This window comes from Solanum pennellii, chromosome 4 (genome assembly GCF_001406875.1).
Source record: "Solanum pennellii chromosome 4, SPENNV200".
Classification (NCBI taxonomy): Eukaryota; Viridiplantae; Streptophyta; class Magnoliopsida; order Solanales; family Solanaceae; genus Solanum; species Solanum pennellii.
Window position 1 is genome coordinate 196,097 of NC_028640.1, and position 69,459 is coordinate 265,555.

General features: G+C 31.1%; 10 protein-coding genes and 1 non-coding gene across 22 annotated transcripts in view; 4 read left to right on the forward strand and 7 right to left on the reverse strand.

Moving 5' to 3' along the window:
- Window positions 1–909, reverse strand: part of LOC107018301 (2-hydroxyisoflavanone dehydratase-like) — a 2,082-nt gene extending 1,173 nt beyond the window's left edge. The window contains exon 1 of the mRNA XM_015218757.2: window positions 443–909. Within this exon, the coding sequence (XP_015074243.1) occupies window positions 443–795 (353 nt within the window). The 5' untranslated portion in view covers window positions 796–909. The remainder of the gene's footprint in view (window positions 1–442) is intronic.
- A 4,427-nt stretch (window positions 910–5,336) lies between these two features.
- Window positions 5,337–9,780, reverse strand: LOC107016107 (DNA (cytosine-5)-methyltransferase DRM2-like). 3 transcript variants are annotated; one of them, XM_015216591.2, is made up of 10 exons: window positions 9,652–9,780; window positions 8,727–8,791; window positions 8,409–8,555; window positions 8,209–8,308; window positions 8,082–8,125; window positions 7,561–7,713; window positions 7,189–7,315; window positions 6,969–7,060; window positions 6,116–6,835; window positions 5,337–6,032 (listed from the first exon to the last, which is right to left on the reverse strand). In XM_015216591.2, the coding sequence occupies exons 2-10, from the start codon at window positions 8,727–8,729 to the stop codon at window positions 5,595–5,597; spliced, it is 1,824 nt and encodes a 607-aa protein (XP_015072077.1). In that variant the 5' UTR covers window positions 8,730–8,791; window positions 9,652–9,780; the 3' UTR covers window positions 5,337–5,594. The 3 variants fall into 3 exon arrangements, with proteins under 3 accessions (XP_015072077.1, XP_015072079.1, XP_015072078.1); XM_015216593.2 differs by having other exon boundaries at window positions 8,727–8,764; window positions 9,652–9,764; XM_015216592.2 differs by lacking the exon at window positions 9,652–9,780 and adding an exon at window positions 9,092–9,205.
- A 2,266-nt stretch (window positions 9,781–12,046) lies between these two features.
- On the forward strand, window positions 12,047–14,812 carry LOC107017304 (DNA-3-methyladenine glycosylase). The gene is made up of 5 exons (XM_015217566.2): window positions 12,047–12,436; window positions 13,382–13,439; window positions 13,546–13,629; window positions 14,213–14,354; window positions 14,461–14,812. The coding sequence occupies exons 1-5, from the start codon at window positions 12,160–12,162 to the stop codon at window positions 14,737–14,739; spliced, it is 840 nt and encodes a 279-aa protein (XP_015073052.1). The 5' UTR covers window positions 12,047–12,159; the 3' UTR covers window positions 14,740–14,812.
- A 1,152-nt stretch (window positions 14,813–15,964) lies between these two features.
- Window positions 15,965–19,855, reverse strand: LOC107017800 (phosphatidylinositol 4-kinase gamma 5). Its single transcript, XM_015218069.2, has 2 exons — window positions 19,690–19,855; window positions 15,965–18,459 (listed from the first exon to the last, which is right to left on the reverse strand). The coding sequence occupies exon 2, from the start codon at window positions 18,157–18,159 to the stop codon at window positions 16,237–16,239; it is 1,923 nt and encodes a 640-aa protein (XP_015073555.1). The 5' UTR covers window positions 18,160–18,459; window positions 19,690–19,855; the 3' UTR covers window positions 15,965–16,236.
- Window positions 19,856–25,561: 5,706 nt separating this feature from the next.
- On the forward strand, window positions 25,562–32,075 carry LOC107015699 (transcription factor BIM2-like). 2 transcript variants are annotated; one of them, XM_027916751.1, is made up of 8 exons: window positions 25,562–25,702; window positions 25,935–26,042; window positions 26,192–26,282; window positions 28,339–28,408; window positions 28,508–28,603; window positions 30,567–30,970; window positions 31,301–31,430; window positions 31,603–32,075. In XM_027916751.1, the coding sequence occupies exons 2-8, from the start codon at window positions 25,943–25,945 to the stop codon at window positions 31,705–31,707; spliced, it is 996 nt and encodes a 331-aa protein (XP_027772552.1). In that variant the 5' UTR covers window positions 25,562–25,702; window positions 25,935–25,942; the 3' UTR covers window positions 31,708–32,075. The 2 variants fall into 2 exon arrangements, with proteins under 2 accessions (XP_027772552.1, XP_015071536.1); XM_015216050.2 differs by having other exon boundaries at window positions 26,198–26,282.
- Window positions 32,076–32,727: 652 nt separating this feature from the next.
- On the reverse strand, window positions 32,728–37,598 carry LOC107015905. Of its 5 annotated transcripts, none has more exons than XM_027916801.1 (6): window positions 37,400–37,597; window positions 35,975–36,029; window positions 35,157–35,233; window positions 33,840–34,887; window positions 33,196–33,713; window positions 32,728–33,092 (listed from the first exon to the last, which is right to left on the reverse strand). In XM_027916801.1, exons 4-6 carry the CDS (start codon window positions 34,818–34,820, stop codon window positions 32,993–32,995), a joined length of 1,599 nt encoding a protein of 532 aa, XP_027772602.1. In that variant the 5' UTR covers window positions 34,821–34,887; window positions 35,157–35,233; window positions 35,975–36,029; window positions 37,400–37,597; the 3' UTR covers window positions 32,728–32,992. The 5 variants fall into 5 exon arrangements, with proteins under 5 accessions (XP_027772602.1, XP_015071820.1, XP_015071823.1 ...); XM_015216334.2 differs by having other exon boundaries at window positions 33,840–34,849; window positions 37,400–37,596; XM_015216337.2 differs by lacking the exon at window positions 35,975–36,029 and having other exon boundaries at window positions 33,190–33,713; window positions 33,840–34,849; window positions 37,400–37,598.
- Window positions 37,599–38,978: 1,380 nt separating this feature from the next.
- On the reverse strand, window positions 38,979–44,916 carry LOC107015967 (D-aminoacyl-tRNA deacylase-like). Of its 3 annotated transcripts, XM_015216425.2 has the most exons (8): window positions 44,534–44,911; window positions 43,794–43,936; window positions 43,546–43,609; window positions 42,481–42,533; window positions 42,230–42,285; window positions 40,952–41,026; window positions 40,476–40,664; window positions 38,979–39,257 (listed from the first exon to the last, which is right to left on the reverse strand). In XM_015216425.2, the coding sequence occupies exons 1-8, from the start codon at window positions 44,871–44,873 to the stop codon at window positions 39,164–39,166; spliced, it is 1,014 nt and encodes a 337-aa protein (XP_015071911.1). In that variant the 5' UTR covers window positions 44,874–44,911; the 3' UTR covers window positions 38,979–39,163. The 3 variants fall into 3 exon arrangements, with proteins under 3 accessions (XP_015071911.1, XP_027771854.1, XP_027771855.1); XM_027916053.1 differs by lacking the exon at window positions 40,952–41,026 and having other exon boundaries at window positions 44,534–44,912; XM_027916054.1 differs by lacking the exons at window positions 38,979–39,257; window positions 40,476–40,664; window positions 40,952–41,026 and adding an exon at window positions 41,491–41,857 and having other exon boundaries at window positions 44,534–44,916.
- A 653-nt stretch (window positions 44,917–45,569) lies between these two features.
- Window positions 45,570–50,104, forward strand: LOC107015726 (translin-associated protein X). 3 transcript variants are annotated; one of them, XM_015216102.2, is made up of 8 exons: window positions 45,570–45,682; window positions 45,773–45,891; window positions 47,724–47,803; window positions 48,242–48,383; window positions 48,467–48,616; window positions 48,697–48,898; window positions 49,521–49,622; window positions 49,701–50,104. In XM_015216102.2, exons 1-7 carry the CDS (start codon window positions 45,616–45,618, stop codon window positions 49,616–49,618), a joined length of 858 nt encoding a protein of 285 aa, XP_015071588.1. In that variant the 5' UTR covers window positions 45,570–45,615; the 3' UTR covers window positions 49,619–49,622; window positions 49,701–50,104. The 3 variants fall into 3 exon arrangements, with proteins under 3 accessions (XP_015071588.1, XP_027772586.1, XP_015071589.1); XM_027916785.1 differs by having other exon boundaries at window positions 49,733–50,104; XM_015216103.2 differs by lacking the exon at window positions 49,701–50,104 and having other exon boundaries at window positions 49,413–49,550.
- Window positions 50,105–53,539: 3,435 nt separating this feature from the next.
- Window positions 53,540–58,568, reverse strand: LOC107017231 (MADS-box protein 04g005320). Its single transcript, XM_015217500.2, has 8 exons — window positions 58,324–58,568; window positions 56,436–56,514; window positions 56,163–56,224; window positions 55,791–55,890; window positions 55,047–55,088; window positions 54,907–54,948; window positions 54,277–54,404; window positions 53,540–53,822 (listed from the first exon to the last, which is right to left on the reverse strand). The coding sequence occupies exons 1-8, from the start codon at window positions 58,506–58,508 to the stop codon at window positions 53,744–53,746; spliced, it is 717 nt and encodes a 238-aa protein (XP_015072986.1). The 5' UTR covers window positions 58,509–58,568; the 3' UTR covers window positions 53,540–53,743.
- An 8,549-nt stretch (window positions 58,569–67,117) lies between these two features.
- On the forward strand, window positions 67,118–67,191 carry TRNAI-AAU. The gene has a single exon. It is a non-coding gene; the product is annotated as a tRNA-Ile (tRNA).
- Window positions 67,192–68,333: 1,142 nt separating this feature from the next.
- LOC107018001 (uncharacterized WD repeat-containing protein C17D11.16-like) overlaps window positions 68,334–69,459 on the reverse strand; it is a 7,060-nt gene continuing 5,934 nt past the window's right edge. The window contains exons 15-18 of the mRNA XM_015218329.2: window positions 69,448–69,459; window positions 69,290–69,352; window positions 69,086–69,163; window positions 68,334–68,894 (exon numbers count right to left, since the gene is read on the reverse strand). The exon at window positions 69,448–69,459 is cut by the window's right edge and continues 18 nt beyond it. Coding sequence (XP_015073815.1) covers window positions 68,811–68,894; window positions 69,086–69,163; window positions 69,290–69,352; window positions 69,448–69,459 — 237 coding nt within the window. The 3' untranslated portion in view covers window positions 68,334–68,810. The remainder of the gene's footprint in view (window positions 68,895–69,085; window positions 69,164–69,289; window positions 69,353–69,447) is intronic.

Here is a 69,459-nt window from a genome sequence, read left to right on the forward strand (position 1 = left end):
CAAATCAGAAGAATAGCACGAATTATGGAAACTGTAGTCGTGAATTATAATTTTCTTAATTGCAACTATATTACCTAATACAGGCTAAATGTTTGTTATTCTGCATAATTTTCCAATGAAAAAATTAGCTCATAAAAACTTAACCAATCTAATCAATTTTAATTTAGATGGATTAAAAATCTATTTATTTATTAGCTCAATCTATTTTTAAATGCTCAATTCAGTCCATCTTTGGGGATGGTACGTAGCCAATTATAATTTTTTGTTAGAATGTTTTTAAAGACTTCCCTTTTTTTTTTTGGTTATATGGTCATGATAATAAAGAATAAAAAGTTCTACTAGATACTTAAACAAATTATAATAAAAGAAATAAAATAAGTACATATTTTGCGAAATGACTTAATAACTTTTGAACAGATCATTTAATAACACGTGTATCTACCTGTAATCAACAGCTACAGCAATTGAGTTTGATTCAGACACAAGAAGATTAAGGAAACGATAAACCTTGTTGAAGAATGCTGATCCCAAGACTAGGGCTCCACCATGGTAAAATACAATAATTGGGAGTTTCTTATTTGTGTTAATTGTAATATTTGGTAAAAAGAGCCTAGCAGAAACATGAGAGTTGATTGCAACATCTTTAGAGGAGACACCCGTGTCAGAATCTGGTTCATGTGTTGGTGGAACGTAGAAACAATTTTGTAAATGATAAAAACGTTCAACGCGTCCATTTTTATAGATTCGAAAATGGGGATAGAAATCAGTAACAACTTCATTGTCTTCACTAGCCATCGAAGTAAATTAAAATGATACTAATAAGACATATCACTAAAAAAACAAATCCTTGAAACCCTAGCTCACAATGATATTACTCAGCTTGGACTTGCAATTTAAAAAAAATGGACAAATTATCTCTATTTATAAGGGCGACTTTTCAATATGTGTAGGATTTGTCTGTTAATATTACATAATTTTTGTCACTTTTATAAATTTAATTTATCAAACTGGTATTGCACAACATTTAGCTCTAGAGTTGGGCTAGTCACTAGCTAGAGGGTGCCCAACATATCAATTTGGATGCAACTGAAAAAATTAGGTAAGAAAATTAAAATCAAAGGGAACCTTATTTTAAAGGAGAAGGAGAATTAATGATTATTAATTAGGAGCTAAAGCAAGTTTATTGTTTGTTATTGATTCAACATACTTTAACGTAAATTTATTAAGGGGTATACAAATAAGGAGTCCGGAGCCTAAAGGGTATAAAATATTAACAAAAATTTCAAAACGGTATATAAAATTTTATATTAACCAAAACGGCAAATCGCTGGAACAACAGCGATTTTCTCCACCGAAAAAAGCAAAATCGCTGCTACTGCAGCGATTTTGCAAAATGTGATTTTTTTTTAAAAAAAACATTAAAATCGCTACCTAGGCAGTGATTTTCAATTTTTTAAAAAGAAAAATTAGAAAATCACTGCCTAGGTAGCGATTCGAATTTTTTTAAAAAAAAATCACATTTTCTGCAGCGATTTTGCTTTTTCCGATGAAGAAAATCGATGTTGTTCCAGCGATTTTGTCGTTTTAGCTAATATAAAATTTTATATATCGTTTTAAAATTTTTATTAATATTTTATACCCTTTAGGCTTCGGACTCCTTATCTGTATACCCTTTAATAAAGGCATATTAAAATGCCTTAAATAAGGTGGTTATTATGGAAATTAAAGGACAAGTTGTGTTAATTGCTATGACTTATGAGACCTACCTTACTTATCTCTTCCTTATTTTTTATTCCAATTTGAGTTACTAATATAATCGTCACACATGGTTAAAAGTCAAAAAAAAAAAATTAATGAGAAAATAGAATCATGAGTCGCAAACAATGATTTGATTGACGATGAAGAAAGAGCATTCTTAGTTTCATTCTTCACCTTAACAATAGAAAATGAGATTGATTAAATTTTATTGAGTCCGACTCAAAGTAATTACTTATCAAAAAATGATATTGATTGTCAATGATTAAATAATCGAGAAAAATTTACTTACGATACTTAGTTGACATTCATAAAAAATTACATTACTTACGATACTAAATTGACATTCATAAAAAGTTACTGACAATATATATATATATATAGTAAAGATTACACTAAGACAAATGCATTGCAAAAGTAGTTAAACTATAGATCTTTAATTGGTACTTCTCATCGCACTAAAAATCACTAATTTCCAATGAAATTTTGTCAAAATTTGATAAGTCGATAATATAACCCTTATCGACAAATCAAATTTTAACAAAATATATATCGAAAATTTGAGATTTTTTTAGTAAAGTTGTCTAGTTGTGCCTTGGTGGGTGATGCCTAGGTGATTTATAATCTGCTGTAAATGCAACATATTCAGCATTAATATCTTTGCCTCCAGACTGTGAGAGTGGACGTCTGCTCAAAATTTGTTCTCCACCAGTACTTGGCTATGAAAATTCCATAAAAATAAAAGAAATTAAGTTCTACGCGTTGATGTAAGAAAATATTTACACGATCAAATCATTTATCACATGCATACAAGTAAATTTCATGATAAGCATCATTTTAAAATGTAACTAATTTGCAACACATGTTAAAATTCATTAATAGTGTAAAATAAATTTTATACTGGCACCGTATATAACATAATTTGAATTTATAATCATAATGTTACTAGTGTATTATAGCATACTTAATTAAGTGTGTAATTCTAAAATAAGTAGATAATTGCATGCAGAGAGTAACACATTATTCTCTCGTAACGATACATTATTACATTCATTCGAACAAAAAGAATTTCTATTTTATTTGCTTCTATTTTTTCGGAAACAAACAATGATGAAACTAACACCTCCTATTATATATTATATAAAAAGGAAACCATTCAAATGAATGTTTAATAACAAACGTACCAAGGCCTCTCTCTTTGATACTGAATTACATCTTTTGGTTGCAATTTTGCCACCTACAAATTAAATAAAATTTCAAATAAAAATATAGGATATTAACACCACAAAAGAATCACTATTTCCCTACTAAATTTCTCATCGAAAAAAAGTCTTGTCCCCCCTATATTTAGATTGAATCAGTGAGAAAAAAAATAGTAATATTTTCATATGAAAAAATTAGAGAGTTTATCTCACTATTTCAATGAAAATTTGTTCTTCACCATGAACTTTTCTACCGAATTAATTCGATGAAAAATAAGTGGAAAAAAACCATATATATGTTATCGCACGTATATATTCCCACTGATTTGCGATTTTTTTAAAAAAAAAAAACTTTATAATTTCTAGTAGTATAAGTCATCGAAGCATAGAGTATTAGTTAATTAATATGATACATTACATACCTTGGTAATTAGAAGTTGTGTTTGGCAGAATTTGAGCAATTAGGATTAGGATTAGTAGTAAGCTCAAAATCCTTCTAGGTACCAACATATTGTTGTTAACTAACTTGATATTTTGGAAGGGGTATGTTTGTTTTTTGAAGCATTTAAAGACAAGAGAATGAATGAATATAAAGTGAACTTTATAATATGAAGTCAAAAACATATGTTACAAATACCAATAACTTTCCACGTTTGAACAAATCCCAAGTCAAAGCACAAGACTAGTAGTCCAATTTTTTACCTTCAAATTTACGTTAACAAATGAAATGTGTACACTTACAAAAGGGGACCAAGTTTACTTGCATGAATTCCAATGATAAAAGTTTCTTCTTTTTTTTTTTGTGAAAAGTTGTGATGATGCATGTGTCAGTGCAAGTTATGAGTACTAGGATATCGAAATTATTAAAAAATATTTTGAAAAATTCTCTTAAAATTCATCAAACAATATTCTAATATTGAAAATATCATAAATTTCGTTTAAAATATTTAAGATTTATTATATTTATTTAAAAAATAATTATTTGACTTATATATTTTATTATAAATTTGTATACAATATAATTTTTCAGCGAAGTATCTATATGATTACGTATTAGCACCGACTATACATGCATGGTCATCCATTTTCTTTTTCATTTAGAGTGTGTTCGGTAAGAATTTAGGAAAATATTTTTCATGATAAAAAAAATATTTTTCTATGAAGTATATATATAGTGATTCTTTTATATAAATATATTATACACAGGTACAAAATATTATTTTATAAATATTCGTATGTAGTCTACATAAATATTATGAAAGTCGAGTAGGGTTAAAAATATATCTACCAACCACATCCTTAAGCATATGATATTATATTCCCACTAAATTCAATTAATCCACATTCATATTTAAAAAATCTCACTATACATGTGAATTATTTTCCTAAAATAGTGAGAATAGAGTATTCACATGTGAAAATTTAAATTTACGATAATGACTATTTCTTAAAGACAGAACTAAACGAGAACCGTTATAAGTGGGGAATTGAAAGGTATTGGGGAATGAGAAATGTGTACTATGTACGTGAAAAGAAAGTTACAAGTGTTTCGTGCTTGTCTACCGCCATGCACTCAACGAGAACAACTTTTCTCTTTGCCAATGTCTTGATTGTATCTACTATCACTTTTTATCCTATTCTTAAAAAGGAATTTTGTTTCTCATTCTAATTACAAAATTACAAGAGCAAGAGACAAAAATATACCTATATAATTCACCATTAACGTTCAAAGGTATTTAAGGATCGAAAGGTGGAAAGAAGAAATTTTGTATCAGTTCAAATAATTATAAAAAGTATTTTAGATCTTTATCATATCTTTTATTCATAGGTTAAAGTTGAAACGTTGATCGAAAATTAAGTTTATTGGGGTTTCGAGTATACCCTTCCTCTACTTTTGAATCTAAAAATATCCTTTTAACATTTGTTTTTGGCGGGCCCACGTGATTTGGTGGGGATGCACGTACACCCATTGACTTCGAAAAAAATTGTGTACACGTCTTGAGAAACTGATAAAAAATATTATATGATTAACTGTGCACCCATGAAAAACATGAGGTTCCTAGAGGAACCATCCGCTAGACCAGGGTTTGAATTCAACTACAGCTCAAAATGTTTTCTCATTACATTTATTTATAAGTTTCTAACAAACCAAAATATTGCAAGAAGTATTTGCATATGCAAATTTGGGCTATATTTCAAGCCCACATCTTAGATGGCTAGCCCAAACTTAAATGGATTGGACGGAATTATAACAAATTTCATCACCTCTAATTCGAGTGATTTAGAAGAGAGACATTCAAAATAGTAAATGGTTTTGAACCTTTCACCCCATGAACAAAACATCACAGATTTTAATGAGTTTTCGCTCCATCGACAACATTTTAGGGGTTTGCTCATGAGCTAAGCGAAAATCACAAGTTCAAGACAACCCATTTTCAACGTCATTTAATGTCGTTTACAATGAGAAGTTCAACAGTTCATTCTTCCACGAACGTTCAACAGTTATATTAGGACGGCACTAAGAGAGTTACTTTGTGCACCCTTTTACTGTTACCACGAACAATATGTACAAACCAAAATCAAAGACAACTTTTTACTTGTTGCCTTCCAAGTTCAGAATCTCAAAACATATTTTCGTCACACTCTACGATTAGACATAATGGATTTGACCAAGTCCACTATCCGAACATAGTCATAAAATAGAGAAGAATCTTTACCTTCGAGTCCGTCTCTAGTCACCCTGTTACTTCCAGTGAGGTTGTTGCAGGGGCTTCCGCCAATTACTAAATCAAATCCTCCAATTGAATCGATCATTTGCTCCAAGACGTCTCCGTTCAGCTGCTGTATATCATGGAAATCTATAAGATTCCCCTTTTGATTTGTTTGCTCCCACCAGCTTCTCAGAATATTCCTGTTAACTTCAGATATCTCTACGGCAACCACATTGTTCAATGGAATACCGAGACGATACAGAGCAACTTCAGCACCGCCAATTCCAGAAAATAGTGATAAAACATTTATACCATTTGGATACAAGTCTTTCAACACCGATAAATGGTATGCCACTGTGTCGACCTAATGAAAATATTTCGATCATGTTAAGACTCATTCTAACAAAGTAAATAAACTTTAAGAAGGTTAAGGCTTATGTGGCTAACCTGGAACGAGTTACCAAGCGACTTGTATCTATCGGTCCTACTTATACCTCCTCCACGGGTATGATTCCGTGGAAATCCCATTAGCATTTCAAATTCATCAGTCTCCAAAGGAGAGACTTTGTTTCTACCAACCCACAGCAAATTCCATTTCCGGCATTCGTCTAGAACATACTTTTGCACCATCAACGGTGGCTCACTATCGAAGTTCTCCATCGCTTTCATAGCTTTCCTAATTCTATCAGCTAACCTTGCACTCCCAATAGATGTTTGTAAACAATTTAACTTTGTTCGGGTATCCCACGATGGCCACCATTTCTTCGTTAGAGGAAACGCCTCGTGAATGGTACGTGGAGGAAGTGGAAGTAAAGGAAATCTATCTTCAATTGGTAGATTATGAATATATCCCCTTTTCCTTGCGGTAGCGCAAAAATATTTCGAGTCAACAAACTCGGGCTCAATATCGTAAAGGAATCTTGTCATGGTGTCCCACACACCCTTCGGAGCAAGAGCAACATTTTCATAATAGAAAAAAGGGGGGCCAATAGCTTGCTCTGGCAGAGTTCTTTTCACAACAGCTGGTAAGGATTCCGTAGGAACCCCGAATCCAATCATAGGTCTGGGCAAATGAATTGGCTCTTCATCAGTTATCGCCCTTTGCTTTTTCTTTACGCGAAGTTCATTATACATCTTCCTTTTGTATCCACCACTATTTAGTTTTGGCTGCCCCAGTGGAAGGATGCATCAATTCAACGAAAAATGATATTGCAAATATGTAGTTACAAATGCGAACAAAATAAAACAGATTGTTACATCACAGGAGTCCATTTCAAAATACTGCAAGAGGAACACAGACCTTTTCATCTTCGGGCAGATAGACGTCTTCTTCTCTTGCCATTTGAGCAGCACACATGAAATCTATCAACTCCGGAAACGGTGCTTCTGGACCTAGAAAGTTGTGAAGAAGACATTTTATAATCTGGAAATGAAATAAAAAAAAAAGGTATCGCGATTCCAAAAAGATATTTAGGTATATTGCAGAGGAGAAAAACATATATAAAAAAAATTATACACACCACATCTCTCCATTGCGATGGAAGCCTCCTCCGCGGGATATCCCATATTTGCTAGGAATAATAATGTCTTCTCGTTTTCAGACAAAGAACAGTTGTCGTCATTCAAGTAGCTCTGTTTAGCAGAATTCTATCACACATAGAACACGGAAAATGTCAGTAAAGCTTTACATAATTGTGCCTATAAAACCATAACCGGATTCAGGACCAGCAAAACATCCTTGATGGTAAAAGAAGTATTAGTCGATGAACAGATAGGCGGAATAAAATGACTAGATGTATATTGTTGAAAAAAAGACAAACAGATCGACTATTTTTACGCCACAACTAGACAGTGCAAAGCACAATGGAGAGTAATGATTGAGGATAACATACTACACAATTGTCCGAGTCCGAGGACCAGCTATCATCTTCAGAAACATCATCCAAAAAGTTTTCATTGTACTGGGAAGAGCTATCATCAGAAGTAATGCAGGGTTCCATCTGAGTGCTCGTACTCGGCTGTTCTTCAGGAGAATCTTCAAGTGCCTGCTACATCCAAAGACAAACAAAAAGTACGATCTGTGGTACTAAAGTTTATGCAAATTACAAAGATCATAATTTTTCTGTTTTTGCTTCCTCTTCTATTCTGGTGAAAAATGGAACGACAGAAGAAAGTCGTCATTACAATGAAGACAGATAAGAATCCAGCATATTCGTAACACAATTGGCATCATACATTTGCAGAGTCATCGCCTACGGAAACGTTCAAATGAGAGAATCTCGTCATCGGTTCTAATAGTCGTCCATTTAAACCGCTGACTGATCTAAAACAACCTTATGCAAGTGGCGGAACGTATAGGCAGCTAAGAAGAGAAAAAAGTGGTAGGCAATATAATTATGCAGATATTACACACCTTGAATGTCAAAAGAGCATCTAGCACCAAACCTTCATTTTCTCCTGTGTCACAAGTCGAACAACATCAATACGACAATTGAAAAATCAAATTTTTAGTTGTATAAAGACTCGGACAATTGAAATACCATTTTGCTCTATCGCTTTTGCAATAGACTCTTCAGGAAATCCCATCACGATAAATTGTTGAATGAACTTAGATTGACATGGTTCTGATGATGATCTTGCCTTCACGTACGAGAAGACCAAAAGAGGCCATAAATTTAGATGCAATGTTCATCGACAAGAAATATCACTAGGTATCGAATATAAGGATTAAAGCATATACCTCCCTATGACCACTAACGGTATGATATCCAACACTTCTTAAATTGGTGCACGAGGAAAATGTTGCGTCCGGCATTTCTTGTATTTCTAATTCATCTTCAGTATCCCAGTCAATGCTGTCATTGTCTTCTCCAGAAAAGTTATTATCCTGAACGCGATTGAAAAAACAAAAGAAATTCAAACAAAGAACAAATATCGTTCTGTCATTTACCAAAATATGAATAAACAAGGACCATAGACCTTCCATTTCTGATCTATGACCAGTATGAAATTAAAAAAACTGCAGTCTTAAAGACTCGAGAAACGAGATAAAACTTACCATTTTTAAAGGTAATTCCTTAAAAAGAACTCCGAACTCTGCAGCAACAAAAATAAATCATCACCCTACATAACACCAGAAGTTACGTAAACGTGAGATACTGACATTACAGCTCCACAGAGCAACAAAATCAAATCTCACACAAAAAACTCGAAATCAAATTTTTCTTCATGAGCAGGATTTAGGAAGACATAACACTTATACACTACATCAAAAATGATCTCTAGTAGCAATTAATTAACGACATTGAATCTAATGGTAATTAACTAATAAATGCAGGTAAAAACTTTACCAGCACATTGTAGTAATACTGGATACATTTTCTAATAAATTTAACATGACCGCAAAATCAATTATTAGCTCACCACGAATTCGCTTCCACAGACATTTGAAGCCCGAATCATAAGCACCCCTCACTCCTAACCTTAAGGTTCCGACTCCAAAGGAACAAGGAGTTAAAAATCGAACATTTAAAACAATCTTACTAGCTAAATACTGACAAATTTTATAGCTAAACAACAACATCCGTCACTAATCCTACTTAGTGACGAATTAGCCACAAATTTTCATTATCTATCAACAAAATATTGATATGGCTAGTGTGGATGTGGGATTCATACAGGATCCAGGGCAAAGCTACAATAAACTAAACTCTCAAAACCCGTAGGACTACATTATACATGTTCTCAAAACTCATAGGACTATACATTATATTATACATGTTACTAAGTTATAAACCTCTATTTACAGAGTCATAAACCTGTTGACAGTAAAAAATAACTAACCAAATATTGAAAAATTATCACAAAATTTTCCATTGCAAACAAATCGATCAAACTAATTAATCAACACAAACTATATAATTAACAAAACAGATGCATGCAATTATTAACAAAAAAAATTAATAAAATCAACCAATACTTACCAAAATTTAGTTATCGGAGATATACTTAGCTACCTAAATAGATGAATTATATTGTTATTACATGCATTTTTTTCAGAGTAAAAGTGTAGAAAATGATGAAAAAATAGTTTTTTTTTTTCACAAAGCAAAAGAAAAAGAGAGGATAACCAAACATGTAAGGACAGAGTAGTCATTTGAAAGCACCACCTGTTTTAATGCAGGTACACGTGTCTCCATATTAGCAAATTAACTTTCTTTATTCAATGACACATGGCTCGATTTGGTTCGATTTTTTAATTAATACATATAATAATATGCTTTTTCTGTGTATATAGATTTTATTTCTATCTTAAATAAATAAAAATAAAAATATATTTTTAATAGATTTTTTATTTAGGTTATTTAAGAAAAAAATAGAATTTATACTTTTAATTAATTTTAACCGTATTAATTGTGTATCCCTTATAAGATTGAATACATATTAAAATTACAATTTGTAATTTTATGTGAAAATGTAGATGGTTTATTTAATTTTACTATTGTTAATCGTTTTTTTAATTTTAAAAGTTGATAGTTTATCTTTTTTTTAAATTGAAAATTGACATTTGTAAGGACTCAATTTACTAAGATGACAATTATTTATCCTCAAATAATTTAAGTAAAAAAAAAAAGGCAAATATGACAGTAAAAATGTTCTTTTCATAGCTAATTAAAAGGTCATAAAAAAAAATATTGTCCGACAATTATTTACCTTAAACCAATTGCGTAATAATTCAAGGGTACAATTGGAAAGAAGTTCTTTTATAAAGTTTAATCCAAACACAACATGAGGTGGAAAACACTGAACCAAACACTTGGTAAAAATAATTTCTGCATTACTAATCCCTGCAATATTAATCTCTGCATTACTAATCCCTGCATTATTAATCTTCGTACAAAATGACCCCTTAGACCATAAGTATACAAAAAAAATGTAGCACAAAATATATCAATGAAATAGAGGATATTTAATAAATCACCATTAGTGCAGCCAAAATAGTTTTTTTTTCCTTAGTACTTGTGGTCAAATTAAATAATGGTATTAGGTCTAAAACCCCATTTGCACTGAGGTGAACACTTGAACTAATGTTTTATTGGTTTACATTTTCTTGAAAGTATTTGTTGTGATTGAATGATACATTACTACTATTTTATAGTATTTTTTTTATATATATACAGAAAAACATTATTCATTGTCATAATTTGTAGTGTGGGAAATTAAGAAAAGCATATAGGTTGTTGGGACTTAATTTTTGATGAAATAAGTAACATGCATGAAGCAAACATGGATTTATTATTAGTAAAAGAACACAAATTTATTAGTAGTATAAGTTCTTGATTTGACAGGACACTGTACAAACATTTTAATTAGCACTAAACACACACAAACAAAAAAAACCTATAGGTTTATATTGACATTTTCTGAACAGTGACTACTAAACTATAAACAATTAAAAATGACTAATCCTTTTTCTAATTAAATTGCCTTCTCACTTATTTTTAGTGGTAACAAAAATAAATATTAATAAAAAGTACTAAAACTTTTACCGATATTAGGTAATTGTTATTGAATTCAAAGACATTTATAAAATGTATTAATTGTCACTAAAAATACATATAACGACGATTTAGCTATTATTATCAATTAATTGCCGCTAAAAACGTTATATTTGATGTAATGTATCTCTGATAATTCAACTAAATTTTGTATTATGTTAAATGATTTCTATTGTTTATTACTTTAATTTTGTTAAAACATTTTTTAATTCAGAATACTTGTAAGATTAAAATAATTGAGTTTATGGTAGAATAAATTCAAAGGACTAGGAATCTTTATTTCTGAAAAGACTAATTCCTACACTTGGAATTTAAAACTCAGTCAAGTTTTCAATAATTTTTAAAGATCCAACCAACCACTTCTTCAATTTATTTTCTTAATTTCTTTAAACAGAGAATTTGTATTTTAGACCCCCAAACATTGATAAATTCATGTTTTTATCCTTATAATTATCTGATTAAACACATTTAACCTTCAATTGATTCAAATATGAGGATAATATAATTCTAAAAACGTTATATCCCTCATGTAAATTGACCAAAAATATTTATTCCTTACGTCTCAGAATACTTATCATTAGTCGATTTCACTAAAATTTGGAATTAAATTGAAATAAATTATTTTACTATTTTAAAATTAAAATCTTAAAAATTGCATGAAAAATAATAAAATCAGTAGAACCAAAAATAAGAATTCATCAATAATTGAGGATCGAAATTGCAATTTTCCTTTCTTAAAACATTTTCTCAAAAAGAGTAGCTTGAATAGAAGTATATAAGAAGGTACTCCATAATGAAATTCACATAGAATTAACCAACTTTTCCCATCACATAAAAGTCAAAAATACATTATAGTATACATCAACCACTTTACATGTACAAAATTTAATTGAAATTTGAAAGGCTAGCTTATTGTTTTTTTCATCTTGAAAGATGTCTAAGCCAAATGCAAGAAGATATGCAATAGAGAAACACAATAAAGAGGAGTCTATAATTAGCAATAATTATGGGAATAACTTGTTTTATTTATCCAAACATTTGAAAAAAGTTTACCCAATAGAGCTTCACAAAACTTTTATAAATGATTTTTCTTCTCCATTGGATCATAAAAAAAGAGAAATTCTAGACAACAATATTGTTGTTCCACAAGTTATTCCATGTCCTAATGAGAAAGAGCTTATGAGGTGTAGCTGGATAACTAATACCACAGGTAAGTTTCATCTAGCATTACTCTTTTTATCATTTCACTACAAAGAAAATATGGAATTTATCAAAATTTCATAGCTAATCTATCACTAAAAGGCTTCTAGCTAATTGAATTTTCTTATAATCTTGTCGTTAAATCGTAGCTAAAGGAAATTATTAGCATTAGATTTTTGTTGTTTCGCTAAGAAATTTTATCGGTCAATTTTTTATTTTCTGATAGTGTTTTTTTTGTTGATATGAAACAATATATATATATATATATTCTTTCTTTGAATCAACTTGTTTGGGATTGAATCATATTATTCTTTTCACATAATTTAATTTATGATACGTGTTTTGCAATACGACTAATTCAGATTTGTATACGAAAATCTATCATTAAAGTCAAAGAACATTTATCACTAGTACACAAAATTCTTGACGAATTGAATTTAAATATGCCTCTGATCTTGCAACATGAGTGAAATACGCCCTTAAATTCTCGTCAAGTTTAGGGATGTTTTCAATTACACTTCTCTAGGTTTTTCATTAAATAAGAGTTTCATGCTCTAATAAGAGTTTGAAATCACTTGTTATGTCATGTGGCAGATCAGGTTGTATCTAAGTTTTATTAGCCAAGTAAAAGAGAGTTTTTAGGCTATCAATAATTCGGAAACAAAACTAGTAATTTGAGCCAACTTCTAGAATATTTTCAATACATCTCGATTTGATCAATTATAACTATTTTACATTAAAAGAAAATGTTAGTATACATAATATTACATATATTCTTTTTTCATAACTAATTAGTAGTGTTTTATATGCCTTGATAGTACATTATATTCTTCAGTGACAAAACACAATTGGACATGAAAGTACAACTTAATTGGATTATTGATCCTCTTAAGTACCAAAGTAAATTTTGGAGATTAAAAGACTCATTGAGTTTGCTATGTATATATATATACAGATAAGGTTTATGTGCAATTCCATGATGAATGCTGGGGTGTTCCAGTTTATGATGACCAGTAAGTAATCTAATGTATAATTCACCAAAAAATTTTAAATATTATTTTTCACTTAAAAAAAACAATTTTCATGATCAAACGAGACCTAAGTGTGCACACACTGCAGTCAATTGTTTGAGTTACTTTCTTTGGCTGGCTTGTTGATGGATTTCAACTGGACTGAAATTTTAAAGATAAGGGAACAAATAAGGTACATACTTCTAGTTTGTTAGTAGCTTTTAAATTTATTTAGTATTTATTAATATTATTACTATATATACAATGAACAAAGCACCAATTATCTAGTGGTAGAAATATATCTTTGTCACATTAAAGATGGGAGGAGTTCAAATTCTAGATAGTGCATTTTAGAGAAAGAAAACAATTTCTCTCACGTGATCAGGAGGTAACAAGATCAAATCGTGAAAATAACCTTTTATAGAAATGCAGGATAAAGTTATGAACAATACACCAATAATCTAGTGGCCATAGAAATGTATCCTATCAAATTAAAGTCGGGATTCCAATTTTCAATGGTGCATTTCAGAGCGTAACTGGTACAGTTACTTCCTTGTGATCAAGAGGTCACAAGTCCAACTTGTGAAAACAACCTCTTGCAGAAATATAAAACAAGACTGTGTACAATAAATCCTTATACAATTCAGAGTTTCTCCAAACTCCACGTATAGTAAAAATTATAATGCACCGAACTGTCCTATATACATATATACATAATATAATAAAATATTGTTCGTTATTCCTTATGATGATTATATAATATTATAATTATGCAGAGAAGCCTTTGTTGGATTCAATGCAAAGCAAGTGGCTGAAATGGGAGAGAAAGATATTAATGAATTGGTGTCCAATGTGTCCCTCATGTTGGCTGAAAATAGAGTTAGATCAATAGTTAACAACGCCAAATGCATAGTCAAGGCAAGTCTTTATTATGCATTCATAAATTTTATCTACTCTGCCTCCATCACAATAAATTCATGGATTAGTAATTTTTAAAAGTGAAATTGATTTGTTTATTATGCAGATTGGGGAGGAATTTGGATCTTTGAGTTGCTACATGTGGAACCATATGAATTATAAAGCAATAATTAACAGATTTAAAAATGCAAGAAATGTACCATTAAGAAGTCCAAAAGCAGAAGCAATTAGCAAAGATTTAGTGAAGAGGGGATTAAGACATGTTGGTCCAGTTGTTATTAATTCATTCATGCAAGCTGCTGGAATGACTAATGATCATTTGATTTATTGTTTTAGACATAAACAATGTGTTAATCTTGCTGAAAGACCTTGGAGGCATGTTTAAATTGTAATAATTCCCACAAATAAAAAATCTTCTTTTTGTAAGTGAATTTTTAATATATCAACCTTTTTTAAGACAAATTTATGTGGTGTAATATAGCAAAAATTACTATTCGTAGCTACAATTTAAAATAAATCCCTTTACCTACAAAGATAGGGGCATTGAGCCTCCTATGCTACAACTCAACCCAAGGTATTCATTTATCTCCTGTTCAAAGTCGAGGCGTATCCATCTTTTCATTAAAAAAAATACTTAAATATAGATGCATGAAGTGGTTTTCTGGTGATGGTACAAGCATATGTCATAAAATATAATTATGTTATTAAATTGAAATACTCTAATCATTGACTTGAGCATCTACTTTTATCACTCCCTCTAGCTCAAGTTGCAAGGGATAATTAAATAAAAACAAATGCTCACCCCCACATAGTCTATATATGTAGAAAGGTTGTGTTTATGAAAAATTATCCAGTTTGATGCAGACTTGCACCAAATCTTATCTTATCTGCTTTATCTCTTTTTATCTTTTTAACATCAAAATCTGTCTTTTCAGCTTAGATTAGCTGTACCCAACAAATCGACAACACTTAACAAACTATACTTTACTGTCCTACTTATCATGAGTTAGACGGATTTGTTGGTATCTTTTACCATATTATCATCTTTATAGGGTTTGATGATGATTGATAAGCAATCAAACGAACAATAATAATGATATACTCAATGAAGTTACATAAGTGAAATTTATGGAGCTACGATAGTGTGTACACAATGGCCAAAGTAAAGGTAGAGAGAATTTTCAAATGCAATATTGAAAATAATAGAGAAGAAAAACAGTAACAAGTACATGATAACCTAAAGTAAAAGGTAATATCGACTACAATAATATTTCACTAAAACAATCAAGTTTGTTTTTGAAACCGACTTTCCTATAATATCAATAAAAGAAGGGCATATTTCACCTTTGTTGATTTGAGTTACATCTCAATATCAAATTAATTAGTAAGTACTACCTTCTTATGTGGATTCCACTTGATTTTTCTTCAATGATGTTTAGTTTTGAACTTTATCAATCATTAAAGTGGCAACAGGTTTTCTTATAGGGACCCAACCTGCACTTTTTTGTTGCCTTAAGAATAATGGTGTTGCTATTACTTTTTCCACCTGAAAGAGAATACAAATATACAACCTGGACTAACATGACAAATATGCCAAAAGACACAACACAAACAAACCACTAAACAGGTAATCAAAATGTATCATAAGAATATGTACACAACTTTTCGTTTCTCAAATTACATTCTACAAATTATTTATCTAACAAAGAGTCAACAAGAAAACAGAAAATCTACAACCAATTCTACTCAGCCCTTCAACTCGGCTGTCTCCAAAAATATTTACAGCATATTCTAACGTTGTTCCTAATCCCGCATTCTATCACAACTTCATTCAGTCTTATTTAGTTTACGCATAAACTTAATATAGTAATACCTCGGTTTTTCAAAACTGGCAAGAAGTTCCAAGCCTTTGCATCTGCCTCTGACCAAGGGTGATAGACTTGCGTTTTGCGAAAGCTGGGTAAAGAAGCTCTTCAAACTTGTCTAGAAACAAACCCCACTCGACGTCATTCATATCTGATAGCTTCACAAAGGTGACACCTGCAGGAAGCTGCTCATTTGCGCTACGATGTCCAGAGGAGGAACTAGCCAGATAGCCGTTTTCTGGTTTTGTTCCTGAGATATTAGGATATTTCAGTTTCTTCTCACCTAAGCTGGTGTTCTTGAGAGACATTGAAAGTTTTGACACAGCAATGTTCTTTGCTGGGGCAGGAACATAATTAAAGCTCTTCTCATCTTCTCCGTCACTTTCCACTTCCTCAATACTTTCATCTAGTTTAGAGAGTGGGAAGCAGCCATTTCCTCCAATTGGAAGATGAAATGGGTTTCTATTCATGAAATCCTGAGGGATTGATTTGGGACTAGACTCATATCCGGAATCTTCACAATCTATGTCAAACTGAAACTCGTTATCCACTTCAGTCTTGGGAGAAAGAATCTCCCTCTCAGCAATCAGGCTTCTTGCCTCTAAACAAACAACTTCAAGCTCACTTGGTTTCTCCTCCCCACTACGGAATTCCCTGGTCATCATCTCACCAATTTCCGCAAGACAGAGACCATAAGCGGCAGCTTCCTTGAGAAAAATGGTGGAAAGGACCAAGACACGAAGGCAAGCTTCACGAATCATAGGGAGTTCACTTCGTAGCATATCAGAGTCTCGGATAGGATCAAGTTTCATTATGTACTCAAGTTCATCATCTGTGAACGGAATGGATGCCTGGGGCCAATGGATCCATTCAAAATACGGATCTTCCAAGCTCTCTGGAAGACAGAGCCCGTGATCAATGGGGATGAGCTCTACTTGACCAAACTGTCCAATACCGTCAAGCTTCCTAACTAAAAGATTCCCTGCATGTCTATCTGTGTTAAAAATCCTAATGTCTAATATTCCAATGCGATGCACTGCAGCAACAGCGAAATTTGAGGTTCCATGGTCACTAGCATCAAAATCATGGGGAACAAACTGTTGAAAAGATGCAATCTTGCTCACAGGTTGCTTCTTGCTGTGAGGCTTGTCTCCATTTACACCATCATTGACATTAAAGACCGAGTGAGTGATTTTCACCAATGTAGTAGCTGGCACATTGGCAAAATGATCAGTGTCAAGAAGATACGCAGCAACCTCCCTATACCCTGTTTCCCCAACTCTGACTGATCGTTTTAAGCCTGGCTGCCCAAGAGCTTTGCCCACAAATCCTTTAGGATTGTTTGGCGCAAATGGTTCTTCATCTGTGGGCTTAACAATAGCAACACTCTCGCCTCTGCTATTTCTGAAAAAATACCCCCCTCCGAGTCCACCATGAACAGGAATTGGATCTACTCCAGTCTTTATTGCCTTCACGATTTCCTGGATAAGTTGCTTTGTCTCAGCAAAGCGACCTACATTTCCCAGTATTTCAATGGGACCACTTTGATCTCTTGGTTGGATATGATCCTTCCCTGTGGGTAAAAGGCATGGAGTTGATGAACTTCGATGCATAAAGTTCCTTGTCAGCAGTAGAGGGGAATCGTTCCGAACAGCACTTAGGTCATTATTCAACACCCTATCACCAAATGTCAAAGAACTTTCCTCAACTGGAAAGTTAAGTGCAAGCTGCAGCCTTCTTTTAACAGTATGTGCATTGTCGCTGCGTTCTAACTCCATCCCCAGTACACAACCAGTCTCAGTTTGAACAAAGACACGTCTCCTCCCAGTCGATTTCCCTTCCATCCTAGCTTTCCCATGGTACTCCCCGCCGAGTGGGCTCTTAAAGATTGCCACAGCCATCTGGGTCTGAACAGGACAATTATCCAGGTTACGAGACATAAAAGATAGAGAAACACAGTTGGGTGTCACAATCAACAAAAGAGATGGCGGCAGAAGAGAGCTTTCCACACACTCTCGGTTGAGCACCAAACTCAGAGGCGGATTGTGAGCACGTCAGGAAATGATTCAATCTGGACACAATCATCAATGTGCAAACAGGAACCAAAACCAACCCAGATGATGCCACAGGCAACAGCAAAGATCACTATCACGTCAAATATGGTACAGCAAGAGATCAAGAATCTCAAGTGTTACATTAGAAGAGCCATCTTATGATGTGGATAAGACAGTGCACAAGATCTGTAAAGAGATATAAAACAAAATAAGGATACAACATGGAATAATTCATGCCATTAGTCAAGAAATGTTATTAGAGCATTACAAGGTTATTCATGTCATGGATGACCAAAACAACCAAATAGAAAATATAAAAAAGATGCAAGTGACATTCACTGAAACAGCAAGGAATTTTTTTACATCAGCTCCCCGACATGTTTGAGATTAAAACACAGTTATGGTGGTGTATTTGACCAGTTGTACTAGGCTGGTTATCCATATTTTTCTAACCTAACAAAACTCAAGCTTACTACAGCTCTACCCAGTTGGACCAGTATGAAAATTAAACCCAATACAAACAGATCCACTGATTTGCAGATGACACCAGTATGGTAAGCACTAGGCTCCTGACCCTGTCACTAATTTTCTAGTTCCTCAGCACTTAGGAAATAAGAAAAAAAAAACATAACTAACATAAAGCTTTCAAATCTTGAAAAGCATCTATTCTGTGCTCACAATCAATGCTAAGCTGTAAACCACATGAAACTGAAACTCGCAAGATGACACTATCTCCTATCAAAACACACTGCTTTCCGCTAAAACAACGTGATTTTTGAGTAATTATAAACACTCTTCCTATTACTAGTACTCAATCTCTCATTTCTAAAGATTTACAAAAACATAGATTTTTTATACAAAGACCCAATCTTTTCTTCCTTTTAAAGATGATTATGGGGTTCAAACCAGCTTGCATAAACCTAAATCTTTTCCACCGGCTACCTGCTAACCCCCACCATCACAGCTACAAACACTTAAAACTAGGCCTCATTTCAAACACATTAAATACACAAAATTCATCGAATCTAATTAATTTACTCAAATCACACTCCTTAACACTCTGCTATTGCTTAAATAAAGTGATATTCAAACAATTAAGAAACATAACTTAGCATTCAACTGTAGCACTCTCACATTCATTCAATAACACAAAAACAAAAATCACAAATCTTGAACACGTAAACTCAAATCATGTAACAAAACCTTCAAATACAACCAATCTAAATTAATTTCTCAAAAACATAATCATTTATTACACTCTTCTGTACGATTGACTCTCATTTTCATTCAATAACTGAAAAAAAAAATCAGATAAAATGCGAATAAAACTCAGATGAACCAGAACGAACATGGAAGGACCATTAAATCAGGAATAAAATCATCATAATGAAATGAAGCAACAAAACAAAACCTTACCGGAAAAACAGATCTGAGGATAATGCCTTTATTGTAGCTCGCCGGCGATGGAAGATTCAGATAACTTTTCAACCGTATGATTCAGATACAAAGAAGATTCAACGGCTATGATTCACTCCAAAAACCCCTTTCTCTTCCTTTTTTGCTGTTTGTAGCTTTCAGCTTCTTCTTTATGGCTTCCTTAATATATATGCATGTGTATCTATATATTCAATTCCATTTTTACCCTTTACTTAACTATGGTTTATTCTCCACCAGTGGAGTCACGTTTTGCGGGAATCATGGTTTGGTTAGTTAACTAACTATGGTTTAAAAATTTGGAAGCATCTGGAATAATGGATTTACAGCCGTTAGATTATAAATCAACGGCTAAGATGAATGAGAGATGGTGACATGGAGGTATGTGATTAGAAAATGACGTGGCATGGTCAGAGGGAATATGTGAATTTCCGCAAATGTCCCTACTGGGGACCACAGAGATATTTTTACATTTTACTTGGAGTAAAAAATTTAATTAAAATTGAGTTGATATTATTATTTTTTTCTTATAAAAATAATCTGATGCTATTATTATCTAAATAATGTTAGAAAAAAAAATTATTTCTGTGTTCTTGATTTCTTGTGTGAAGATTAACTAAGATATAGTCCAGATTCTTTTATTGAATAATAACGTGAAAAGAATATGTCTAAATTCTTTTTCTAGAGTGTTAATGTGTGTTTAAAATAATTTATATTTTTAGATAATTTTATCTGGATAGTATGATGAGACTCTATTGTCAAACTAATTAACTAAATTTAATTTTGAATATTAGTATGAAATAAATGTCTTCATTGACTAAGAGATATTCTTTTATCAAAATGTAAACAAAACCAGTCTAAATTATTATTCTAGAAAGTTAATATTGTCTAATATCACGAACAAGTATTTATTTACGACTTATTATTAATAATTTGATATTATCTTAATTATTTTAAAAGAAAACACGATTAACAAATCATCGAAAAGTTTATTATAATAAAAATATCTTTTTTTTTTAAAAAATAATGTTATATTACACGTCTCAATTAAACGATGGCAAAATGAGCATCAAGTTGGCACTTAGCAATAAAAATAAAGTATTACAATTAATTCTGAAAATCTTATCTATCTGTCTAATTTAAAGAATCTCAAACTATTTACAGAAACAGAATATGGGGATATTATAAGATTGTGTTAGTGTTATTATTATTGTTAATTATTATAAAAAAAAAAAAGTGCAACATTTTTAAATAATAAGATACTGGCTATCTTTTTTTTCACAGGTGGGTTAGTACATTAAAATTAAACTGCAAGAAGTATATATTAAACTCGATTCATTGGATTTAGTCAAATTAACAATAAAGGTTATTAATTTCCTTTTCGTCAGACCTATTAATAAACAGGTATTAGTAAGTCGATTTAAAAACTTCGATATCTTATTTTATTTGTCTCAAATTATTTATCATATTTTTATTTTATATATTTTTTTAAAGATATATTAATTAGGAGCACTTATTTATTATTTTATCCTCATTTAAATCTCAAAATGTCCTTTTTTCATTAACTTTATTAAAATATGAATTACGATAGATAATTTAAGATGAACGTTATATTTAAAACTTTTCTTTTACATTTTTTATATTTTTTTTGGCGAAATAAATGTCACAACTACTGAAAATTAATTAAAATACCTAACATTGTTGAGAAAAATTTACTGCTAATCTTCATGTATTTTTAAAATTCTCTCTCTCAAACTTCTTGTGATTTTTTCTCGTTTTTTACTTATTCCTTTTCCACTGTCATTGCCATATAAACAGTACAAAGTTATGTAGAATTTTATACTTTTTTCGTCCATTTTTATTTTTAATTTTTTTTAAAGTTAATTTGATCAATTTTTAACGTTAAATTAGATTGCATTAATTTGATATTTTAAATAGAAAATTTAGATATTCAAAAATAATATGAAAAGTACTACTATAAAATTACAATTTTTTCCATGTCGATACTATGAAAAATACATTATAATATGTTAGTCAAAATTTTTATAATTTAACTCTAAAAAATAAATTATGACAATTAAAAATATTATTTAAAATTTACGTATTATTAATTTATTATATGGTCAGATACAGTATTATCGTAATTCGTAGCTTCACAATTTGTGTAGGGCCATCTCTTTTTAGTGTATTTTTTATTTTTGTACCCCACATTTGCCCCTAGTTTTGAGGAATAGTGGATACCTTTTTTTAGGAAAATTAAAAAAGAAATATTTGAAATTGCATTATTCCAAACGTCATTTTTTTTTCTTTTTGCTATATAGATATAAGAATGTTTTAAGTATAATTTTTTCCTCTCTCGTTCGATATCTCGTATTTTTTGATAGAAATTTTATTGATTTTAGCTTATGTTATGTAAAGTTTATTCAAGAAAAAAAATGCATTCTAACATAACTTTTTTCATATATAATTACGACTCAAACTAATATGCTTTAATTAAACTTATTTTAAGAAAGATTCATCCTATCACGAATAAAACAATTCTAGTGAGTTAATATATTTAATTTACCAATGTCATCAGTCATTTATTTTTTCTCTTATTATCATTCTATACAAAAATTTTAATCATATTCAAAACTTCTTAATAAATAACTTTATTCATCGTATCACATTATTTTCTTTTAGCGATAATAGTAAGTATTATTTTCATTTCAATGTGCATGCACAAAAATTTAAAAATAAAAAATAAAAAAAGGTGAGTGAAGAGAAGATAATTTGATAAAGACAAGTTGTATGCATATATAGAGGCTAAATCAGCAAATAGGAAAGTAGCTGATTTTGAGGAACAATATAATGAGGATATCATAATTAAAATACATCAATAATTGATTCTCCCTCAAATTTTATTTTATTTATACTATATAATATATTGATTGAATAGTATACTTTATTTTTTTACTTTATCTCCTTTAAAATATAATAGTCTAATAATAGTAAAACTCAAACAATTCCAAATATACATACAGACAAATATAATACTTCTCATCCATTTCATATAATATTCCAACATAAAGAGATTAAAACACTTTTTATATGTGTAAGATTTTTTTCCACAAGCTAATTTTATTTGATGTATTATAAGATAATTAGTAGAATATAATATGAATAAGAGAATACATCATAGTAGTTATATAGATTATAAAGATTAATAATAACATCACTTTCTTTGATAAATCTGATGAAATTAAATAATTTTAATTATATATCATAAGTCAATAAATATCTAAATTCATAAAATAAAAATCCTGACTCCGTTCATCTAGAGAATTAAGGTAAGTATTCCAGTGGGCGATTCTTCCTGCTTTGTGCTTTTGGGCCCTTTTAAGTTATTCTGTCTTATATGTACTACGTACGATAGTGATTGGATTTTTATCTATTTATACGTATTTTATATATATATATATATATATATATATATATATAATACAAGTTATATCTGTGTGCCTGTCTGCCATTCATCAATTTTATCTTCTTCAAATCAGACCCATGTATCTAGACACTGTATTTGAAACTATGTATGACTCGTATAGTATAATATATAATTGTGTTATTTAATTTATTTTCATGTAATATTTATATTTAATTATTTTAAATATGCATAAAGAGGTTATAAATTTGTATAATATTGAATAAATAGATAAATATATGTTACGTGATAATTTATAAATAGGCAGTAAGCAGTAGGCAGTAGGCAGTAGTTTGTATATATATGTATAATATTTTATACGTTGATGGTGTGTGTAAAAAACAAAACAAAGAACGTAAAATACGAGATAAATATGTGTGCATTGTGTTCATTTCAAAAAAGTTAGAAGTAATATATATATATATATATATATATATATATATATATCTTTAATGATAGATCCAGAATTTCAATTAAGGAGGTTTGAATTTTGAGAAAAAAGATTGTCTAAGGTTTGATTTTGGAGTTTCGTCGCGAGTTTTGAACTCCTCAATCACTAAATCAATCCAAAGGCGGACCCACATAGAGTTTGTCGAGCACCTATTAACTTGTATTGGACTATATATATATGTAGAAATTAAGAAACATTGATATAAAATTAACATAGAGCACCCAATAAACAAGTGGATTAATTGGTTCAGTGATTTATGGTGGGTGCTTAAAGGTTGTTTTAGTGCTGCTAAAGTCTAAGTTTGAATCCCACTCTCAATACATTTTTTTTAAATATATTTTTTGAACTCTTTTAGTGAAAATTTTCTCTAATCTCAGGTCCTTTACTGAGTCAACCTCTAATATTGTATTTAGGAGATACAAAAATCAATATATATACATAAAATTTCTTTAAAATGTCTTATATACATAACGTAATTTTTTATCAAGAAAAAATACTTCAACTACGTAATGTTCTCTCTATATATAGAGAGAGACATTGTATCTATAATGCATCAATAATGTATACACTTTATATATAGTTATATATAAATACATCAAATGACTAGAAACTGTAGCTGAACATTAATAGCTACATGTCCATTGTTAATATTAACTATAAAACAAAATAATAGTTTCAAACAATCAAAAAACGAAGAAAATGTAAAATGAACAATAAAGTGAATAAAAATGACGTCCTCAATCACCCGTTTAACTATTTAAATACATTTTAAAAATGGTCAAAAATGACATTCTCAGACCTCAACTAATAGCCACCTCAAACTAAATATTTTATTGCTTCCTTTCAAATAGATTTCGATAGAAGTTTTTAAAATTTGCTCATGTTACAATTCTTTCTCGAAAAGAGCTATGAAAGTTTCTATCATTTTGAGCTTTATAAAAGGAGGCTAGATCAAGATAGGAAAAAGAAGTTAGGATTCAACTGATATTTTATCTAGCGATATCTTTAATAGATGATTCGGGAACATATCATCTAGCTAATCTAGAGAAGGTAGGAAAAAAAGTTTTAGCTCTAATAAACTGATTCATGCTCTTGATAGACTTATTGACTCCATTATTACTCACCCCCAAAGTACTGTCTTGTGGAAAGTAACAATATTTGACCCTCTATCTTCTCTAATATGATAAACTTTGTAAAAAGATTTCAACTTATTTTATAATTTAATCGCAATGTATTAAGATAAACATAATTCACTAAGACTTCTATCAATTATCGATTACATAGTGATCCAAAGTAAAAAAATTAAAGAAACAAGCCACATGATTACTATCTTTTGGCTATAACATGTTGCACATTAAAAAAGAAGGTGGTGAAATCGTTCTCTATGCCACCAGACTTTTCAAATGATTTTAAATGCACAAATTATAATTGAAGAATTTGTGAATAATTAATGTTGCTTCTAATATATTTTTTCTTTTGGAATTGTTATCACTATTTTATTAATTAGTAGAAATGATAAATTAGCCCAAAAAGAAAAGCAAAAAAGAACAAAAAGTGCCTCTTCACACTTAATTGCCTATCCTTTTTTGGTTGAGAATCATCAAATGCATATGAATTACTCCATGTTCCTAGTAACTTTTTTTAAGCTGTCAACATTATACTTTTTTTTTAGCATCAATTTAATTATTTTTAAAGCAAAATTTTATAACATTAAATTAATGAAATTTTTGATATTTAAAACAATTAAAAAATGTCATAAAATATAATTTTTATATCAATATAATAAAAAATACATCTTAAAACGATCATATATGTTCATACGATATTATACAAAAAATAAAATTGAGAGAGTAATTAATATATATATAAATTAAAAATAAATCACATGAGTCATGAAAACAATTTAATAAATCCAAATCACAACAATTAAATAAATTTATTTATATTTTCTCTTTAAAAGAAAAAAAAACACTCAAATTCCCAAAAAGCCAATTTTCGACTTTCACCACCACATTCAAGAACTCGCAGCAGTAATCCAAATCCCAATTTCTCCAAAGAACTCAAATTCCCAGAAAAAAGATGTAATCTTTCTTCTCTTCTTCATATGGGGTTTTAATATTTTTTGTTTAGATCTCTGTAATGATATGAAATTGGTTTATTTTGAGTCTAATGGATGCAAAAATAAATCATGTAGTTGATTTTAACTAGTTTAGGATTAAGGGGTGATTTTTTTTACTGTAATAAATCTATGTTTCTTGTTATAGCTGTGTTGTATTTGCAAAGATTTCTGAGTTTCATTATTTTTTTTTGCAGAAAACACAATGAAAGCTGTGAAGGGTCATCAAGAAGAGGAAGAAGAGGAGGAAGATGAGACTGGTATTATTAAGAAGGATGCCACACCTTCTAGCAGTAATACCAAAGGTCTGTTAAGTTCTACTCCTGTTTTTTTTTTCCTGATTTTTGTAGTTGAAAGATTGGATTTTTATTGTTGAGGATATAAGTTGAGCTGGATTTTGAGGTGTAAACTGAAAAATACTGAATTTTGTTTTGTGGATGTATTATTGTGGAAGAAACAGATGGGAAGAGTAATGAGAAGGCTAGTGCACTAAGGTCTAAACATTCAGTGACTGAGCAGCGTCGAAGGAGCAAGATCAATGAGAGGTTGGTTAATCCGTAAATTCTGTTTGAACTTATCGGTTAATTGAAGTTTTAGCTTTTCCTATGAGTTTGTGAGGACTTCAGGTCTTCATTTAGACGTTGATTGAGTGGTGTAATACATGGACAAAGACTGTAAATGTGGAGTGATTATTTAACAGAACTTGCAACTAGCTTGACATTGACTGTCTAAAGAGATAAGCAGAAACCGATTTCAGCTTTGAGTGTAAATAATTTGCAAGTATCTTACTTATGAGTGTGCTTGGTATGACTGAAGTCAGTTTTGCAGAAAAAAGTTTTCCATTAGGAAGTCATTTTGTGGTGTTTGGTTACCAGAAAATATTTTCCATTTACTATAGGAAGGGGAAAATGTTTCTTCAACTTCATGTTACTTGCTTCAACTAACACTATAACATTATTCGTGATCTTTTCTGTTAAAAAATTTCATAAGAACAATCACTAATTTGCTAAAGTTATTATTGGTGTTTAGTATATACTTTTCAGAGAATATTTTTCACTCACCGACCACACAACCACACAACAGAAAACATAATATTTTCTATAAGAATATTTTTCCATGAGAATGACTTCCATCATACCAAGTACATTTGTAGTCTTTTGTAATTATCGACTTCTTATTGGTTTACTTGTATTTTTAATTCCTTGAAGGATAAACATGTTGAGATCTTAAGAGTGTCAAATAATCTATTGAACTAGAGTCGTTTAGAACAAAAGTCATGACATATAATCTGTGTTGTTCGAACTCTTCAAAAATGCCGTTGTGTGCATGTTGGATCCTCCAAAAGTAGTACAGACATGGGTGAGACATCATTTTCGGAGAGTCTGAGCAACTTAGCATATAAAAGTAGGTTATAACAATACATTTTATGTTTAGTCGAAATGTTAACCTAAGTATAGTGGAACTGGGAATTGGGGAAGCATCTGGATGGAATTTTGACGAGATCTTTGAGTTTTTGGGTGTGACTGCAAATTGTATAGGGTGCATCAGGTAAGATGTTAAAGTCCATCTACAGAAATGACATGAACTCTGAGTGAAGCTTCTAGCTAATGCGTGATTTTAGTGTGTGTGAAAGAGAGAGAGAGAAGATCAGTCATATTTTCCTCAGGTCAATAAATGGAGCTGAAGTTGTTATCAAAACCGCTAGTAGAGAACTGAGATAACTAGTTATAACATGAAAAGACTAATTTAAGAGAAATTTATTTTTTGAAACAAGTGTGTAGAAAGAACTTACCTAGGTTCGATTTTTGCAAAGTAGGAGGATACAAAAAAATCTCTTAGTCACCTCATCACCCTGTCCTACAAGTTTCCAGCTGAAATAGTATATTGGGTCTTAAATAAGTTGTGTACAAGGGCTGAATGGAGCTGAGAAAAGCTTTAGGATTCTGAGCACAGATCAAACTATCAAAGAAGAATATAGAAATAAATAAAATAAAGAAAGAGATCAAAGAAGAGAATTGGTTCTTTAGAGTCCAGTCATATTTATGGTATTTGTGGGAAGGTTCTAAGGTTTAAGCAATGAAATGAGATGGTTTTCAAGCCTCATAGTGATACTCATATTTGCAGAGGAGGAAACCTAGGAAGTCCTCTTAGAACTTAAAATACTGTAAAAATCAAAACTAATATCTACAAAAAGCATCTAAAGAAGTTACAGAAAATTCTAATTCAAAAATTCAAAAAAAGAAGTCACAGAAAATTCTGATAACTGATGAGCTCCATTATTACATAGAAAATACTTACAGGATACTAATTTTCCTATTCCTCCAGGAATCGCTAAACAGTGCCACTAAGTTAGTTGTTGATGTCAAGTTACTAACTCTATTCCTGGAGAAGTAAATCTCTTAAATAACCGGTCAAGCTACTCATGAAAATGGACTAGTTTCCGTAGAAGTCTTGAACACTTTTTTCCTACTTTTTCTTCGCGGGGGGTTTGAGGGGGGGGGGGGGACTTGGAATATGGGGTATTTGAAGATTATTTGCTCAAATCTATCTAAAATGCTGGAGAAATTCAATGTTGTTCTAAAGCTTATTTGGGTAATCTAGATTTCAGATATTGAGAGATCTGATACCCCATACTGATCAAAAGCGAGACACTGCGTCATTCTTGTTGGAGGTACATTCTATTAGTTGAAAACCAGTTTACCTTTTGCTTTATTTGTTCATTTTTCTTGTAAGTTTTGATCTCTTGGTGATAGTTGATATTTGTATGCAGGTAATTCAGTACGTACAGTATTTACAGGAGAAGGTACAGAAGTATGAAGGACCATATCAGCCTTGGAGCTCAGAGCCTACAAAGCTTATGCCATGGGTAAATTCCTGTAGCTAGTTTCGTGACGTATTAATTTTGGTTGTGAACTTTGGGTTGCGTTTTCTAGCTCTCAGCTGTAAGAAAAACTTATTCTTCTTACATAGAACACTCGTGCTTCAGGTTATTATATGATAATCAACTTACAAAGTGGAGATTACTGTGGAAAGTCTTGCTTATATTGCTAGCTAATCCAATATACTGAACATCATAAACTTACTGAATAATGCATAAGCTACTGATATTGCTGCACAAATAAAAGATGCATCTTACCTTACTCTTTTTCATTGGAGTGCTGCATTTTTTGCACCGACACTGCAAATCATTCTTGAGTGTGGCCAGAATGGGGAGAGAAAAGCAGATGGGAAGAAACACAGAGAGCTGTGACCTCTTGTCTCCAGTGTCCATATCGATTAACATTTCTTCCTAATATTCTCTGTCCATCTCTCTCTCTTACAACACACACACTCATGCGTGATGAACAAAAACAAAAACACCACCCTCAGATGAACATTGATGTGGACGTATTTCACATTATACTTGTATACAGATAGATCCATGATTAGGCTATGTCTGTGCTTTCATTTTGTGACCCATTCGTTTTATTGTGTATCTGTACACTGCTACTTTGAATGTATGCATGGCTGTACTTGCTCCTGATTTTCTGGATTTACACCCAAGTAAGATCAATTTTGACTTTGTTGTTCATATGAACTTGATTATTGTTTTTTTCTTTCTAATAAGCTCCAAGTGGATACTTAAAAGCTATACCAACGCTTTGGTGCTGCAGTTACATGTGTATTAAGTCTAGCATTTCCAATGCAATCAAAATCATATATACCATTCATTCTACAATAAAAATATACCTATATTTCAAAAAACAATTCTGCAGGTTTCTTTCCTTCAAAGCACCTGTAGTTCCTTTTAACTATAATGTCCATAATATGCATACCGGGACTCTCTTTCATAGTGTCTTCTCTGTTTCTCCGTAATCTGTCCTCCCCAAAATTGTGTGGTTTCCTTCATGTTTCTTGGCACAACAATGTAGCATCTGTTGCACAAGTGGAAGCCCCTCTGCTTATCATCTAGAGTCCAAAAGGCTTCTTTTGTAGCAATCAATCTGAAACATGCAACTTTTAGTGGTTCAGACAACTTTTGTAGTACTTCATCTTCCATGGCCACCTGTCGTCGTCAGTAAATTTATAACAACATCTCACTGTGAACCTGCCATCTTCCTTGCTTTCCACCATAGTTCGTCTGGTTTTTGGGTTAACTCCTGATGCTTTTTGTGTCTCCAAAAATTTGGGCGACCATTTGTTTTTTAGTCTTGAGTATATCTTCTAAACCATATATTCCATCTGCCAGTCCTGCTTCTGGCAGCTGTACTTCAGCATTACAGCAATGCAATACAAATCAAGGGATTTAACTCCATGAATTGTGTTCCTTCCCAGCATCTTTTAGTCCTGAGAATATCTTCTAAACCGTATATTCCATCTATTGCCAGTCCTGCTTCTGGCAGCTGTTCTTCAGTATTTACAGCAATGCAGTACAAATCAAGGGATTTAACTCCGTGAATTGTGTTCCTTCCCAGCCATATCTCTTTCCATAGTTTAGTTTCTGTCACTTCTCATTCTTATTGCTTACTGCGCCTTCAATAAGATTAGTTTTAGCTTCATTATTTATTGGTATTGTGTCTTTACTCCTGTAAGATTATAATAGGTCCCCTCTGGTTCCATTTTCTTCCCTTCTCTGAAGAGTTCAAGTCCACAGGTACATTTTGGCAATGATTTTTCTGATAAATGTGATTTGGGCAATGAAAAGTCCATAGGTGCAACTTAGGCTATGGTATTAACTCCTAACTTGTGTCTCATGTTGTTCCAACAAGTAACAGTTCTATGACTGAATATATGTCCATGAGGAAGCTGTTTTTGTTTGTAAGTTAAAAGTTAATTTTTATATGGTCCAGAGAAACAGTCATTGGCGCATGCAAAGTTTACCTGCACAGCCACATGCCTTGAAGAATGGTAGTGGCCCAGAATCAACATACCTGGGAAGGTTTGATGAAAATCTCGCTACTGTTACTTCTACGATGCAACCAAATCAGCAGAATCCAATTGAATCTCATACTAGCAGGGATGTATCATTTAAAGCACTTGATCAACAAAATGAACTAGCTAACAAGTCAATCACAACACCCATTCCTCTTCAGGCTAGTATGACGATGCCAGTGCCAAACAATAGTGCTTTCTCAGAGCCTCAACCCAGACCAGTGTCTGATCAATGTCCTAACACAATTGATGCTCTGAATCATGACGAGGATGACGTTATAGATGGAGGCAGAATCAGCCTTTCAAATTCATACTCGCAGGGGTGAGTAATTATCTAACTTTTACTGTTGGGAATGTATAAAGCTGTAGTGGAGAATCTTAAGTACCAAGTGTGTTTGAATTTTTGTATACATATCTATTTTATATAAAGGTGGCTTTCGGGCTAGCTTGTGCGCATCTCGAGTAGAATACCGGCTACCTCCCACCCTTCCTTCTTTTTGCATTTCTACCTTCATATGCATGTAGAACAGATGTAGTCAGTTATCTATTATCAATGTTTCATCCAGGGTTTACAGGACTTGTGATATCTCTGGATTGGCTTGCCTTGATGTCAACATTATATTTCTACTGATCATTGATTTGGTCTAATCAGGTTTCTAACTTCGTTGTCGCAAGCGCTGCAGAGTACTGGTCTAGATCTTTCAAAGGCTACTATCTCAGTGCAGATTGATTTTGGGAAGCGCGCAAACCAAGCAATGACCTCAGGGCCATCTATTGCGAAGGTATGAATCTTTTCCAACTTGTTTCAAACGAGAAGCAAATATATTCGAGACAGTGCACTGCATCCACTCACCTACCGTCTTCCTTGTGGCACATGAGCATCCTAGATTAATTCTTTAGCGCTTCACCTACTCTCCACTTTACACTTACCTGTTCATTTGCATTCAACTCTAGGATGACGAGAATCCTACTCTCTCTGGTCATCAACATACGGATCATTTCAGAGAGGCAAGCAATGACGAAGATATGAACCAAGCTCAAAAGAGGCTGAAGATATAGATATTACAGTAGCATGGTCATTCCCAGCTAAATCAACTGAGTTTTGTGTTTACCATATGCTTCAATAGAAGTTAATATGTATATCCCATTTGTTTTTTCGTCCCCAAATCATGTCCATAGAAATACATCCTTTTTACTTCTCTTCCCTTTTCATTTTGATGTTTTTTTTTCTTCTCAGGGGTGATTTCATCTTCCTTGTGTTTGGTTTAATCTCGCGATATTCAGATTTATCAGGAGGTTTGTAATTGATATCTAGTACAGTATGCTGTTAATCTCCCTTTTTCGACTTCACCATTATTTTATAGGGTAAAAGCTATATGCAAATTAGACACAATGTCCTTCATAAGGGACAATGTTGTATTAGAGAACTTGCAGGAAGAGTCATTTGGCACATTATCTGTTAATTTGCAGGAAATTACGCCTAGATTTTGATCCTACACGCGTCTCATGAGCTAATTTTCAAGGTCAAAAGTCAAAACTCGTATTTCCTGTAGTGTTGCCTATGTGGCAAGCAGGCTACTCACCTCAATCATCTGTTAAATTGCAAGTAATAAAGTTCATATGAAATATTATGATGATGATGGAGAAAAAAGTCAAAAAGGGAAAAATACACATTAAGAGAGAAAATGATGAATTACCTAAGAATGATGAAAGTGACATTTTGTAGGAGACCTCAGAATTTATTACATTTAAAGAAACATAAAGAGGGAGAAATAGACTAGAGACACAGCATATAACTGTTTTAAGAAAAAAATCTCATTCTATTTTGTCAAAAGATTTCACATGATATGTTTGAAATCGAACATTTTGACACATTTTACGTACCTTGAATTTAAAGCCATGAGATTCAGAAGTTTTCTTTATTCTTTCAAACTTCATATTAAATCAAAATTATTGAAAAATCGATATACTTAAGAGATGTATTAGGTGAAAGTCTTACGGTTCCTCCATACAAATTTGTATGATATTACTCGGATGTCTCAAGAAAATTCATATTATTTCATTAGTACAAAAGGAGAGTCTCGAAACAATGATAAAAGGCAGTTTTATTGATAGAATGATTATATTGAAGGATAACACACAATATAAGGAAAACAAAGGGTTAATTGAGTCTACATTTCAGTGCCTTCACTTTTTAAGATAATAACAAACTCAAAGAGCCCTTTAAACCTATTACCAATGACATGTGATTCATTCCTAAGAATATCAACTTGTAACTAACAAAGGATGATGAAATGATGTATATTTTTGAACTGAAAACTCTACAAAAAGAAACAAAAAGGACTTAGAATTTACAACAGAGAAGGCTTTGCCTCCAACCCTTATGATGTCTCCGTTCTGCCTTCGCCATTCTTACTGGACTACTGTTCCATTCAGATTGTAATCTGTAAAGACATGATAAACACAAGGAAAATGTTAGTAAAAACCGATAGCTTCTGGAAGATGATGGGAAAAAGGAGTGTAGTATAAGATGTCACAAACAATTACACTGGGAAGGCGAAGGATCTGGCACTGGTTGTGCTGCTATCTGAACGAAGAGAGATGTTACCCGAATGTGCTATGTGACCTGAGTAAGAAATCAAACCAGATGCAGGTCCAAAACTTGCCTCTCCATTTGCAAAATGACCATGCACACCGAGGGGGATACTACTAGAGTTCTTTTCCTCGAGATTAGCCACATTTGGGGGGTCGGCGTGAATAGTACTGCTATTGCTGGAGTCTACACTATTGGAAAAGTGAACTTGAGTAGCAGCTGAAAAGCTGTCAGAACTCCCATCCTTTTGACCGGAGACGGCCTCTAATTTATGGGATTCTTCAGGCAAGTGTTTGTCACTTTTCGCCACGCTGCTACTTAAAGCCAGATCAGTCAAGTTGAAGTCGCAAGTAATAGCTCCAGGTTCCGACTTGCTATTGTTAGAGAAGTTGCTACCTGGTCCATAGTTGTTTGTTCCATCAGCTGGCGAGACTGCATATTGGCTGTTGAAAGCTGCTACCGAAGTAGGCATCTGCAATTCAAGAGAAATTGCATTCGCAATCAAGTTTTACCACGGGAATGTATCTAAAAAACATGCACATAGAGTTATAAACCATATGGTATCTTAGGTGAATTCATAAATATAACAAAATAAAACCTGATTAGCCTGCTGTGCTGATTGATCAGCATCAGAGTTCGATTCTTTAAAATTCTGAATGTCGGATTCTTTTTCTGATATGTTCGTAGGTTTTGCCGTTGTAGTATCTTTTGATCCAAAAATCTTCATCACATCCAGATAAGAGTCCTTTTCAGCATCTTTGCTCATATTATCTTCCAAGAAGGGGTTTATACTGTTTGGAACAAGTGATTTAGTATCCTCATCTTCTTTAGCTGTACGATGATCAACAGAAATTTTGACGGCACTTTCAACTGATGAAGCTTTGGACTCACCAGATGAGACCAATTCACTGTCGACACCTTCCCTTGTGTTTCTAGGCTGATGTTCGTCAGCAGCTAGAGAAATAGACGAGTCAGGCTGATCATATTTCCTGCTTTCAGTCACAATTTTATCCATGAGAGGTACACCCTCATCCATGCATATGTCTTTCATAATGTTATAGTCATTCTCTTTGTAGCAAATTGTCGATTCAGGCAATTCGAATTCCAGGACACCCTTATCGGTGTATAAGTGAGTGTCTGCACCAAACAACTCTGAAAGAGAGGTAAATTGTGCACTGGAGACTACGGTTTCCTTTTCTTTATCGTCGAAGAAATTCACAATAATAGGGTCCTCAAATTTGGGAATACTCCAGGGGTGATCTCTATCTGCTGTATCACATGCAAAAGGATTTCCATTTCTCTTGCAAGAAGTTAAACAAGACGGGGCTTCGTCCGGATCATCTTTCAGAGGTGAAGCTCTATTTTCATGTTTGTTACTTCTTGAAATATCTTCGATAAATACAGAGTCATCAAGTTCCTGAACATTCCAAAATTCGTTGTTCTCCTTTTCACACGCCAAAGAGTCTTTAGTGCCATCACGACTGTTTGAATCAAGCAGATCTTTCGTTGGCAAGACTAAAGACTTGGAGTCCTTGCAACCATTTGAGTGAGTTGACATTTCATCCCGATTTTCTGTCATTGTAGCCTTCTTTTTAGCGTGTTAAGTCACTGTCATTGCATTCAAATGATTCAGAAATCATGCATAACTGATGCAAACAAATGATCGATTGTTACAGACGAGTTTAACTTCTCAATGCAAGAACCAAGTTGAGAGATGTGTATGGAGTCGTGTTTAGATGCAATTTGACAATATATAAAATTTAAGATGTAAAGCATTTCCATAACTAGACAAAGGATTTGAACAAAGTCAATGGATGAAACATGCATAAGATTAATCCACTTACGAGGTTGAAACATATGAAAGTTGTATCTTAGAAGCAGCGGCAAATGGCAAAAGTAAGATATTAGTACTCACAAGCTTTCAAGTAGTACATCAGTGGATCAAATCTTGAGAAATACACAGACGAAGTGAGGTAGATACAGCTCAGAAACCTGCGACAACAGAATTTACAAATATATTTAGGAGGAATTGGCCCTTGAATAATTGTAACTTTAGCAACATCTTCGAGCTAAAAAAAATGAAGCAGCAGAAAACAACATAGCATAACAGGGCAAAGCCTTCTAGTCATTACAACGAGAGGGCAGCAGCCAAAAATGCACTATAAATCAATCTAACACCGCCTCAACCCATACTAATGACGAATATATGAATCCTCTATAACCAACCATACCACTCTATAGCAGGCGGAGCCAAGGTTAAGAGTTTAAGGGTTCTAAATCAATTCTGTTTGCAGGTTCACATGTTAATATACATATATTTATTTAATTTTCTAATACAACTATAGAGTCTACGGAAAAGCTAGTGGGTTCGTCCGAACCCACCCACCTAGCTCCGCCTCTGAGTCCACCACCACCACCAACAACATACAGCTACCCTTACACTAGATTACAAGTCTCTGACCAAATACAATATGAAGCCCAAAAAAGAAACTAGAATGGCAGTGAACCAGTCTCAAATACGACAGACTATCCATATCAACGGGTAGATCTAATGCATTTTGCACTATAAACATGAGTAACTATTGAAAATAGTTCAGATCATCTATCATCAGTTTTCAAGAACAAATCAGCTGATTCTCAGTTACAAAGGATTCACACAAACTAACAATAAGTTTTTTCAAAAAAACAAAAAACAAAATTGCATAATAATCTCAATCAAATACAACAACATACCTAACGTAATCTCATAACTGGTGTCAAGAGAGGGTGTTGTGCGCATACCGCATACCTTAGACAGAGATTGTTTTTGATATACGCTCAGATAAATAATCTCAATCAAATATGCCAGAAAATAACCAAAAAAAAAAAAGTAAAAGCAAGAGGCTTCACTTCCTATACAAAAAATCACTTTTTAATGCTTAATAGCCTAAATCATGTTCGCTTGTACTTTTCAAACCAGTTGTCTCTCTCGTGTCAGATCCTTCAAAAATATACTATCTCATCGACTTTTTCTAAGAGTCCGAGCAACATAGACCTAAACTACGTTAGATCCTAACTTTGTCAATAGATAATGAAAAAGACACATTTCACTTTGAAATTTTTGTACAAAGCTTTTTTTTTTATACAAATCCCATCTCCTAAGTCAAATGACAATTCCCCACCATTTATGTTTTGTCCTTTAGCTCTATTAAATAAATTAGTATTAATCACTTCTAACTAGATCCAATCCTGATTAGTAGCTATAATAATATTTTAATTCACCCCTCAAAAAATTTATTACTAGAAAACAATGAAAAAGGCCTTACATTCTGGTAGGTTCTTATCAGATCCCAAGAAAATTCACAATCTCATTATCAATAAATAATCTTAGTTAGTATTTTAATTTCTTTAATCATATGATTAACCATGTTCACAATATCAAAATATAAAAAAATCAAACACAAAACCAATCATAATACTTTTCAAAAGTATTATCATACCTTAAAAAAATGCACTATTTTTAGATGATCTGACACACGAGATTTTGCGAAAAGATAAGTGGAGAAGAAAAAGGTAAATGAAGATATAAAATCCTAAAATGTGAAATCAACACAAAAATATAGGGGAGAAACGGCAAGAAAAAGTCAGCCGTTTTAATTTTTAATTTACCATCTAAATTTAATCGAAGCTACGATTTAAACTCCGAACAAATCAATGTGTTACTTACTCTCTCTCTCTTAATGCAATTAATACTCACTTATTTCCTACACACTCTCTACATGTATATACATATATATGATTATAGATAGTTAAGTGTAGGGTGTTCATCAATTGAATTAAATTAATTTTATTTAATTTAAATAAGAATAAAATAAAAAAAGTTAATGTTTAATAGCTAAAACATCATTTATTTTAAAACAAAATAAAAAAAGCATGTATATTAATAAATAACAATAACATATCTACTAATATTAGTTAATTGTAATCAAATATGCTTTAACATACTTACAAAGAGTGAATATATTTATTAAAAATTAAACAATTATCATTAATTATCGCTAAAAATTATTTTTTCACAAGAGAGATGAAAATTGAACACTCATTAATGTTTTTTACAGAAAGAGGACAACAATATTAACTAATAGATATAAATTAAAACAAAAAAAAAAGTCGGTTTACCGGAAAAACAGATCACCGCCGTCCTCCGCCCTGTTCCGGCGTGTCGTAAGCATAAATCAAATTCTGACTTAGATCTAGAAAAAATAGTATTTCTCATATATTTATATATAGTATAAATAAAATTTGAGTGTGCTTTAGAAAATATTAGAATTTTTTTATTTTTATTTTTTGGAAGAGCTGACTTTATTTTTTGTATGGAGGGGAGAAGAGAGAGTCAAAAAAGCTGAAATAGGGACTCACTTATTAAAGTGCACACTTTTTGGATGCTACAAGTCAAGCTACTATTAAATTTTTCGAATTCGATAATTTTAGTTTAAATGTATACTTATAATTATACGAGAAATGTAACTCATATACATAATAAATATTTTTTAATAATTATAATTATATTTATTTTTTTAAAAAAAAAGTTATCGATAAATCTCGATTGTATAACACTTTTGGTCAGAGAGATTTTATTGCGTCTGTCTAATTTTTTTTTCTCTTACGTTGATAATTTACCATAAATATATAGTGTTTTTATTTATTTATGGGGTATCCTTTTTCTTGTATTATTATATATAGTCAATTTGTACATGTAGGTAATTTTATTGATGGTTATTTGGTACCATTTTTATTTCTGTTGTACTGCAAATTTTTCATGATGTCCCCACTTCTTTTCTTCTTTTTCAACTACAATTATTTAGCCACTCAATTACTATATTTTTATCTAAATATTCGATTTTTTTTTAGTTACACCTACTTGTCAATGCTTCTGAATTTATAAACCTAAGTGTTTGATATAATTGCTTGTGCATAGGGATGACAAATGGAGCGGGGCGAGTGAAAATTCTAATATTTTGTTTGAATGGCTGTTACGTATATTTGATATCATATTATACTATGTTATGCTGTATTGTTTTAATAAAATTACTGTTTGAATAGATTGTATTGGTCTCTATCGTTCCGTAAATTTGTAATTTAAAAACAAGATAGGGTAAAAAAAAATTATTAAAATAATAAGTAAAGACAAAATGGAAAGAAAATATTAAGGTAACAATGCGAACACCAAATTGGTCATTACATAATTTGGGTCTTTTCATTATTATACAATAATGAATTTAAACGTACGATACAAGATAATTTAAATAACAATTAAAACAAACATTGTATTTAAACTAGCAACCATCTAAACAAGGGGAAACTCATTTAGTATAACATAATCTCATGTTTTTCATAATGAAGTCTGATTTTCAGATTGTATTTTGATAATATTAAGCAAATTGTGATTATAATTACAAACTTTAAGTTAGACCTCTTATTGTGTTGCTTATACTTATTTTAGGGAAAAACAAAAGATATTTTGTTTGAATTCCACATAAATGCGTGTAGATTAATTTTGGGAAAAATATATATTTTTAACTTTCTCCATCTCTAGCTTTCACTGATTCAACTTATCTAGACGATAGCTTAAATGAAGAAAAAAATAAGTATATTAAGTAAGGATTAAATGGAGAAACATTGTCATCATCTAATTTATGACTTCAATATTATCGTCGTTGTCAATGTAAAACATAATGCATGAAAGTACTAAGATAGATTGAGACAAGGGTATTTAATTACACTATATATATAAAATTAAAAACTAGTACTTTTTATGTGTGTATATATAAAACAAATGTTGAATATCTTTTGAAAGCGATATTGCTTCAACCTACATCTAATCACAAAAAACGTATGGAAGTTGTTGACCTTTAACGACTTCATCAATAATAAGTAACTTGCTTAAGATTTTTGAAAGTCACCTGGCTTGCCAATTTTAATGTTCTGTGCACCTAGGAATTCAATAATCGCGTTCTTTTGCCAGCTCTTGAAACTCCTGCAACGATATTCAAGTAATAACAGATTATCTAACTGAGATAAACGATGAAATGATGCTTTGTTAATAAGTACGCAATCCTAATCTTAGGGTGAATTAACCAGCAAACCATTTGCAACTGATGAATACATTTAATCTGTATACCATCCTTTAGGTACTCTTGATCTTATACTAGCTTCTAATGACATGCTTATAAGAACTACGGTTTTATCAGAGGTTGGAAGGCAACAATGTATTTCTATTCATTCTCTGAAGCCTGCAATGCTCATCATATCCTAGTCTACTCTTTTTGGTTGTTTTGTACTCAACAGTCAAAAGAAAATTAGTCCTACTTCAGTAGTAAACATGATGGGGAGAGGAAAAGGGAAAATTTTTCACCTGTGCCACCTTATGAAACCTACTGCCTGACTATTATAGTGGTGCACACAGGCTAAGGAGACTGTTTCTGCCAGAAATATCTTACAGAATCCTAATGTAGCGCTAAGAGTGTGGATATATAATAATTAAAGAGGATTTAAGTGATAAAAGCAAGTTCCTGGCTACTGTGTCATCAATGGAATTGTTTGAAGTGCTGGTGAGAGTAGATCAATTGCAACAGAGTCATGGAGAAGCTAGAAAAAAAGCCTCGGCGTTATTGGATGAAGGGGAGACATTACGATCCTGAAAAAGGACTCTAGACAAAGATTATATTGTTCTTTCCAGATAACAAGTCATTAGAAAAGCTCAGTCTTTTGTTTAACTTCAAGATTACGATAAAGAAAAATAAGATTTAAATACTCAAGGCGTTGAGAAGAATGAAGTCTATCAAACTTCGAAAATAAATAGCGTATGTAAATGTGCACTCTGATTCTGGAAAACTGCAGCTTCTTCCATATTAAGATCATATTTTCATTTTCTATCATGGTTATTGCTCTGTCAAAATATGCTCAAATAAATGGTCATCCAATAAAAGAATGAAGAGATCATTTGGAAAATTTAAGCTTACTGAGATGGTCACTCTTTGATGTAACATATTTTCACCGTCTTAAAATTCGTATCTAGTCAGTTCACCCTGGCTCTAAAAAGTGGTCCTTACGCTCCATATGGGAAGAGGTAGATTCAGTGAAAGTTCAAGTGATACTAGTGCAGGTTGGGAATTGGTTTATTTCTTTTTATTCTTTCATTGTGTAGAACCAAATATAAAAAAAGAGATCTTTTTTTTGTTGCAAATTAACTTACTTCTGATCAAGATGTGCCAGAATTTCTCCACCAGGAAAACCTGCTTTAGTAGCATCATATGCTGCTCTAATTGAGTGTTTCCAAGTTCCGGCAATATCTTGTGCATTTACTTTACCTTTCGATGGACCAGGATCTTCCATTGGTAAGGAGTAACCAGAGAGGAGTTGGCCCACCCAACAACCGTCCTTCCTGTGAGCGAACGAAAACAAATTAAACCAAACTTTGGATTACTTCATGCAGTTAGTGTAAACTAAGCTAAAGAGTCATTAGGTTGTAAAAGAGCAGCTGCAACAAATCAAACACTGTATAGTCTGCTCAATAGATAACTTGAAAAGCAAAGTAAGAAGATACAGAAAACAAAGCCTTTTACAGTTTAACTATGGCAAAGTTTTAATGCAAAATGATCGCATACATTCCAAAGGCTCCAATTTCGAAGATATAGAGGCAATAAATAAGTTAGTAACCAAATTACTTACTTTATCACATCTGTATGTCGTGGCACATAATGTCCTCCACCAATTCCTAGAAGGACTTTGTTATTTGCAGACATACTGGATGTCAACGAAATGACTTGTCAATTCAGAATAATACAGAAGACATTGTTTACAAACAAATAACATTAACAGCTAGATAAGATAATCATTCATTCAAACTATAGTCAGTCTAGCTAATCTCAGAGAGTTAATTTGTAAGGTGCAAAATTGTGGGCAACAAAACCATAGGACTGACAGAACAGAGATTAACAGAGTCTGGGTTTACCAAATTCACTCCTGGATCAAAACCAGAACCAGGAAGTGCAAAAGTTGGTTAGCATTTTGATTATCATGCTGGTCGCATTGGACAATTTTACACTTCAAAAAGAAGGCTTTCTCATGCTCCAAATAGGAGATCATATTCGGCTCTGTTGCAGCCTCATTAACAACATGTGGCTTCTTGCTAAGAACTTCCAAAGTTATAAAGAAAAGCACTACTGCATAAAGCTTGTGAAGGCTATGGAAGAACGAAAAAAAAGGTCTAGAAGAAACCAAAATTCCTTCTTGCTTCATTTTTGTTCAATAATACATGGGAGCAGCTTCAGAAGAAAAGAGTAGACAGATACTCTGAAGATGATGCTCTAAATTCCAGAAAAGAAACTTCAAGTAGGATGCTGGTTCGCATTGGCTCAGGCGGTGTCGATATTTGATTATTACATAATTTTGCAAGTAACTGGAATGTAATGAGCCTGTCGGTAATATTTTTTTTTTTTATGACGAGTGAAAACCGCAGCCGCTACCCTTTTGAGTGTGCAGAGGGTAAAATCCCTGCTCCTATGCAATAACTTGCAAACCACAACCAACACGAGGCAATCCCGGTGCGACGAGCTCGACCCAGATGGCAAACCCCTGGGTCGCATGTTGATGGGAACAGAAGACCAATAAGTTGCAAGGGAAGAACAATAAAGAATTATGAATCCAAATATGAGAACTGAAAAAATAATAATAAGGGAGCTCTGCCTCTGAAATCAATGCTAGCAATAGTAAAAGTTACATAGGGAAGAATGTGGTTTTGCACTATAAATGTGTCCCCAAAACTTCACCTTGCTGTACTCAGTTTCTTTTCTTTGCTTAAGAGGTGGGGTAAGGATGAGGAAGTTGTCGATACACACACCCAATTCTAACAATTTACTTCGTTAGAGAGAAGGGAATGCTCAACCAAAAGAAGAGCCTAGGATGTTTGAGGGATACAGGGGAAAAACTTGCAGATGTAAACGATACCTGCTCCAGTTTCCAACAGGAGGACCTCCTCCAAGTCCAAGTCCTTCCCAGACTAACTGTGAGTACAACATACATGTGTTTAGAGAAAATCAAAATACGTAAGCGTTGATGTTTTTGGATAGACCAGACCATAAGAAAACTAAATAAACCAAAGGAAGTCCTTCGCAGACTAAATAAAGTTGCAAATATAAGACTTTCAAGATAGCAACATCCTTGACCAGTAAAACAGCCAATAACAAAGTAAAACTCACCAGAGCAACAACTTGAGCAGCATCCGGCCTCTTCCAGTACTCCTCAGTACTACCTAGATCAAGCAAGTAATTAGTTTCACAAACCACATAGCTGATGAAGTAAGTGATGGAGTAAAACTTGTGCTGTTGTTGAAACAGAGAAAAGAGATAAATAATAGAGAAAAAGGGGCCAAAATAACTATATAGACTCAGCATTCTAATTGTGCACAAAATGAATGGCATCCCACTCCAAACAACTATAAAAAAGGAAAAAACAAAGAAAGAAGGGTAGAGATGAACAGAGGGAAATCTAAAAAACAGAGTTAGTCTATATCAGCCTAAGTATTTAAAAGGGATATCCTAGAAGCAAGAAAATGGACACACAAAAAAAATGAAGCAATCCCAAGTAGAAGTCTTGTGAAGCTATCTCCTTCAACTATTAAATTGAATCTTGCATGATTTGTTTATTATTATGTTAGTTAAGAAAAGTAATTACCCCAGAAAGAGAAAAGAAGAGTGTTTACACTACCTACAAAAAGAGTTCAATGTGAACCAAGGCAATGGCTTAGTTATCTGCTTTATAACTGACATACAGCCTGATTGGACACCTCTGCTTGCTTAAAATTTAGGAAGATTTACCTTGTTCCCTAATCCATACATTTATCTCGGTGAAAACTTCCTGTCCTTAGTCTTGTGTTCTTCCTCTCTATTTGAACACTATGATCTTCTTTCATATAAAAATTATAGAAGGGGAAAGAAAAAGAAGCTAACAAGTAATCACTTATCAGTGCTGGTACCTTTTTTCTTCTACCCAATTTTAGATTTTACTTGAATCATATGTAACTCTGCTACAATTGGTATAGTAAACTTCTAGATCTCCCTTCTGTTCCATTTATGGCCTGTTTATCTCACAAATGCAGAATTTTGTGGACATCTTGGAAATTATGGAGCTTTAGTTCCACTTAACAAGTGTATATAACATGAATGCATAAGATATGAAATAGAGCACATCGAACTATTTATTTTATGGTGTGAACTCCAATTTTAAGGAGGAACTAAAATAAACAAAAAACTCATGAAGCTTACCTATCTCGATAAACATTGTTGGCTTAGTTGTCACGGGTCCATGATGAGTAGCTTCAAAGGTGATCTATACCAGCAAGGAACAATAGTATTAGTATTCATTCCATATTACATGTCAAGTAGAGGGAAAATGGAAAACAAAAGAAAGAAAAGTTATTTGGAGAGAATTGCCAGGATTATCTAGCAGAAGAACAATTTTTATAAGAGCCATAAAAATTTGATCATAGAACTGGTATAGAAAAGAGCCATACTTCAAATTCGGGAATGAGATTATGAGATTCAGCAATTTTATTCAAAAGAATCATCCATGGACCCATCCTTGGATTTGGTGGAGCTGCCCACCCTGGCTTCCCTCCTTGTGGTGGAACATCCCCCTCTTTCAAATGTGGCACCCCTAACAAACATTGAACATAGTTAGGACTTCATTAAGGTGCTGCAAATACCTAAGCCCATACATCAAATTTTACCGTACTCTCTCCCAATTTATAAACATTCTTTCCATGTTAAGATGCTTCGTAACGTTTGATAACCATTCAAATAATGATATTATCCTAATCAGTTTTTACAACTTCTAGTAATTCAAATTCATTTAATTATACTAGTTCTAAAATATTTCTTTCCAGTACCAGTAATATAATACTCCATCCCTACAAAACTTATATACCACTCTCTTCATTTTATGATGTTCAAAATGATAGACACCATTAACTAATACTTGTTCCATTTCAATTTATTTCTCTTACTTTCCTTTTTATTCCGTTTAAAAAATGAATGTCTCTTTCCCTTTGTTGCCCCTCTTTAGTTCCAACACCCTCATATAAAATGAGACGAGAAATTTACAATTACACAGAGGCAGAGGCAGATGCAGCTTTATATCAAAATTGCAAACAATTAATTGGTCTGAACCCATAGCTTTTAAAATATAACAAGTTCAAATGCTAATAACCTTAAAATTGAGCTCATAGAATTTAAATTCTGAATCGACACATACCAATGGGGTGGATGGTGAGAGCGGGGCGGTTAGACACAGCAGTGTGTTTACTAAGGAAGATAACCTCATCGACCGTCTGACCAGTAGCATTCTCCCAACGTTGATCCAAATCATCTTCTTCAACAATGCCTTTGTCATGCTCCAATAGCCTGACATCGCCATTACTGAAACTTCTGATACCTTCATTCAAGGTGGGCCCGGGTTGCCAACCTGGCTTAGCTAATAGCTCCTTCGCCGGGCAAATTGATGCCGGATCCACCGTCGTCGCCACCACTAGCTTCACCATTTTCGCCGGCTTTTCTGAGACTGAAGATTCTGTGCGAAATTTTTCGCAGAGCATTTATATATCACTAGTTTGGTGCTTTTTGCCGTGTCAAAATTTGATTGTTAGATATGTTTTATTTAAATTGAAAATCTATATAAATATATGATATGTTTCATTTAAATTGAAAATTTATAAATATTTTATCGAACAGGTAGAAAAAAAAGAAAAATATCAAAATCATTAAATTCTTATCGATTATTATTTTTACTGAGAATTGCTTGATTAAATTAAACTTAAATATATCTCCAATCTTGCAACATGAGTGATATATATACTCATAAATTCTCATCAAGTTTAGAGGTATTCTCAATTTTTTTTCTCAATTTTTATTAAGAAACTCATGATTTGAGATTATTTGCTATGTCATGTGACAAATCTGAAATATATCAACGTGCATTTAAGTTTAATTAGACAAATATAGAAATATTTTTAAGACGGTTAACATTTCGAAAATGAAACTAATCATTTGTTTCAAGTTTCTGGATATATTGCAATACTTTTCTCAAATAGAGAAATATTAAAAACGATTCTAAATTCAACATGAATTTAGTTTCATCCTAAACTATTGATAAAATATTTTTTTTTAATTTGAATAATTAAACTTAAATGCACACTTAAGTAAATGAAAATATATCCTTAAATTCTCGAGAAATTTAGAGTTGTTTTATTAATATTTCAAGAATAAAATTTATAATTTATGTAAATTTAGAAAAAAAAACTTAAGTAATTATTTCTCTTTTTTTACGGTGAAGGACACATGTTGTTGTACGCCTCCAAGTTATGTTTCATAGTTATGGCTTCAAAACCCCAGCGCATTCGTCACTGTAAGTTGTCATTTCCAACAATAAACCCTAATTATCTCTTCTCAATGAATAATAAAGTTTGAATTTTTAGTTCATTTTTTTGTTGAATAGTGGTGGGAGCAACTTGGCAAAGCGCAATGAAGAAGGCGAGAACCATGAGTACTGAGACTCACACTGAATCATCAATGAAAGATGGCTTCTCTAAATATGCTGATTACCTCAATAACCTGGTCAAGTTTCTTCCTTTTTGGTTTCTTGATCGCTTTGTATGTTGTTTACTTGTATATGTCTGTCTCGTGATTAAAAACTGGTTATTTGTGTTTTCCTTAATTTGGGTAATTGAATTGGTAGCAATTTAGGGTCTGTGTTCAGTACGAAGGAAAATGGTGGTGGTAGGGGTGTGGGATGGTGGGGATAAGGGCTATGGGAAGGGGGTGAAAATGAGGCGCGTTGGAGGGTGGGGAGGAAACAATCGATGTGGAATGTAGGAACTTATTTTCCATGCTGCTTTCATCAGGGAAGTCATTTTTCATTGGAAAATGTTTTCCTTCATGCCGGATACACTCTTAGTTGTGATTATTTTTTATACACCTCAGGGTGAACATAATATGGAAAATGTTACTGAAGTAGGCTAGAGTTTGAAGAATATGTTGACCTAGAACGTGGCCAGAGGGTGGTACCTGTTCTTGTGTATTTTGGGTATAAGCTGGTTTTTGTTCAGCTCTACTAAGGAGTTGCTAAGCTATCGGAAGAATGTGTGGAAAAGAAATGTTTTGGAGGATTCGTGGCAGATCATCTCAACTTGTACCTGGTGGACAATATGCCCAGACATTGCGCAGACAAGTAATACCATTCAGAAAATTAGGATGAATTGTTTTTGTCTTTTTTAGTTTTGGTGTAAACAGGACATGACGGAGGAAGCAGGAGACTTGGTAGAATTGTTTGACAATATTTAATGCATGGTTTTTTCGTATAGGAGTCCTTTTTACCTTTGGAAACTGTAAAAGAACCCTTTTAACTTGTTTTTGATGTTAAGAATACGACTGGTTACCTATACTTCTCCCCAAATCCCATAGTTTTACAACTTGATATGTACAATGTGGCTTTCATGTGGTCAAGTTTCCAGGTCTAGTCTCACCAGTCACAACGTTCTTGCAAACTTAATGCAGGAAAATGTAAAAGTTTGTTTGTAGAACTTCTTTAGTTTACTACGACCAAATGGTATTGGTATTCAGCTAAGCAGGAGAGAAGTGAATTGGAAATGCTGTAGTGAAATTAATATCATATGGTTTGGATGGCAAAATTTGAACTTATTATCATGTTTTCGGCTTGTGCCACTTTATTTTGAGAGTCAAATGTTTTCCCAATCGAAACATCATATATCAATGCAGATATTTGTGCTTTATTGAATGGATGGCTCTGTTCACCTATCAAAACCAGAAGAAAAAGGAAGATTGTTTACTTTTGATAATTTTAGAGAGGAGGTGGTTTATTTGTGAAAAGATGAATGTACATCCTATGTACCTATCGCTAATTTTGCAGTTATCCATATCCACGTGACTCTCTAGTCAAACCTAGAGAATACATGTCTGATTATGTCTAGAAAGTCAAGATGATTTGTATTCTTTTGTTTCATTTTTGATGTAAAGAAAACTATGTCGAGGAGACTGAGTCACTGGTTGATATGATAGGTTTATGAAGCTGTAGTCCTAAGCATGGTTGGGTTTTTGTAATGGTAGTTAGACTGTTATGGTGCAGATCTAATACAAGTTTTTATATATACATGTTACCAGTTTCAAAATAACATGTCTGAGTATGTTCATGCTTGAAGAGATAAATCTCAGTTTCAGATTCTGGTTTGTCAAAAGAGAAAGTTCTAGAGTGACGATTGATGGCATAGAACACTTAAACAATTTTTTCTTGCTAGTTTCTGAATAAATTCTTATCTTAGCTGATTATAGCTTTAAACAAATTGATGATGGAGAAAAGTCACTTTTGAGTATAGAAGAATCAAAATTCACATGGAATTTGTGATACATGAATTTTGTTGTGTATGATGCAGAATGATAAACGAGAAAGGGTGGTTAAAGCCAGCCGTGATATTACTATGAACAGCAAGAAGGTCATTTTTCAAGTGCACAGGTATCAAATCTGTTGCTGCCCATGAATTTTCTTGTGGAGCTGTGATGCACTATTTTTCTCTTTTATGCGTTATAGTTTATGGGTTACCTTGTCGTATCATATATGCACTGTCCAGATGGTTGTTGTATACCTGGGTCCTGGATCTATGCATTGCTGCTGTAAATCATTTTTCTCGCACATTCTTGCTAATGTATGGCTTGAAATCTTATCATCTTCAAGGCATTTATCCGCATGAACAACATGTTTGAAACTGATGCTTGTGTCTCAATGTGTATGTAGTATGCCAGTACCAGCACAGTTTCTATTTGTCCTTGTTTAGCCTATGCAGTCAAAACGTGTCAAATGTGGATAGCTATTTATCTTCATTTGCTCCACTTTGTTGAATTTTATGTAAGGTGAATGATTATCTTAGTTTTTTTCTCTTCCCTTCATTAACAGAATGAGCAAGCAGAACAAAGAGGAAGTTCTGGATAAAGCAGTAAAAGATCTGACAGCTGTGACTGATCAATATTTGTCCCGGCTAATTAAGGAACTGCAAGGGACTGATTTCTGGAAGCTAAGACGAGCATATTCTCCTGGGGTGGGGCAGTTGGTCTTATTTTGCTTCTGAAGACTTAGAAATATTCTTATTTGACTAAGCTTGTATGCTCTTCCAACTTGTAGGTTCAAGAATATGTTGAAGCTGCAACACTTTGTAATTTCTGCAAGACAGGGACTCTATTAACTCTTGATGAGATGAATGCGACCTTGATCCCGTTAAGTGATCCTTCTGTTGAACCCTTGCAGATTAACATCTTAGACTATATCTTAGGGGTAAGCGTCTCATCTGTTTGTATTTTTCAAGTTAAGCAATGGTAAGAAATATTGTCATATTGCTAACTTTTCCACTTTAGCTTGCGGACTTGACAGGAGAATTAATGAGGTTAGCAATCGGTCGAATTTCAGAAGGGGAACTTGATTTTGCAGAGAAGATCTGCAGTTTTGTGCGTGAAATTTACAGGAACCTTACTCTTATTGCCCCAGAGATGGATGATAGTTCAGACATGAAACAGAAAATGGAAACAATGCTCCAGAGTGTGATGAAGATAGAAAATGGTATAGTCTTCAGCTGTTGTCTACGGCCAACTTCTTTCTCTTTGTACCTTAGTTCTAACTTCTAACCTAACTACTAAATTACAGCTTTAGGACAGGGTAAACAAAACTGTTTTTAAGCAATTCTGTTAGGCAATAATCTCTTTGTTTTCAGTCTCAGGCGTTTGTTCATTTCGTTATTCAAAATATGTATGTGCTCTGGCTACCGAATAATTTAAATCATTCTCGTGTGTAGTTCACCTGTGTGTTCCTTGTATAATTACTATAATATATGTTCTCATTCAATGTTTGACACTTTGACTAATTTACATCTGAGTAATATATTCAATTTTTTTTTGTTGCACTAGGTAGTCGGGTATTCAGATTCCATCTGGATTCTGAATAGGAGACTTGATATTTCTTATGTTACTCTGGTGTTTCCTGCAGTTTTTACTTGATATTTTACCTTTCATTAAGTATCATATTTTAAAACAAAATGTTTGCGTTTAATTTATTGTTCTAGTTTGATCTGGTGCAGTGAATATCTGTATTTGGTTCTGGACAAAGTGGATAAGTAGTTAGTTACTAGCAACTGAATCTGGAAAAAACTCGAGGCGTATCTCTTATGCAACTGATTGTTCTGCAGCTTGTTTTAGTGTTCATGTAAGAGGATCGGAGTATATTCCCCTTCTTGGACCTGCTGATACCAGTTATCCACTGTTGGGCATGCCAGACATTGAATGAAGAAGTAATTATCTACTTTGTTAGTGTGTTTACAGAAGTTATTATGCCTTGTACTAAATTATGCTGCAATTTCTTATTGAAGGCAGAAAGATAAGTTCTTGTTTGCTGTTGAAGTTGTTGATGCAGCTCTCCCAGCCTGCATATGCACACGGGGCAGAGCGTCTTTGTTGGGCTGCACTTCCGCATGTGCTTTTGCAAGGTACCTTGGTGCAACGATTTGCATCTTCGTAGGAGAATTGACACATTTTGTAATTACTCCAGTCCACCTAGTGAACTTTATGCGACTTTGTAGCGGAGATTGTATAGCTTACAAGTACTCTATTTCCTCCTACTGACCTGCAAGATGGATACCTTATTCGCGAAATCGTTGCCAGAGTTTGTTTTCTGAGATGATTTCAGACTAGTACACTCTTTATTTACCCAGAAGGTATTCTGAATCAATGTTCTTTTTGTTGTTGTTATTGTATTTCATAGCTTTGAAACTTAGATCTTCTATCTGCCTTAAAAGAGGACATATGTTGATTATTTTTGGCTTAATACATAGTCAACCCCTTAAACAACATCATACTCGGTGAAATTTCACAAGTGGAGTTTGGGTAAGGCAGAATGCACACAGACTTTACCATTGCTGGAGGTAGATTAAATGTTTTTGCAAGACCCTCGGCTCAAGTAAAGAGGCAACCTCTTAAACTTGTTAGGATATTCCCTTTAGACACTCAAACTAAGTCGTATTTCAATAAGTGTTTCAGTACACTTAAAATTCAAACTTTGAAAAAAACAAGCAAACATATATTGATTTTTACTTATTCACTTTTAGCATATCATGAGAAACACAATCATTTTCCTAAGATCATAGAAATTTTATACTTCCTCTATTTCAAAAAATATGACCTAGTTTGACTTGGAACGAAGTTTAAGAAAAGAAATAAGATTTTTTAATGTTGTCGTTCTAAATTAAAGTTATGTCAAATGTATCAAAATGTCTTTTAATCTTGTGGTCTTAAACATGTCACGTGGAAAGTTAAAGGTCATTATTTTTTAAACAGATTAAAAAGAAAATTGGGTCATTCTTTTTTAAACGGATGAAGTATCAATTAATATAGTAAAACATATACTTCATGAGCATGATTATATTGGAGTGAGTATAAATAAATTCTTAGCCTTTTTTTACCTGTATAAGTTTTTATATTCTGATGAGATTCTTAAAAGCAAAAGCAAAAAGGAAGTTTTGTTGGGAATGTAATTGAACTGTTGATCTTGTGGCTAGGTTTTCACAGCTTCCCCTAAGTTGTTATCTTGGAAATGTAATAATTAGTGGTAAATTTCCATAGCTAAAAACAAAAATATCATGCTATTCTAATTTAGCTTATAGATTAGCTACGAATTATATTACCCAAATAAAAATTCAGTTAACTAGGGACTATTTACCGATGAATTAGTTGGGAATTACCAATAAATTTCTGAACTAATTCCATATTTTCTAGTAATCAAATTTAGATTAACTTAGTAAATACATTCTTAATAAAAACTCTGATAAAGATTAATTGTATAAATGAGCAAGTAGAATAAACCCTACAAGATACAATTCCTTAGGGAAAAAAAGGAAGATACTCTTTCTGTGTTTAGAATGAAATTTTAAAAAAGAAAGATAATTAAAATTTGTGAGTGTGTAACTATAAATTATTTCATTAAGTGGAATTGTTACTCTCTCGGTATAAAAAAAGAATGATATACTTTTTTCTTTCGTCTGTTTAAGATACAATAAAATCTTTCCTTTTTTGACAATATTATAATTTCAATTTTCTATGTGACATGCATGTTTAAGGCCACAAGATTAAATGACATTTTGATACTTTTGACATAACCTTAATTCAAGATTACAAGATAGAAAAATCTTTTTTATTTTTTTAAATTTCGTGTCAAGTCAAACTGATAGGTCATTCTTTTTTAAACGAAGAGAATACTAAATATGAAAATATGTCATTTTTCGAAGACTTACTACTCCTATCCCATTTTATATGAGTTAGTTTGACTCAACACAGAGTTTAAGAATAAAAAACTTTTGAAATACGTGATCTAAACTAAGTGATAAATATTTGTGTGATTTTAGAAATGTGTCTTTTTTTTTTTTATATACTGATAGACTACACAGAAAAGCAAGTCAAGCATTGTGTGAGAAAATAATCAAAGGAATATCAGCATCACAAAGCACATATATTTCTTGAGCTTTCTTCACCAAACCAACTCTTCTTTAATTTTTAATAATTTACCTAAAAATAGAAACCCTGAACTTGTTGTTTACCTCACACAAAGGAATTTCTTTTACAACAAAAAATGAACAAAAACCTATTTTTGTGAAAATGTAAAAGAACAAACTATCACTCACTACTTATTCATGTTTGACTTGACACTCAAACACTCATTTTATTACCTCTAAGCTATCTAAATATTAGAAATCAAAAGAATACTAACACTTAATAAGTGTATATATAAAATATGTTAATGAGTTACATTCAAGTTAGCTAAAAAAACATTCTCACTAGACGAGCTAGTGATGAATGCAAGGTTACTAAAACGGACTAACTTATTACACATAAATGACCTAATTAGTGTATTAGAGATAAGTAACATAAAATAATAAATTAGTGAAGCATGAAAATGGAGAGGAATATTAGGTTAAGAGAGGTTGTCTGTCTGAAAAAGCAAGTACATGATGATAATAAAAGGATAAGACAGGATATGGGAGACAATGATAACCACAAATAACTAATGTATGTATGTGTTTAAGGATTTGTTGTCTAACATTGATTGGATACACAAGTGTTTCCTTTAGTGTATGTTGGATATACTATCAACCCTAACAGGTATTACACAAGTTTTAACTCTACTTACCTCACTCAAATCTCTAATTTGTGCCTCTTTTTCTCACTTTTCCAGGGCTATGGACATCATTACTCTCATACTTTTGGAGTCGGTATAGGAATTTCGATTAAATATGAACCACACACTATAGAGTCCATTCAGAATGGTGCTTTCAACAGTATTTTCTTTATGTTATAGTGAGGGTGTCCAATTGGACACTACTCTCAGTCGGAAAATAATACCATATATATATAAATAAAGTAATATATGAAATAATTAAATAATTAATATATTCTGGATACTCTTTGACGAAATAAAATTTTGTAGCTCGACGTTTTTAGGTGTCTTGAAAGAGCCGGCTGGTGCTCACTTTGGACACTCTCCGTGAAATTCCTGGCTGCGCAGACTAGTTTTCTCTATACCCAAAGTTCGAACACGAGACTTTGTGATAAAGGATTGACACAATGGCATTCTTTCTTTTACTTTCACTTTCCTTGGCTTCTTTTTCATTAAGCTTTTACAGCTAGCTAGTACTAACTATACCCTAAAATTTTTAGTCATATGGAAAACTTTGAACTTGATAACACGTAGAGATTGAAGACAAATTAGATGATCAACATGAGTAAACAAGGCCATATATACTCCCTACGTTTAAAAAAGAACGACATCCTTTCCTTTTTAGTCTGTTTACAAAAGAATGACCTTTTTTTTGTAACAACTTTCCACGTGGCATGTTTAAGACCACAAGATTAAAGGGCAATTTTGTACATTTTTGACGTAACTTTAATTTAGAACCGTATGATCAAAAGTCTTCTTTATTTTTTTAAACTCCGTGTCAAGTCAAACTAGACCGTTCTTTGTGAAACGGAGGGAGTAATATATAATTGCAATTATCATTACTCACACATTTACTTTGAAGTTATGTAATCTGAAGCTCTCAAATCACTCGATGAATTACTATCAAAACAAGAAGTAGAATAGATAATGTAGTCCCCCTTCAATGATATCTGAGAAAATTGAAACGATACAAAAAAGATTAGTATGAATATCACGCACAAGTCGAGAAATGGTCCAAAATAGAAAATGTATGTTTGACTTATTACATGACATATTTATATATATATCATTATAGTTTACTAAACATGCAAGCTAATTAGTCTTTGAAACACAAAAAACTCAACTTGTATGTATACAAGAAATTACATTTATTGGTTCTTAATTTCCAATCTCAAACTTTCAACCACTTAATTGCTTGTTTCCCATTCAAAGCATCCATCCTGGTAAAATTCCAGTAGCATTCTGTGTTGATGGTTCTATACTATCCAATGGAGCAAGATTGTACCTGTAATTACATGAACTTCAGATTCTGAATTCGCCCCTACAACGCTCATCAAATACATTAAGAAATTAATTTGAATTGATCCATATATAATATACTTTCGTCTCTCGACTTCCAACATAACTCACTTTAATAAACACATAAAGAAATTATTTTGAATGTATGTATTTAGTATTACTTTAGGTTTTGAATTCGTCTCAAACTTACAAAACGACTCACATCAATAAATACACAAAGAGATTGATTCGACTGTATCTATTACTTTAGATTCTAAATTCACCTCTAGACTTACGACATGACTCACTTCGATAAATACACAAAGAAATTAATTTGAATGTATTTGTTACTTTAGATTCTGAATTCACCTCTCAACGACTCAATTCAATGGTTCAATTTAAAATGTTGCAAAAAATGTGCTATTTAAAGGAAAAAAAGAAAACATAAAATTATATATTACCTGTTTGGCACTATATTAGTATTGCATTGTAAAGGCTGAAAGAACCCCTCTGACTGAGCAGGTTGTTGTCTGAATTGTATATTTTGCTCTCCAGTGATATGCCAATGTGCTACAGAGTTTTCTTCCAACTATCATAAGAATTTCATAAAACCACGTAAAAAGTACGATAAGTTAGACATCAAAGAAAAACTCATATGAATCTGAAAATCCGAAATGGAGAACAACTGAGTCATATACCATAAAACAAAGACTAAGGGTGTGTTTGGTATGAAAAATAATATTTTCCATGGGAAAATGTTCGGTTTCTTACTTATTTTCTTTTACTATGTACACAAATAAAAAGTATCATTCTTGATACATTTTTATATAATCTAAACAAATACTATGAGAGGTGATGGCGAACTTAAGGTGTGTAGGAAGATCGAGAGAATACAATCAACGTAGAATGTCGTCACTTGTGGAACTTGTTTAACCTACTTCCACCGGCTAAGTCATTTTTCTCATTTTTAAAAAACTTACTTTCATAGAAACAATTTTTTACCTGAAATTTAGATCATGAAAAAATCCGGAAAAAAAAAATCAAACACGCCCTAAAAAACTCATAAAAGGTCCAAAATGAGTGCTTTGTACCTTTGTTTTCAAGGATCTGTTGATTTCAAGAAGAGATTGTTCCTGTAGAAAAAAGCAAAAAGAACACATACAATGTCAAATTAACAATTGAACAATCTATTTAATTGTAAACTTAAGGGATTATATTATACAATACATACCTTTTGTTGAAGATCAGAAAGTTGATCAAGCATGTTTTGTGTCTGAAAACATATATGTTATCAAAGAGTAGGTTAACAACTTCTTTTACCAAATCATGCAACCAACTATTTACCCTTTAATTGTTTATAATTAGCATGTAAGTTGATGTTGTTGCAAAGTAAATATGTGTATGTTTTTGATACATGTTACACTTACTGATAAATAATACAAAAGTTACAATAATATACGCACTTGGTAATCTTGACTTTCCTTCAATTTCAAAAAAAAAATATTTTCAATTTCAAAAAATCTTGACGTTCCTATTGTTTCCTTTGATTAGTCATCTCATGCATCTATATCTTTGATTGCATTTCTAGACTTTATGTCTGCACCCAAAAATATTAAGGAGGCTTTGATCATTCTGAATGGTTTGAAGCAATGCTTGAGGAAATTCATGCCAAAGATTATAATAAATTGTGTAAAATAAAAGAACTTATTTTAATAAAATTATATATTACACCAAATAGGGCAAAAACAAGTGTGTTTTTATTTATATATAAATTGTTGAACCCATTGATACGAGGTTAGGTATTAGTGTATTTGTAAAGAGGTTCAATGTCTCAAGTTCAAATTTCTATAATATATGATATTGTCTTGCATAAATTTCTAATTCCACCACTGAATTGTCATCGGACATTAAGATTAGGACTTATGATCTGAAAACCTAAAATTTGACAAATAAATTAAAGGTGCATAGAACATACCCTTCTTGATCTTATTAGCCTCAAAGATGAATCCAGTTGACGCTCAAGCTGTTCCAAATCTTTTGTGTTTAATTGTCCTAAGTCCTCTCCAAGTATATGCCTTAAAGATTAAGAATAATTAAGTAAATACAATGTCATTAAGAATTAGGGTAGAAAAATAATATATTTGAGACACAAATATCATATTAACAAGCCGCCCCTTAATTTATTTCACGGGGTCTCATCTAAACATCCTGAACCTGTTCAAACAAACGCATGATTGAACATGTCCAATTATGCATGTTCAAAATACTTCTAGACCGGTTCAGGTGTTCAGATGAACCAATCAAAATGAGACAAGTAAAAGTGTTTTTCAAACAAATAATGTATCACCTTTGTGACTGTTGTAGCACTTCAACTCTTGCTTTCAGCTTCATATACTCTTGGTAGTTATTCTATTCCATAATAACACTAATTAGTTAGAATGAAGATAGGGTGCTTGGCATTAGTTATCAATATCGACTTATCAATTATTTACGAAGAAATTAAAATAAGACAGATAATCTGTTATAAAAGGTTAAATTGCATCGATACTGTCAGAGTATATAAGTTAAATTTATCATTTAATTACGAAGTAAATTGCAATTCTGAGGAAGATGAAGTAACCTGTGAATCCTTTGAAGACTGGCCAGTTTCAAGGTCACCATAGTTGCATCTATGGTATCTCTCCAGTGTATCAGACATACTAGGGAAAAAAAGACAAGTTGCACAAAAGTGATAATTTGATTTAGAGGGATCTTCAACTTATTAAAGGATCATACTTTATTTACTCTTTGGCAAGAAGTGTAATTATTACTAGTTTTTTTAAGCATGTTACAAAGTATAATAATAATAATAGTAACATTTCAATATGATCTCATGAGTGGGGTTTGAGAAGAACGGGGCATACGTAAACCTTATTCCTACCTCGTGAGAGGTAATCTAGAAGTTATTTTTGATAGACTCTTTCAGCTTATGAAAAACAATTTCAAAACTAGGTTTAGCCAATACAAGAGTAAAAACTATGATAAAAATACGATAGACAAGAAAGTCCATGAAGTAAAAACAGTACAGACAACCCAAGTAAAAGAAACAACGGTAATAGTACAATAAACATTAATAATAATAATGGTATTGATAATAATTAGAACTATGCTCTCCTTGAGGAAAGAAAGAAAGAAAATTGATTAAATAAAATTAGTTATAAGTTTCAATGTCATTTATTATTAACAAAAAATTTGCATACTTGATCCAAATAAAAAAATCAAGTTTAAGCATATTGAAAATGTTAGATTACAAATATCGAGTAATAATTATACGCTACTATGATAACTCATTAATATTAAACTATTGATTTACTCATTAATTAATATTCTTTAATTATAATTATCCAATAAATGACTTGACAGTATAAAAAAAAAACTATATTGTCAATGCATAGAGGTTACATAAACCAATATTATTTCTACTAAGTTATTTGATCTTGATTATGCTTTTTTAAAATTGTTAATTATTATAACTTAAAGTACTTCTTATACATGATTAAAATTATAAGCAAAAATTAACTCGCAAAACTCGAATCACATAAATTATAACAGATAAGATAGAGCAAATGACAAATTTGTCGGTTCAAGAACATTACTGCAAAATTAGATGAAAGGCAAGTCCCTAACTTTAAGAAAAAGACAATTTAAATGGTCACTCAATTAATAGGCTTTTTATTTTAAAAAATTAATATTATTTCTTAATTTTAGTATAATTTTTTGGAATAATAATTATTAATTAGATAATTTTTTAAATAGAATCGATCAACTCCAAAAATTACTCCAATCCACAATACAAAATTTTCTATATAAATTGAGCTTAAATGAAAAGCTAAAGGATTCATATCGTCAATTTCGACTTGATAAGTAGTTAGGTGTTATTTGTTGCCATAAATAATCAAATCAAATTCTTTTTCAAAGTTTTTTGATGTTTTCAAAAACTAAAGATAGAAATTCATCCAGCTTTAATTCAATTCATATTATAAAACTTCTTTTTGATTCATGTGTCTGTACTTAAAGAACATATAAAGTGAGGATATTTAAAATTTATTTATTTATTTATAATAAAAATAAGAAAAAATGGAGGTGGAACATCAAATCATAACAAAAGTTAGCTCATAAAATGAACTAATTTGTTTAACAATTTTAATGTTAAAGAAAACCTAGATCTAATCAAATGAAACATTTGATTATTCACCCTTAATAAATGTACCAAAAACTCTATTCTCACTCAGATCTATAACATCAATATATACTCAACAACAAATAAAAATCAACAACCATTTTACATATATTTAAAAAAAAAAAAAGATTACAAAATCATAATGCACATAAACATCCGTTTAATCATAGATTTTGAAATTAAATCTCAAACATTTCAAGTTTTTATACATTTAGAACTAATTTAAAGTTTTGCGTATAAAACGTAAATGTAAAGCTTAAACGGAACGACATAAACATAAAAATATTACCTAGAGGTACTGCAAAATTCATATAGTTTGCCTCTATTAGAGAAAATGATAAGAGCAACTTCAGCTTCACACAAAATAGAAAGCTCATAAGCTTTTTTGAGTAATCCATTTCTTCTCTTAGCAAAAGTAACTTGCCTGTTTATCTTATTTTCTATTCTCTTCAATTCTACCTTACCTCTTCCCATTATAATATTATTATAAAATATAGTTTCAAAAATCTTATATTATAATAATCTCAAAATCTAGTCATGTTTTGATAAAAGGAAAAAAAAAAAAGGCTATGTATAATAGGATATTGATAGTGTAGTTATGGTTTTGCTTCTTTTTTCTGTCCTTTTGTTCTTAGGGTAATAAATAGCTTTGTGGGGTCATGGGGTTTCCTAATATTACAACATTGTATCTATTTTTCTTATATTTGATGTATAAGGTATAATAATTTCAGGATAAAATATAAAATTATTTTATCGTGTGTTTAGTTGGAAGTATTAGATAGTAATTCTTAGATTATTTCTCCTTCCCCCATTTATATTTTAATAACGAAATACGTTATCTCATATATATATAGTGAAATAATTTGTTTTAAAATAACTAATTAATTCTGAAATAATTTATTCACGATCAAATGACCCTTATTAATATCACTTTAGACCTTTTAAATATTGCATTTTTGGTAATACTGCAAACTGCTTTTGTTATTTCTTCTGCCTGTGTCCCTTGTCTCTCTATAATTAATATATAAGTAAAATATGTTTTGATGTTTAGGGCCAAAAAAAAAAAAGACAAGTCTATACTATTAACTATTATTATTTTTGGTTTCTCACCAACTAACCTTTTAATATCAAGTTTTTGCCCCTATTTTGGGGTGGTATTTAATTTGTATCAAATTACAAAATAAATCAAAGGAGACATAAGTTTAGAAATTTTTTTAGGTATAAGTTGTGTAGTATCTAATTTGGAAGACATAAGTTAAAAGAATTTTTGCCATATTAGGTTTTGTAGGAATTAAGTGAGCATAATTTGGTATGCAAAACTTGGTGCTATATATTATGATGTAAATATATAATATTTTGCCTTGTAAATTTGTCTTTAATTTTTTTTTGATGTAAGAAGTATTTACAGGAGCAGCTCAAGCATATTAGTAGTCTAAAGTAAAAATTAAACGGGGCCTTAAACTTGAATTGTTAATAATTTTTATAAAATTAATTTCTTCTTGTTTTCAATTGATAATACAACCATTCTTATTTTAAATTATTTTTCATGAGATATAGTACTCCAGATATGTCAAATTTCTTCTAGTAATTTCTTTATTTTTCATAAAATCTTTACTTTTTCTGTAAATAATATTCTATATTTGTTAAAAAATAATAACTTATAACCTATTATTATTAAAAATGAGCCCCCTTAAATTTAGGGGCCTAAGACGCATATCTTTTTTTTTACACTGTCGAGCCACTCATGAGTGTTTTCAGTCGCTTTTTATTTACTTAAACAACAAAAATTAAAGATCATAAATTTAAGAGTCAAAAATAAAAAAACTACCCCGAAATTAGAATAGTCGTGCGAATAACTCTTTTAATATTCGTATTAAGGCCTCGACTAATTTCAATTCTAGTCATGTGTGGCTCGTTTTAAGTGGGAAACACTCTATAACAAATGTCTTTTCATACCAAATAAAAATTCAAAACTCTAATTAAGAATAAAAGAATCATATGTATACTATCACAGTCTTTATCGATAATTATTTTATTTACTAATATCTTTATGTTATCTCTAGAATTTGATTGGTGGCTGTCAAGTCTAACCAAAACTTTTGATTTTTAAGCATGTTAACGTGTAGAGCACTGAGCAGTGGGCATGTATTCCATATGCCCCAATTTGATTTGAAGTTCTCAACAAATGGTATCTTTTTAGGCCCTTTTTGAAGTTAGATTGATTTGAAATTAAAATTAAAATTTTATTTAAATAGGTAATTAGATTATAAAAATAATATTTTTATTGGAAAATAACATAATTTGTTTAAAACTATTAAAATATTATGAGAATTTTAATTATATATTTTTATACAATTTTTTTAATAAGTAAATCATGATTCGTAAATAAGGTATCAGAAACGTTTGTAATTACATTTTATTAAAATGTTCTCAGTTCTCATTATTTTATAAACTACTAAAAATAAAAGTTTTTCCATTTTAATGGAAATTGTGAGACATATTATTAAAGGTTGTAGGTATTTGTATCCCTTACTGGGATTGGGGAGTGTTTGAAAAGACCTTTATATGGAGATACATTATTAGCCCCTTATATTGGAAATATCGTATCGATAAAATTCAAAAGTTAACTCATGACGAAAAAAAAAAATGTCTAAACTATATTAAAGAGATCACATATTTTTTCTAGCTATGACTGGACATATAATGCGTGGATAATTTTAATATGAAGATCTAACATCGAAAAGTAAGAATGGGATGAATCGTGTATTAATATCATGTAAGGAGCGAACTCATAAGAAAAAGACTGTTCAGATCATATTAAAATAAATACCATTTCTTAAACCATCGAGACGGGACTTTTTCACAAATTATATACACACTCGACATTATAAATATCTTTTTACACCATCAATATACAATAAAGGTAAGTATATTTTTACTAGATTATCAATTTAAATTCATCAATAATTACTAAACAAATAATTCGATCGTGAATATCTTTTACACTGTCAACACATATAATTGAAAGTCAAAAAGTATTTAGCAATCTAAGGGTTTTACAAGAATTTTTGGTGCTACTAAAATGTATAACAACCTTAAATGTTGTTTGTTTTTCCTTAAACAAGACATAGCACACTCCCCATTGATGCATCTTTTGGGGACATACCACATGTTTCTGTTACATGAGTTGGATATTAGATACCTAAGAATGTGTCATCATGTTACTCCATACATATCAAACAATATTTCACTTCAATTTGAAATATTTAAAATCAAGATTTGTAATCACATAAACTAAAATACGTTAAAGTAATTAATCAATCTTGATTCAACACAAAGATTAATGAGAGAAAATATTGATTCAAAAGATAAAGCACATAGTGTTTGGGAATTGACATACAAATTAATTGATATCACCTAAGTTGAATATCACAATTCATAAATATCAATTAGTGCACTCATTTCATAAATAAATAAAATATAAAATTAGATAAGTGCCAATTTTATATTAATATCATAGTCATTATACACATTCCATACAAATATGACATATAAAAGAATTACTTCATAACTCAAATAAGAGAAACAACTTTCCCTTATATATATATATACACACACAAACACACACACACATACATACATATATATATATATATATATATATATATATATAATATTTTATTTATTTATTTATGGGTGAAATACATATTGTCCATTCTTTTGGAGATGGGTATATTCTCTGCTAAAAAGATGGAGCAAGTAATATTGGATTATTCTATTCTCTTATCTCTTTTTGGTTGAGAATCTACAATTACATCTTGAAATAAGAAATGACAAGTAAGAATAAAGTTCTTTTATTTGCATTGTATATATGGTACTCTTACACAGGCTAATAATTTTAGTAAAAATAATCCAAAATTGAAAATATATTTTAATATAATGAAAAAGCATTTTAATATAATGAAAGAATATAGATGGTTTTAATAAAGAATAACTTGCATGAAAAAGTAGTTCAAGAATATTTAGTTTTTTGTTGGTTCTCATTCTCTCTCACTACATCCATTAGGAATAAATATGGTTTCCTTCTACTTTTTCTTACATCATCAAAATAAAAAACTAAGCAAATAATATAAATGATTCATTTCTAAATAAACTCTCTTCTATCAACATGGGTTGTGGTTAACCAGAGGTCTAGGGTTCAAGTTTTGGGTATGGAGAAAATTCTGTTGGGAGCACCATCCCCAAATGAGACCTTCAGAGCGTCTTCCAAATTTAGTCGAGACTTCAATGTGAACTTTGGACACCGAGAGGGAAACAAAAAAAAATTCTTTCTCCCCCTCCACTTAATTGTATATGTTTTTTTTTTCTTTCCTTGACTAATTTGTAAACCCACGAAGATCCTAATAATTAGTGGTCCTTATCACCCTACTCAACCAAATAGAGTGATAATAAGTTTGTTGGACTCCTTATAAAGCTTAGACAAGTCTTCTTTATTTGACCTAGCATTTGGGGTCACAGTTTGGCAAAAGATCTAATTTTACATGATAACATAGCAGGATTTGTTGGTGTACTATATCACAAATACAATATATTACAGTTGAAAATAAAATGACAAAAATGAAAAAACAAATTTTTAGGCTTAGGCGCGATATCTCGCTCTCTTTAAAGAGATTCAAGCTCACTGCGACATAATCTACACCGATGTAGCGGTATAACTCTTGACTTGTCCCCTTTCGGATACAACAATCCAACAACATTGTACAACTCAAACAATTTCGAATTAGTTAAAGAGTCCATATATAATTACTCTCTTTTATATCGCAAATATACATAATTGAAGACTTAGAATACTTTTCTTTGTCTCAAGTCTCTCTTTAACTACACTAACCTCTAAGATGATTGAATTTTTTGTAAGATTTGAACACTCCTGCTTCTTTGAGATAGGGATCGGATCAAATTTTATATAATATCAGAACATGACATATCTCAACCAATAATAGGTTAGGGAAAGAACATACTCTATGAAAACCCAAAGTAGGAAATTATGCAAACAAAATATCGACACGTTTTTGTACTATTAACCATTAATGACAACAATTGTCTTTAACAACAGTAACTAATCCCTTTATTACAGGTAACACATTTACACAGCCATCATCATAAGCTTTAAATTTTAATTATAATAAATATTTGCAAATGTCCATTGAACCACACGTCTTATTTAGTGTCGTAGTAATAAAAAATGTTGTACTCAAAACTGCTAGTTCAAAGCACACAGTTGATTAAATAGAATCAATTCAAATTGTACTAAAGTTGTTAAAATAGAGTAATTTCTTTAGATTAGTCAAATTAATTGAAAGCTAACGGTTTACATCTTTAGGTAAAATATCTTCACAAAATTTTAATGAATTCCAACTTTTGGGACACCAAAATTAAATACATGTTATTTTTATTTTTACGTGTTTATTATATTACTAGTCTCCGGAACGTGCGTTGCACGTTTGTCCCATACAATTATTATAAAGTTGAATTATTATATGGAAAATGTTAAAATTAGAAATATTAGTTTTACCAATTTATATTTTATTCATTAAATAAAATTCATAATAGTCGAATAGTATATTGACCATCAAGCAAGAAATATGGAAAAATAATTATATTACTATAGCATCTANTTCAATTACATTTCATATTTTTAGATAAACTAGTCTCTGGAACGTGCGTTGTACGTTTGTCCCATACAATTATTATAAAGTTGAATTATTATATGGAAAATGTTAAAATTAAAAATATTAGTTTTACCAATTTATATTTTATTCATTAAATAAAATTCATAATAATCGAATAGTATATTGACCATCAAGCAAGAAATATGGAAAAATAATTATATTACTATAGCATCTAATAATATGAATATATCTATATGACTTTATCGTTAATAATCTCTCATTACGCTCCATATTGGTAAGTACACAAATATGTAGCTAGTTAAAGAAACTATATTAGTAAGGAAAGATAAAAGTAAATAAATATTATAAAAGTACATTTAAAAACGAATCTAAATGTCATAAATTAGTAATTTCAGCACTAATAAAAATAAACTTATAACATTCATAATTTCATAGAATATTATATTAAAGAAGTATAATCGGTAAAGAATACAAAAAAAATTAAACAGATAAGAATAAATACAACATTCATATCCTTCTTAAGACTTTTATTATAACAATATATATAGTAAAAAGAAATACACAAGGAGTAGAGTTTTTTTTTCTCCCGTAACAAAAAAAAAAGCAATCTAAAATGGTAAAGATAAAATTTATGATACAAAATATCATTCTAATGAGGATCTACAAATATTAATATTTTAAAACAAAAAAAAATACCTGAAAATTGCCTAATGATTCACATCAACACGAGGCAAGTGGTAAAGAAAAATATTTTCATGATACATATATATAGCTAAAGATTAATTGGATAAGATGAAAAGGTGAAGAATTGTTTAAGTTAATTTTCAGAAAGTTAAATGATCTAAGACATGGGGTAGAGGAAAGGTGATTGTTTTTACTAATAATTCAATACATTTAATTATACTAACTAAAGAGAGAGGATAACAAATTTAATCATTTAACCACATTCATTATAGAGAAAGAATAGATAATTTTTATTTTTAAAAAAAAGTAATTCCTAACAATTTCCTATGAAATAATTTCTAACAATTTTCTAGAAAATATTTTTATCTTTCAAAGTTTGACTTTACACCTTCTTATTTTTAGTATTTAGTATAATATAATATAATTATTACTTAGTACGTAAATAATTAGAATTTAAACCATTGTGTCTAGACTCTAGATGCATGTATTTAAATATGATTATTTAATATTAAATTAATTATATATTAATATTTAATTTAATTTAAGGATAAAATAAGGGCAAAATAGTAATTCAACTTTTAAGTTAGGAGCTTCCCACTTATAATAATATATGATGCACAAAATCTAATTTTATATGTTATTAAAATATGATATATCTCAACTAATATTAAGTCTACATACCAGATGCTAAGCACATAACGTGATGCGATATACTAAACAATAACAAAAATATCATATTAATATAAATAAACTCCTTATAAAACTTAAGCACGTGAGTTACGTCCAAAATTTAATATTATTTTTTTTTTAATCAAAAAGTGTATTTACTACTTATAGTTACCAATGTTTTTTTTAAAAAAAAAAGTTCTCTGTGAAAACTCAAAGTAGGATAAGCAAATAAAATATCGACACGTTTTTGTAGTACAAGCATGGATTTCTTAACCATTAATGACAATAATTGTCATTAACAAAGTAACTAATCTCTTTATAACAGACGCACATCTACAGTAATCATTATAAGCTTTAATTATAATATTTGTAAATGTTATTTCTACTTTCATATACATATTAAAATTATTTGTTCCGTTTCAAAATAAATAATATATTTAGTTTTGACACTAAACATAATATATATATATATATATATATATATATATATATATATAAAGTAAAACATATTTTTTCTAATTTATTTTCGAAGGCTATTGTTTCTCTCAAATAACATCGTCATCTATCCAGACCCAAACACAAATAATTCAAACATGATATGTTGCCAAAAATTCTTAGCATTCGTAATTAACCATCATGAGTCGATTGAACTACATGTCTTATTCAGTGACGTAGTCAAAAATTTTACTGATAATTATATATATCTTTAGAAGATTATTTTTAACTTATATATATATATATATATATATATGTAATATTATTTTCGATATACATAATATAATTTTTTTACGAATTGAATACGTTGGTATGTAACTGACCTGTCAGTTTAGCATGGTACATTAACCACACGTCTAATCTATTTAATCTTGTACAGTAGATTAAATAGAATCAATTCAAATAAATTTATCAAGTACTAAAGTTGTTAAAATAGAGTAATGTCTTTAGACTAGTCAAAATTAATTCAAATAAATTTACCATTTTATATTTATTTTACCTTTAGTAATTTAATATATTATTTATTTTTCAATATTTAGATGATTTATTCAGTTAAAAAAATAATGATATGGATGAATTCTTTTCTGAAATGATAATGTCATAAATAAATCAAATTTTAAACAGATAATATAAATAAGTCTATCAAAATTTAATAATATATTTTAATTTATTATATTAACATCAAGTTAAATATAAACAAATAAATATGAACGAAGAAAGTAGTAGATGAGCTATCTTTTTCAGTTAATTTTAAGTCGACAACACACCTTTGTATAATGTTTAATTAATGGGGGACAAATGCAATGCTTGATTATAACAATGCACTTTAATTAAATGCGTTAAGCTGTCGGACTTGATGCAACATATATACATTTGTTATTTGTCATTTTTTAATTATCATGTTACACTTTTCGAAAGTTAATTTAATTTAATTTTTAAAAGTTAAATTAAATTATATTAATTTGATATTTTAAATTAAAAATTTAAATATTCATGAAAAAATTATATGAAAAGTATTATAAATTATAACTTTTTGTATATCAATATGGTGAAAAAATATGTTGTAAAATATTCGTTAAAGTTCTTATAGTTTGACTCTAAAAAAAGAAATTATGACAACTAAAAGGAAACGAAAGAAGTATCATCTTTAATTTTTGTGTACAAATTTATAACGTTCTTGGGTAATGAAATAAAGGGAAATTAGCACTTTTATTGAATCCGTAATACATTAAAGAGATGTTTGGTGTAAAATATAAGATATAATACTTTAAATTTAAAATGTATGATTAATTTATCTTACATTTAGTTGGAAGTATATATTAAATAATCTTGAATTATTTATCTCACTATCTGTCATAGTGATAACAATGTTATCTTATATATATACATAATAGAATAACTTATTTAGAAATAATTAATATCGAAATAACTTTGTTCGATAAAAGTGAGAGTGACAAAAAGTGGAGCAACAATAAATTAATAAGAATATGTAAACCAGTGAATAATTAGAAGACTGAGAAAATAATGACTAATTACATCATGAGTGGCCCATTAGCTCAGTTGGTTAGAGCGTCGTGCTAATAACGCGAAGGTCGCAGGTTCGAGACCTGCATGGGCCAGTTTTAATTTTTTTTATAACATTTATATTTTTCATAATGCACATATGTCTTATATTCTTCATAGATAGATAGATATACAAGAGAAAAATGGAGATATAGAGTGTTATACATGGGCATGTACACAAAATACAGTGGGAAATATGAAATTTGGCCAAACATGTCCGAATTTGATATGAAATTTCATAGTCAACCTCGAGTTTCAATATAAAATTTAGTGCGCCCAACCAAGGATTTTTCTATACTCTCTCAGATTGAATCCGAAGCCTCGAGGGAAAAATAATTCCAATCTAATCCACTACACAAATCATTTGATTTTAAAACTTTTTCTTTTATTTGGAGATTAGGAGGTTAATTTTGATTTTACTTTTTGTTGTTCTCTTTGTCTACATCTTTAATTTGTAATTGAGTATACAAATATGACCAGACAAAGAGAGCTTTCAATAAAGTTTAGAAAAGAAAAACATTCTAAATTGTTCAGGACCTTAAGACTTCACTTATACCTAGTTAAAGAGAGACTTTTACGTATAATTGCTCATCAAAATAGTACTCTTTCCATTTCATTTAATGTGAGATGGTTTGACTTGATACAAAGTTTATGAAAGAAAAAAAGACTTTTAAAACTTGTGGTCCAAAATGAATAATGATAGAAATTTTGTGGTTGTAAATGGGGGATTTACCTTCTCCGAGACTCGCTTGAGTTTGAAAATGGGTCCTTTTTAGCAATCAAGGTGAATTGGCTCCATAGCTAACGTCTTAATAGACATCCACCAAAAATTGACGTCGGAATTCCAAATCACCAAAGTTCAATTGATCTAATGAACTATTGAAGTCAATCAAGAGAGTATCAAATATTGAAACATTAGAGAGACCCTTATACAAGTAGTTCTACCTAGTGCTTTCTTTTTGTTCTTGTTAATCACAATTCTAACATTAGATTTTTTCTTCCAATAACTAGTTATTTTTTCTGTGTATTATATGATTCCATCTATTAATTAATTTTCTTTTCTTATGAGTGAAAATCTCAATGAGAATGCTTGCTTTTTTGTATAAATATGTGATAATATTATCAAAAATTGCATCGTATTATCAGTCACTTGCGTGATAACTTGAAATCTTTCTGATTTCCACAAACAGCTATGCTATGAAAATTAACAATATGCAAAATGCATTACCTCATATTTGGCTCTAAAAGGAACCATGTAAAAATAGAACAAGATTGTCTTACTTTCATATTTTATCCTGGACGGACTAATATAAATAAATAAAAAATCAACCAACATCTCAAATGTGTTTTCTTTTTCTAGATAATGGTGTTCAAACAGCTAGCTAGACGTCAACTAATATATCATCGAAAATCTAATACCTTCAACCAACACAAGTACAAGATAACTCTACCTAATCACCATTACGATACGTTCAATGAACTCGTGTTGGTTACGTACCAAAGAAAAAAAAAACACAGCTACCTTGATTCGACCAAACTCTTCACTTTCCTCTTTCACTTTGTCCAGGCAATGTGCAGCAACAGCAAAATTTTCCATGCTCATATGTAAATAATGGGGGAGGCAATATTTTCACTTTTAGAACTCATAACCAATATCTCCATGAATACATTTGCATTATGATTTGGGAGACTGCTTTTTCTGTACAACGTATTTGCCATATTTCTTCAACACGGCATCTTCAGAAGAAATATCCCATAGCTGGAAACGATAAGCAAAGACAGTTCTCAGCTCAAAAGCACAGAAACTTCAACTGTTGATTAATTGCTAGAGATTGCTTATTAGAACCAAAAGTTCTTTTACGTTGTGTTGCTGAGGACCTCCTTCCAAAAGATAGGAGGTCAGGGGATTTACCAGAACTAACCAAAAGTTTCAAAAGGAACAGAACGCACCTGCAACTTCCCTTTAGAGCCACCAATAGCAAGAAAAAAGGGGCAATCATCTGAGAAGGATACAGTGAAGACGGCTCCCTAATAATAATATAAAACAAAAGAGTCTAAGCAACCATCTAAAACCTTTTTTTATATCAGGTTTGAGGAAATATAAGCCTCAGACTTGAATTTTTAAGAACCACAAATCATTTGAAAATCACATACCGCTTTCGGATTCCTAGATGCAATACAAGAAGGTTGATTGTTGGTCAAATCCCATAATTTAACCTGCAGCACATTTATCAAATTAATAACCAAAATAGCTCTCATCCCATGGAATATATAAAACTAGGTAATAAGCAGCAGAGACAGATAGAGCGTACCATCTTGTCCGT

Bases quoted from the DNA above. Each gene is read 5' to 3' on its own strand.
- LOC107017304 (XM_015217566.2), top strand. From the start codon at position 12,160: ATGTCTAAGCCAAATGCAAGAAGATATGCAATAGAGAAACACAATAAA. The intron at 12,437-13,381 runs GTAAGTTTCATC...ATATATATACAG, and splicing joins CTGGATAACTAATACCACAG to ATAAGGTTTATGTGCAATTC. The intron at 13,630-14,212 runs GTACATACTTCT...ATAATTATGCAG, and splicing joins AAGATAAGGGAACAAATAAG to AGAAGCCTTTGTTGGATTCA.
- LOC107017800 (XM_015218069.2), bottom strand. From the start codon at position 18,159: ATGTCTCGTAACCTGGATAATTGTCCTGTTCAGACCCAGATGGCTGTG.
- LOC107015726 (XM_015216102.2), top strand. From the start codon at position 45,616: ATGTTGTTGTACGCCTCCAAGTTATGTTTCATAGTTATGGCTTCAAAA. The intron at 48,384-48,466 runs GTGGGGCAGTTG...TCCAACTTGTAG, and splicing joins GACGAGCATATTCTCCTGGG to GTTCAAGAATATGTTGAAGC. The intron at 48,899-49,520 runs GTATAGTCTTCA...ATTGTTCTGCAG, and splicing joins TGTGATGAAGATAGAAAATG to CTTGTTTTAGTGTTCATGTA.
- LOC107015905 (XM_015216335.2), bottom strand. From the start codon at position 34,820: ATGACAGAAAATCGGGATGAAATGTCAACTCACTCAAATGGTTGCAAG. The intron at 33,714-33,839 runs GTTTTATTTTGT...CTTGAATTGCAG, and splicing joins CAGCACAGCAGGCTAATCAG to ATGCCTACTTCGGTAGCAGC. The intron at 33,093-33,195 runs GTAATTGTTTGT...ATGTCTTTACAG, and splicing joins AGATCCTTCGCCTTCCCAGT to ATTACAATCTGAATGGAACA.
- LOC107017231 (XM_015217500.2), bottom strand. From the start codon at position 58,508: ATGGGAAGAGGTAAGGTAGAATTGAAGAGAATAGAAAATAAGATAAAC. The intron at 56,515-58,323 runs GTAATATTTTTA...TTTTTTCCCTAG, and splicing joins GAATTTTGCAGTACCTCTAG to TATGTCTGATACACTGGAGA. The intron at 55,089-55,790 runs GTATGTTCTATG...ATATGTTTTCAG, and splicing joins GGCTAATAAGATCAAGAAGG to ACACAAAACATGCTTGATCA.
- LOC107015967 (XM_015216425.2), bottom strand. From the start codon at position 44,873: ATGCTCTGCGAAAAATTTCGCACAGAATCTTCAGTCTCAGAAAAGCCG. The intron at 43,610-43,793 runs GTATGGCTCTTT...TTGCTGGTATAG, and splicing joins ATCTCATTCCCGAATTTGAA to ATCACCTTTGAAGCTACTCA. The intron at 39,258-40,475 runs GTAAGTTAATTT...ATATCGTTGCAG, and splicing joins CTGGCACATCTTGATCAGAA to GAGTTTCAAGAGCTGGCAAA.
- LOC107015699 (XM_027916751.1), top strand. From the start codon at position 25,943: ATGAAAGCTGTGAAGGGTCATCAAGAAGAGGAAGAAGAGGAGGAAGAT. The intron at 26,283-28,338 runs GTTGGTTAATCC...TGGGTAATCTAG, and splicing joins AGGAGCAAGATCAATGAGAG to ATTTCAGATATTGAGAGATC. The intron at 28,604-30,566 runs GTAAATTCCTGT...TATATGGTCCAG, and splicing joins CTACAAAGCTTATGCCATGG to AGAAACAGTCATTGGCGCAT.
- LOC107016107 (XM_015216591.2), bottom strand. The intron at 7,714-8,081 runs GTGTGTAATATC...TGGATGTAGCAG, and splicing joins ATGCTCTTTTGACATTCAAG to GCACTTGAAGATTCTCCTGA. The intron at 7,061-7,188 runs GTGTGTATAATT...ACAACTTTCTAG, and splicing joins CATCGCAATGGAGAGATGTG to GTCCAGAAGCACCGTTTCCG.